The following is a 60,948-nucleotide window of genomic DNA, read 5'->3' as shown; positions in this document are numbered from 1 at the left end:
AGTTAAAGTTCAACCACATCAGTTAAAGTGACGACTGAAGTGAAGTCTTATAATTCTTCTTTTTGTCCTTATTTTCTTTTTTGGATTGAATGAAGATAATAGTACCTCACAAGACTGAAGTGAGTAATACATTAATTAATAAGTTTAAAGTGACTAGAACAATGATTGGCCCATCTTTTTTTTTAAGATTTTTTTTTTTTCCTTTTTCTCCCCAAAGCCCCCTCGGTACATAGTTGTATATTCTTCATTGTGGGTCCTTCTAGTTGTGGCATGTGGGACGTTGCCTCAGCGTGGTTTGATGAGCAGTGCCGTGTCCGCGCCCAGGATTCGAACCAACGAAACACTGGGCCGCCTGCAGCAGAGCGCGCGAACTTAACCACTCGGCCACGGGGCCAGCCCCTGATGATTGGCCCATCTTTACTTCCCATTATTTGTGTTGTTATTGCAAGAGACTTCCTCCAAAGCACTGAACTTCTTCATTCAAGATGCTGGCTCTACGAACTCAAAGTCTGGAAACCGGATGAAAGCCTTATGGCCTGTGTAGTTGCTCAACTAAGCTCTCTTCACCTGCATTGAAATTTTTTGTCCTTGTTTATGAAAAACTAAGTATGACTGTCACAGGCAGCCTGTCTAATAGGGCTCATTATTTTCTTACAATTATTTTTACTTTGTTGCCAGTAGTCTAGAGATGCCCTCTGGTATGGAATCCTGTCATCTCCATTGAAACCAAGAAGCTTATTTCACCTGCTTTTTTTCTATTTCCATCTCCAGTCTAAAGACACACTTACAAGGAGGTTTTCAAAAGTGCTGGCACACATCTCACTGTGTATTTCTCAAGACCTTGGTGGTCCACCTTGGGAGTACTGTTAGAAGCTGAGCGGTGTATCACATATGAGAAACCATTCCAACAGTCTAAAGTTTTCGAATTACATTCTCCTTCTGCCAAAAAGTTTGTGATGTCTCAAATTCATTTAGTTTTGGCTGCTCTGAGGCCTGGTTCAGTCAACCATGCTAGTAATTATAACCTTCCTAGAACTCTGATACATTCACATATTGACAAATTTCGTCTAATCTGATCGCACAATTCTTCTTTGTCTAGTACCTCACAAGCCACTCCCACACATGTGGCCCAGATTTTAGACAATTTTAATTAATTAAATCCTTCTATTTTTTTTATGTGTAAGCCTCCTCCTGAGATTGACATTCTAATTGTTATCCCCCTGAAGCATTCTGGGATCTGACTCTAGTTATAAATCTGGAGACAATAAGCAGTGGTCATAGTGAGGTATGATGAGAATTAGTCTTTTCTTGTTGGCGTCTTGCGTTTCAGGAAAGGCAGAAATATTCCCAGGCAGGAAATAAGGTGTCTTATTTTAGATGGCTAGAGAAGTTTAATGTGAAACAGGAATTTTTGAAGCGAATTTTTCCATAAACCCCTTTCCAATTTCTGAGGTCCTATTATTTCCCAAGTATACAGCAATCAGAGAATTGGAAAATCCATTTATTTCTATTAAAGTTTGGTAATCTGCAGAACTGAGATTTACATTTGCTTTTTGGTTATCTCAAACCTGCGCAAAGAGAAGAGTTTTTAAATTTTTAAAAAAATATTTATGTTTTCATTTTAACACAGCCAGAGAAAGGTCATAGCTTCCCTTCTACACCTTGAGCCAAGAAGTTAGGGATTGGACCTTGTCACTCTACTTCTGTGTACCACCAGTAAAAACAGCCACACCCTCACGCAATCCTGCAGTTTCTTGTGAAATTTAAATATACTGTTGTATAGTAGAGGCCACTGATTTTCTTAGACCTCAGACCTTGACTTCAAAATGCAAATCATACCAGGTGATCACAGATGATGAATCCTATTTCCATGGACTGCTAAGTTCTCATCCCTGGATACAAACTGGATTTTCTTACGTGTTTCCCTAACCAGTGTAAGCCTTTGATCCCATAGTCTTTTCATTTTCCTGAATTTCTGCTGCCTGCCATCACTGCTGTTATGGATTACTAGCCTGGTCAGGATTCTTAGCTGCAAACAGTCTAAACCAACTTGGGCTGATTTAAGTAGAAATGTAATTTATAGCCTTTTCTGAAGCTCAGGGAAATTCAGGGAAAGCTATAGAACCCAGAATCATAAGCGAGAAGATATGAAGGGAATGCCGACATTCAGAGCCATCTTCAAACTCATACCCAAGAAGCAGCATGGTGAAACCATAATAAAGCTGGACACTGGATGCCATTTCTGGCACTACAGCCCAAGGTCTTTTAGAAATCTGGCTGTTGTGCCCGGACTCCAGCTGTGACCACCACCAACATGGATTTCCTATTCTCCCTACTTCTTTGCATTGCTTTTGAGGTAAGAAGAATACTAGCCCCAAATATGTCCACATCCTAATCCTCGAAACATGTGAATGTTATGTTACATGGCAAGGCAAGGAGAAATTAAGGTTGCAGACAGAATTAAGGTTGCTAATCAGCTAAGCTTGACATGGGGATTATTCTGAATTATCCAGTTGGGCCCAATATAATTCTAAGAGTCCTTATAAATGAAGGATGGAGGCAGGAGAACCAATGTCAGAGTGATGCAATATGAAAAAGATTTGGCCAAATATTACTGACTTTGAAGATGTCTAAAATAAAACTCCAAGTAATTTAATTTTTAATGCATAATGCAAATAGACTTTCTTTCTCTCTCTCTCTTTATATATGTAAACAAAATATTTCTAGAAAGATAACTGACACGAGAACTGTTAAGACTGGGTGTCTCTAGCTTTGAGGATAAGTAGACTAAGAGTCTTGACATTTGACTGATGGGATCTTAATTTTTGAAAGTATTATTATTTTTATCAACCATATAGAGTGAGTAAATTTCAAACTATAAAGTCATGTGTACAAGACAGTACTATTTGTATTTATAGTAACTAAAAGATTAAGAACTTAATGGTGGAGAAGGAACTGACCCAAGACGGCAATGAGTCAGTGTATAGCGGTGATAGAACAAGCCTAAGCTTGTAACTATTCTTAATATTAATGTCTGTTTTGCCAGACCTTGCTTATTTCCTGATAAATTAGTAGCGTTTTCCTCCCTGATTACTCCCATTTGGGGGCACCCTAATTTACTATGTTACTATTTTCCAGAGATTTATTCCAATAGAATGCACTTAATTTTCAATATGCCTCAGGGGTTCCACTAAATATAATCTAAAAATCTGCATGATTCCCCACTGAGCATTATCTCTGTTCTGAGCATAGGTTATATTATCTCATATTCCTGAAGGTTATTGCATTATGAAGCTAGAGAGTTGGAATTCAATGTGCTTTTTTTCAAGAAAATCACTAGAGTTCTTGAATGTAGACATACATTTGTTAAATCTATGAAAAGTGACAAAAAACAGGAATGTTTTCTTATGATATTTTATTATGGGCATCTGTAAGAAAAAAAGATCAACAACCACATACAAGCTTACAAAGTTAAATTGCAACAAATTCTCTGTGTTACTGTGACAAAAGAAGCCCCATAATTTGTTTTTTGTTGTTGTTGACTTTTACAGGATGAAGGGAGAGAGTCCCCTGAAGTGACACGCCAATAAATCTTTTTGACCGGAGACATGTACAGATGGTGTGCATTTACGTTTTGAATGCAAGGCAACAATTCTGACCTAGAGTTTGAAAAGTGAAAGTACATTAGCACCATAACATGTGTCTTTAAAGCCTTCCCAAATGTTGGTAATCTTGACCAGCAATGACAAGAAAGGAGAAAAGCACCTTTAAAAGAGGATGATATCCAAGATTTAAATAATTGTGGCTTTTAAAATATTTCTTTAAATTCTTTTACTACATTATACCTTCTTTTTTTTTTTTTTTACCAATATTTTAGGAAGTAAATCAATGAAATTTATGTTTTACCAATTTATACATTTTTTTTTTGTCTTCTGGGACATATAGAATTCATCTGTGTTTCTCACCAGGTTGAGGTAGTTGAAACAGGGAGGTCTTTTCTAATTTCCTGTTTGATTATTTCAGAAAGAAAGGTAATCTTTTAATGGTAAGCATAGTCATTGCTCTGCAAATGGGCTAGGATTCAAAGAATGTAACGCAGTGTTCTTGTAAGAGTGTTGAAGTTTATTTATTATAGCACCATTGAGACATTTTGAAATTGGAATTGGTAAAAAAATAGAACAAAAAGCATTTGAACTGTATTTGGTGGAACAGGAAAAAAAGTATTGTTTTTTGTCAAATTATACTTTTTCCAAAAATTTTGGAAATAAATAACTGGAATTTAGTTGGTCACTTGTACTGGTTGACAAAATTAAAACAAGAGGAACACATATGGAGTGTGAAACTTTTTGCTGGGGTTTCAGATAAGAGTTTGGTTTATAAAAAGCAAACAGGGCCAATGTCCACACCGAATTCTTGATCAGGACCACCAACATCATAGGGAGCAATATCTACAATAGGTAGTCTCACGGCCTTGCGTGTTCGATATTCGAAGACTGTTTTGCCCCATTCCCCAGTGTGTTTCTGTAAAAAAGAGCAGAAAAATGTAAGCAATCATGACATGACAATTACTTAGACACTTTCTCTGACTGACCAAGTTTAAAAAAAAATTTGCTGGAGGGGAATTGCCAATTTCCCATGTTATCTTCCATATGTCTGAGACCTGGTCCACTTCAAAGCCATAATTCTCCCAGTCGATAAACCATATTGTTAACCAAAAGCCTTAAAAGGCCTCAGGGTAAACCCAGCAGGGAGATTGCCATAGGCCAGCGCATTCTCAGAAGCCTTGGTAATGGTCATTACTACCAGGTATATAGCTGTTTACTAAGGAGTGGATAGGTCTCTAACAATGGAATTTGCTAATATTAGAAGTGAATTCTCCTTCTGTTCATAAATGGTAACAACAAGGAATTGATTTAAAGCTAACCTTTAAAATGAAAAGAAAAGCAGAGATTTTGGAGGTCTTATGATGGCTATGATGCAGACTATATAGTAACCATCCAGATTATCTGACAAAGTTTATATGATGGATTTAAATTTCAATTGCTTTCATTTCAACTAGTTTTCACCTAGAGGTTGAAAATATGTATTTATTTTTGGTAGTTTTTTAACATTCCCTGTGATGCATTGCTCGATTCTATTCTATTCTCACACCAAATGCTATCTTTTGTTCACCCTCATTATTTTTATTTCTTCTTTCCAAAATAATTAGCATGAGTGAACTAGAAATGCTAAGCTCTTTAGGATCCATGCTTATAAAAATGTTGTTACTTACAGTGCAACCATCCTCCAGAACTGTGTATGCGAATTTGCTGTTTCCTTCAGCCTTGAATTCGCCTTCATTTGACCCCATCAGCTTCAGGGCTTTCTTCACATTCCCGCTGGCTTGATCCATGTACGCAATGCTGTTTTTGCAGTGATACGTGATGTTCTGGGAGGCCCGACTGGAGAGAAGTCGGAGGAATGCCAGCTGGACATCAAGGACATCTTCAGGAAGGTCAGGATTGCCATAGCTAAACTGTGATAGGGAACAAATAAACCTCATCAAACATTTTTAGTTACAACACTATGTCAGGGATTCATGCAGTATACTATGGGCATTTTAGTGGAGGTTCATATATTTTATGTATGAGTATTTTATATGTGAATACGCTTTTATTGTATGTATACCATATAATGTTAGAGTAAAAAAAGTCTTAAGAATTGAAACAAAAGTGGTGGTATACAAAGAATAGTTCAATCTAGCTTAGCTCTAGAGAGACAAGTTATAAAAGTAGCTACCCGAATATACAAAATCATTCGGGTTCCTCTATTTATTAACTAACTTTGCTTTGTGATGAACAAATGGGAGGAACCAAAAAAGTTAAGTAAGTAGGGATCACTAAGTTAGAAAAATGGTATATCCTCTCTTACCTGAAAGCCACCATCCACAGATTCTCCAAACCAAACATGTTTCTTCTCAGTACCAGAATCTGTCAACCACTTCTTACGTGGAACATTCGAAGGACTGGCATTTATGCATGTTTCCCCAGTCTCCATATTACAGAATACTTTAATAGCATCCAGCTTGCAACCTTGGTTAGGATCAACCCAATATTCTCCTGAATAGTCACAAAAAGGGACAATGGGAATTGGTTATAAAATCCAGTAATAAAGTTTGGACCAGAATGATATTGTTTGTTTACCTAGTGAGGCGTTCATAATGTTGCCCGCTAATGTATCTGTATTTTATAGTATAGCATAATAGAGAAACTTTTAGATTGAAATTATTGAGGTAAAAGAGTTAGCTATAACAATTAGAAAGCACTGAAGTAAAAATAGCATCTTGATACTGAACAATGAAGATAAACTAAGACAAGACATTTTGATTGGTGTATTGTATTTACTGAAATCTCTCTGTTTTTAAAGATGACCATCTATTTAAGGTAGTTTTTCTTAATAATGTAAGCTTTGTTTAATCTAGATTTATGTCAATAGGTCTAAACCTAAAGTCCCTATGACTGCTGATTGTCACCTATTTGAATTTCCAGAAATGACTCCTAACAAAGGCAAGTTTCCATGTCAAGATATTTGAAAGCTTGAAGTAATTTTGCCTTTCAGAAAGAATTAACCCAATACCTGCAAACCCTTACATTACTACCATATTCGATATAATTCTATATAATTTTCTGGAATTTTTCATTAATTGTTTCCTAAAATTTAATAATTAGATTTGTTACAAAAATTAAATTAAAATAAATAAATATTGCAATAATTAAATTGCAAATTATGTCTGCATCAAATTACATATATTTGATCCTGAAAACACAGTGATATACATTTCTTTATCACTCAAATAACTTTGTGATCATATGCAGAAATATATCAACCTATGATTTGTATAAGCTTTTCTACAAAACTGTCTTTAAATTTTCTTACATTTGGAATATCTTGAAGGTATTCATGTCATGTTTTAAGTACACCTGCAAAATTTATGTTTTCTTACTCACAATATCAAGCAGTTTCAATTCAACTAACATTATTTTTTTTTTTTTAAAGATTGGCACCTCAGCTAACAACTGTTGCCAATCTTCTTTTTTTTTGTCTGTCTGTTTTTTCTCCTCAAATCCCCCCAGTACGTAGTTGTATATTCCACTTGTGCATCCTACTATTTGTGGCATGTGGGATGCCGCCTCGGCGTGGCCTGATCAGTGGCGTCATGTCCACGCCCAGGATCTGAACCAGCGAAACCCTGGGCCACTGCAGCGGAGCGCGCAAACTTAACCACTTGGCCACAGGGCCGGCCCCTCAACTAACATTCTTTAAGTACTATTTCTGCTATAAAAATTTTTCTATTCATTGTAAAAGCTTCCTCTTCCCTAAATTCTGATATAAGCAGCTTTCTCTGTAATCCTGTTGCCATGAGTGTGAAAGACTCCCCAACATACCACTTTTGAGTTCAGGATGGCAGAATTTCAGGTCTCTGCAGTTCCGAGCAGGGTTTTTGCGAGAACCATCAGGACTGATGAGGTTTTCTATTTGTCCATTGACTGATTTGAGTGAAGTCATAATCTCGTCAGTGTTGATTTTGAAATCCATTGGTTCATCTCCATAATATGGGGCATAACCACCAGATTTTTCAGGTCCAACAACTCCAGAGATGGCAGAAACCCCAGCACCACAGCATGGACCAGGAGCACCAGGAGGTCCAGGAGGGCCCGGTTGTCCTGGGTGGCCCGGGGAGCCCTAGGAAGGGAAGAACATACATCATTGAGGTGTACTTGTTTGGTCTCCACTGAAAGAATATGTTGCTAGCCCAAAAAATGAATTAAAAATAATTAATACATTGTGTACTATAATTATTTTAATAAAGGTTTATTTGGGTTGTTTTGTGGTCAAATGATAACCAATTTGTAATAACTATATCATTATCATTAAATTTGTTGTGCTCTACTGTTTAAGAATCGGTAGTGTTAGAGCACAAATTTTACTCTATCATGTTTCCTTCTGTATAAATGTAAGCAATTCTAATGCTGACACGACAAAGGGAATACAATCAGGAAGCCTAGATTCTGATCCCAGATTTGTCACTAATTTTATGTCTTTGGGCTAGTTACTTAACTTCTTTGTGTTTCAATCCCCATATGAGTAACTTGTGGGAATAATAATTTTTATTCCATTTACCTTAAAAGTGTGGGATAGAAAGGAATTAGGAATGTTGGTATCAATAGCAGAATAGGAATCACAGAAACTGTCTAAGCAGAATGTATCACTTACTTTCAAAGCATTATGATTCCCATAAGAGGGAGATCTCTAGCGTGAGATCAGCACCGGCAGAGTTCATTTGGTTAACTGGGCTTATGTCTTTATTCTGATATAACTGTTATCTGATCAAACTGTAAAAAAGGCTTTTTTCTCCCTGTTGTTATAGAGTGATGGAGAAAGTCTTAATATGGTGGAGAATGTCTTAAAGTCATTGCTCATTTTCTAAATCAAGTTGGGTGAAAGCATTGTGTTTAACTCACTACCTCAGTTTTAAAATGTTGTAAAGTGTTTCTGAAAATGTGAATATTATAGCAAATTAAATATACATATTTATGAGTGATGTCTTACCTCAGATCCTCTTTCACCTCTGTTACCTCGAGGCCCTGGTGGTCCAATGGGACCTGGATGTCCAAGTGTTCCGTCTTTGCCAGGGGGCCCACTGGGTCCAGCAGGTCCCTAAAAAATTATCATAATATCACAATGCTGGAATTCCTTCTGAGAGTGCAAACACTTAAAAAATATGGACCTCCCAATATCTTTCTGTGGCACTTACTCTGGGGCCTGCAGGTCCTGGACTCCCGACTGCACCTTGGTGACCAGCAGGACCCTGAAAGAAAAGGCAGGGTGAATATAAGTGAAGACTTTGAACACATTTGGAAAAGTGTACCTTCATGATCAGATCAAGAAACATGGGGAGCAGGGCGAAATTTGATCTCCTTTTCCTTTACTCTCCCCATTGTCTCATGCCAACTGCTATTTCAAATAAGCCCTTGGATCCATTTCTCATCTCTTTTAGCATATACTTTTGGAGATGAACATTTGTCTACTATGGGTCTCTAGAAGTTGCCTATTTCATCAGCTAAAACACATTAAAGGGGGTTTTCTAACAAAATGGATGCACTTACCGGAGAGCCTGGGCTACCTGGACTACCAGGGAATCCTCGATGTCCTTTGATGCCAGTAGAACCACGTTCACCAGTTTCACCTTTGTCACCACGTGGGCCTTGGGGACCCTTTACAAACACATTTCAAATTAAGGTCATATACACATTGGAAAAACAAAATAGAATTTATAACAAGTCCATCGTATGACATTCTATTAGAAATCCCATTAACAGACACTGCATACATGGAACAATAAAGATTGTTCTTGTGGTTGTTTTGATTTTGGACTGATAATTGCATGGAACCCCATGTGTATATCCTTAGCCCCAAAGAACTTTTGGATTTTGAATTGCTTTCTATATCATCAAAGGAAAATTTAAATTCTGCTCCATAGTTATGTATTTTGTCATCCCCTTGTCCTGAACATGCCAGAAAATAGAATATTCCCTACACTGCAGAATGAGTTGTAAAAAAAGACTTACAGGAGCACCTCGGGCACCAGCAGGACCTGGGGCACCAGCAGGACCAGCAGGGCCCTAAAATAAAAACAAACGAACAGACACACACGGAATTGCTTATTTATTGATATAATTTTGTTTTATTTAAAAGTTGATAATTTCATTGTGATGGAATAATAGTATGCATAGTTATTGAAAGTGCGTATCATTTTCTCCTTCAAAGTCCTGTAAATATCTTTCCCAGGAGGTCTGAGCAGGAAAGCTGAGAAAGTCCTATTAATTCAGCCTTGCATTTACCCAGGGAATATACATTCGGTTTAGTCAACACTGTTTTGAATTTTAGTAATGAATTCTTCGTTGACTACTGCCAGAAATGTCACACATAACTTTATTACCACACTTGCCTAAGGAATGACTAGCGTGAAAACTGTAAAACAAATGATAGTGGATCTTTCAATTAGCAGATATGACATTCAATCTTCTGCCTGCTGATCTCTTTACTGAGGAAAATAGACAAGTAAAGAAAGATGGTGCTTATTAGAACTCACACTTTCTCCTCTGTCACCATTCTTTCCAGCTGGACCCACAGGACCAGGTGGGCCTGGATGACCAGGAGCACCAGGGGCACCAGGAGAGCCATTTTCACCACGATCACCCTGCGGAAAAATTCACAGATCCAAAATAAATATGATCAGCAGTTATGGCTTTAATTACACAAACCTATTGTACACGTGTTTTTATACCTTGCCACCAGGAGCTCCATCTCGGCCTGGCAGGCCATCTGATCCAGGGTTTCCCTGATTAAAAAAAAAAAAGGAGAAAAGAAAGAAAATTCTTTGGAACTATTTAAATACCATCTAAGCCGTGCATTCTCAATGGGAGCAATATCCTCCTAAAGAGGATAAATATTAGTTCTTGGGAGTGAAAAATCTTAGATATTACAACGGGTGTGGCCCTTCAAAGGATGATAATACCTTAACTGATACGCAGTGTATCTGTGGTACTAAAATTTCATGGGGTGAAAGAGGGAGAATTAGTTAGGGGAAAAAAGTCTAAAAAGGATCTTTACAGGAGAGATAATAAATAAAAGTTTGACAGACAGTAATTTAAGCTGATAATGGAAATTTACAATGTAAGAAAAAGCTAATCACAGATAACACGCAGAACATTTTCACCCAGAAGGAATGTTGTAAATTGGGGCTCTCCCTACCCCCAACTTATTTCTTTATTTAGCGAGAGACCATATTCTTCTCCACTAACGATCAATCATTGGGTAAATACTAACAAACGTGAATAGTTGAGGCTAGTCTAAGTTGTAATAGAAAGAACATCTGTTATAGAGGAGGAAGGAGAACTCTGGCATGTGACAATATTTACACTCGTAGACATTAAGGTCCAATTTGACCCTTGCTTAAATAAATTATCAAGTATTACCTGGTTGACTGGACATTTCCTGAGGACTAGTACTTACATCTCTTCCAGGTTCACCAGCTGTACCAGCCAGACCAGGCAGACCCTGAGGTCCAGGAGGACCACGTTCTCCATTGTGGCCAGGAGCTCCTGGTTTCCCACTTTCACCCTGTGTACAAACAAATAAAAAGCATTTTAACTTAAGAGATCAATTAATATGATGTTATCAGATGTCTTTATTTCCCAGAGAAAAACCTTGTTTTATTCAATTTCTATTGAATTTGTTCCTAAAACTATCCCCAGCATGAGAGAAAAGCTCTGAGGAAGCAAGCTTCTTGTGTTTTCCAACTTGCCCAGTGACTCTGGATCCCAAAGGGCTGAGTTATCACATTAATTATCATATTCAGAATGCATTCTAATATGAGATGTATAAATAGACATGGCTATTGTAAAAAAAAATGACAAGCCATCATGAAACTATAGGTTTAGGGTGACCATTAGAATTAGGTTACAATGAACATTTGGCTCATATACATTTACTAGATATGTTCATATCATTTGAATACACTTCAATGCTATATTTTAATTTCATTACAATATTATATGACAATTTGTTGAAAGAGAGGTGCTCAAAGTGTCAAAATGTGAGCCCTAATAAAACAGAATTTTATTACCCCATTGGCTAAATGGATATTTAAGACCCTAAGCACTAGGATGTCATAGCAATATTAGTGAAAGAAAATCAAGAGTGCAAAACGAATAGAGTTGATGGATAATTGGTATCAATTAAAGGCTTTCAAAGGTCTATTAGCTGACATTATTTCCCTCTTCAAGGCTAACAGTCAACAAGCTAAAGAATGCTCATAACTTTCCTAACCAGAGGTATTTGAGATGGCAAGATATTTTTCTGTGACATAAATTTATTTGTGTTTATGTTCAAGGCTGGTCCATGATGTGCATTGTTTTTGTGTTCAACATCCTTTTAATAATATGCATGCTTCCTGAAAATTTGAAAATATCAAGAATTTGCGTCTGTTACAGGAAAACTTATTCATACCATACTTGATATGGTTATGTGATCTCTGAAGTCTATCAAAGGAAACAAGAGTCCAGTGAAAGACGGCCACACTCACCTTGACGCCCTGCGGGCCAGGACTTCCCCTAGCACCTGGCATGCCTGGTGGTCCTGCAAGACCCCGTGCTCCGGTAATTCCTATAAGTCCAGATGGGCCTGGAACTCCCTGTTGTGAGAGAGAATGAAGCCTTAGCTCTTCTTTAGGTGATTATGTTCTCCTGTACTGAATTTATGATTAAAAATAAAAGAGTATTGTCAATCAATAGAGTAACGAAGCCACTCACTCACCGGAGGGCCCTGGGGGCCGGGTGATCCCTTCTCACCTGGTTGGCCAGCATCACCTTTCGGTCCAGACACCCCAGGGCTGCCAGGAGAACCACTGCTACCAGGTGGACCTGCGGGCCCATCTTTGCCTGGAGCACCACTGGGGCCTGGGGGGCCTGGGTTACCCTACAAAGAAATGTTTGAAATTTGAGTATTTTGTAATGAAAAAGTGAATTTTTCTTTCCTCTTTTTTTTGCTTGTATTCACATAATTTCATATGAGATTTAACACAAAGAAAAGTAGCAATGGATAAGTTTCTCATCCTATGCATATATGAATGCTTCTTATGGAATATATGGTGGAAAAATACTTTAAAAAGGACTTACATTACTACCAGGAGGACCAGGAAGACCACGAGCACCAGGGAAGCCAGCAGCACCCTGTGAAATGATAACATATTTTTGAATTTCAATAGTTAAGGAGAACAAATAACCACTGAAAACAAATATAAAGTATAAGAAATGTGGTAGGATTCGCATTCTACCCTGGGGTCACTCATGGCTTGTTTTTCCTCTTGGAACTTACATATAAGTCATGTATGATGATTAAAATCTTTATACTGTCCTTAGGGATCTAGTGCTTTCAAAGCAGTTTTTATACAGATTGATATTAATTCATACTTTTCAATAAGAGTTAAGAGGATCAATACTTACAGGACCACCAGGACTGCCACGTTCACCTTTGACTCCCTGGGGACCAGGGGGACCCTATATGGAATGAAGGTGGAAATGGAAATGGCTTATAAGAATAGCACCAAAATCAAAATTTGGGAGAAGCAGTAAGCCTTTGAAAAACGGTAACTCTACTTATTGTGATAATCATTTTCAATATATACATATGTCAAATCATTATGTTGTGTACCTTAAACTTATACAATGTTATATTTTGATTGTATCTTAATAAAGATGAAAAAAATGACAACAGAAACGACAACCTACAGCAAAAAAGCCTCAAAAGCCAAAACCCAGTAATTCTATGAAGGTGAAGTAACTTGATTAAGGTCATATGTAGACTGTTGCAGCCAAGCTTCAAACTCGGAACTATATTCCCATGAAGACTGTCCTCTCGTCACCGTGACCAGCTCTCTCAGTGTGAAATATGAAATTACTGATAAACCTACATGCTGTCCATTAGCAGGCTTAGGGAAAGAGAAAACTTACAGCAGGCCCAGAGCCTCCAGGAGGTCCTGCGATTCCAGGGGCGCCTCCTTCACCTTTCTCTCCAGGAGCGCCTCTTTCTCCTTTAGCACCAGGCTCACCGTTCTGTCCCTAACCCAGAAAGAACAACAGACTGTGAGCTGACATCCTTCACAACACTTGGCTTAGAATTTCATTGCTTCAGAAAATAGAATTCTTCAGGTAGAGAGATATTGAGAGGGAATCGGAGAAGAAGGCTCTCTGAAGAAATAGCAAAACAAAGTCAATCAAAATATTCCCACGACAAAAGAAAATGATCAAGAAAGCATTAAGATGTACGTTATTTGTCATAAGGGAGAATGTCTCTCCAAGGATTGTGCGTTTGAAAGTGAGCACCAGTAAATCCATTTGAGAAAGACGGGGCTTAGAGCTAATTTTAATTAGTTTCATCCTACAATGGAAACTCTTTTAAAATTCTCAGAGCGCTCTTAAATCTTGGGTGTTGTTACTTCATTACCATAGCATAAAGGCGAGACAGGTGTTTTTGTCTCCCTTTTCTAAAGAGCAAGAATAGAAATAAAGAGCAAGAATAGAAATAAAGTAAAAAAAAAAAGGAATAGGGATAAAATGACCCTATAGAGAATGAATGGCTGAGGCAGGGCTAGAATCCAGACTTGACTTATACTTCTGCTATTTTTCAGCGAGTTCCTGATTCTAGGCTGTGTGACGTGTATGTTTTAGTGTTCATACTTACAGGAGCACCAGGGAAGCCAGCAGGTCCTGGAGGCCCAACTTCACCTCGCTCCCCCTGAAGTGAAAAATACCCTCGTTGGCCCCAGTGAAGACATCTTCCCATAGGGAGCATACATCATCCTTGATATTATCTTATCTTTCCTTTAAGCTGGAAGCTAACTAACATAGTTTAATCTCTAAAGATGTTTCCATTTCTTAAGGAAATTAGGAGTGGACAACACCAGAATCATTGATTTCTTCTGCCTCTGACTGTGATATTATTTACAAGAAAAATAATTTGAGAATTTTGAAGTGTTTAACACATTTAGTTGTATAACTTCTAAAAATGTAAAGATTTAATAATATGGTAAAAGGGTTGAGAAATTAATCAATTAATTAATAAATTAAAAATATTTACTATACAGTCATGTGCCACAAAACAGTGTTTTGGTCAAAGAGCACATATATGACAGTGGTCCCCTAAGATTAGTACCATAGAGCCCAGATGTGTAGTAGGCCATACCATCCAGGTTTGTGTAAGTACACTCTGTTATGTTCACGCAATGATGAAATTGCCTAATGACACATTTCTCAGAAGATATCCCCATTGTTATGCGGTGCACTACTGTATATCTCTCCTTCACGGATCCTGCAGTGGAGAATTTTATATCTAGAAGGAGCCTCAGGCAAAGATCTACAGGTTTAAGAAGAACTCATTTACAAGTGTATATTACTTGTGCAATTTTTATATTTTTTCCAGAATTATTTAGGAAAGAAGGCATGATTTTAAACTGTTTCCTGTGAATTTTAGATTTAAGAACTTTAACTTGCCCTGCATGTCATGATTGCTAAAGACAGAATCCCACTGTTGAGACTCAGCACCTAGGCAGAATTGCTAAAGGGGGAAGCACGAGTAGTTGCTGCCTGTGTGGGGTTAAAAAGTATGTTGAAATGTCTTTAACACTCACAGGGCCACCACGAGGACCAGCTATACCCGGAAGTCCAGGAGCACCACCTTCACCCTTAAAAAAGAGAAAAAATAATAACATTGCCCTGCATCCAAAAAGCCAAGGACAGTTTCTTTTTGTTTCTGAAAAGTGTTACGTGTTACCTTATCTCCAGGCTGACCAGCTGGGCCAGGGGGACCAATGGGACCAGTAGGACCCTAAAGAAAACAGAAATACATTTTTAACTTTGAAGATAAAAAGCACCATTTTTCCTACTAATCACACAGAGAGTATATAGACATACCATTCATCTAAAAACTAAAGAATATGATTTGTTTTATGGCTTGAATGATATGCTCTTCCCTCAGTGTGTAAATACTACAGAGCTTAATCAACACAAGATTCTATGGAGATGATACCAAAGGACTGCAAGATTCAGTGGCAATTTATTGATTCATCTTTCTTTCTATGGCAGAAGAAAAATAAGATGTGGTATAAGATCTCAGAGTAACATATTTTAAAAATTAAAGTTCATTGCCTTATTCAACTGCTTGATAATTCAGAATGTTTCATTTAACTACTCAAAGTATCATTATACATACTAAAGTTTTCAAATTGACATTTCCAAATATTAAAGTTTTACTTATATTATATAAATAAAATATTAGGTGTTTTTTTTTAACAGGATGATGGCTACCCATTTGGTCTGTCAAAAGCGAAGTATTTATAAATTTCTTTAAGGCAACTGCAGTAAATATAATATCTACATAATGGCTTAGTTATGTTTATTTGCTATAGTCATAGCTAGAAGATGTTTGCCAAAGTGAAGAGAATTGACTGTAACGTTTTTTGTATACTTTTATTTTGAAATAGTTATAGACTCACAGAAGGTTGCAAAAGAATATACAGGGAAATACTGTTCACCTTTCTCCCCGCCTCCCTCAATGTTACATCTTACACGATTATAGTAAAATATCAAAGCCAAGAAATTGACATGGGTACAATCCAGAGCTTATTCGGGATTTGCCAGTTGTACATGCACTCGTATGTGGGTATGCACGTATGTAGCTCTAAACAATTTTATCACATGCGGCCTTTAATGGCCACCACCATAATCAAGATACTCAAATGTACAATCACCATAAGACTCCCTTTGCCACCTCTTTCTAGTTACACCCATCTCCCTCTCCCTCATTCCTGACTCCTGGTAACCACAAAGCTGTTATTCATCTCTACAATTATGTTATTTCACGAATGTTACATGAATGGAATCATGCATTATGTCTCCTTTTGAGTTTGACTTGTCTTCATTCAGCATGATATCCTGGAGGTTTGTATAAGATGTATGAGATGGTGCATGTACCAATAGTTCACGCCTTTTTATTGCTCAGTAGTATTCCATGTATCAATGCACCATAGAATTACAGTGTTTTTTAAAATCAAAAATTTCTTCACGAGTAGTATTGATTATCTTGGATTTTAGAGACTTATTATGACTTTAGCTGGTAACCTTTATCATACTTCTGAGATTTTTCCATTCTCAGGTCACTATTGAACTACCAGGTAGTGATAGATATAAATCAGAAATTTTAACAGTCAAGCCATTTGGCTCTTCTTAATGCCCAGACGGTGGCAAAGTATGGTCTAACTTGTGAGGAGTTTGGGGAAAAATAGAAGTTGAGGTATGGGACTATTCCATATCACATACAGGTAAGTCCTGTTTCTGCCGATGGGGAGTACTCACCCTTGGACCATCTTTCCCTGGAGCACCGTCAGCACCTGCACTGCCTGGTTCACCCTGTCAAATAAAAGCCAGCGTCATCAGAGTAGAAGTCTCTTCAATGAAAGTCTGCTAAGAACAGGAGCAACCCTCAAGACTTGGTGTGATGAATAGCGGGTGTTCTGATTAATAGTTGCTGTAGGAACACATCTCAAACTTCGCTTACTAGAAAATGGTAACATTAAGTTTAAAAATAGATCACTTTCCAGCAATGTTGCTTTCCTTTAACTACAAAGGTCTGTTTTATTATATAAATAACAGAAAATAAGTTAGTACCTTGTCACCCTTTACGCCGGGGCCTCCAGGACCTCCTCTTTCTCCAGGCATCCCTTGCAGACCAGGAGTACCAGCAGCACCAGGTGGCCCAGGGGCACCAGCAGGGCCCTGAAATTAAAGGAGAAATAGTAAGTCACAAGAAAAAGATGGAATGCATTTTGTAAAATCTAGGTCAATTGAATTATTTGGAGTTACCTTTCCTCCTTCGGGACCGGGGGGACCAGCTCCACCTCTAAGTCCGGGGGGCCCTGCTGCTCCAGGAGGTCCACGTTCACCTGGGGCACCAGAATCACCCTATAGTAGCAAAATGTGGTATCTCTGTTAGAAAAGTGAATGCTAAATACAAATCAAAAACACCCTAAGTTGTATTATTTTGATGCAGACCACTAGATTCTTATATTTTCTTAACAATTTGGAAATTTTTAAAATTATAAAAAAATTTTGATCAACTGAATGAGAACTGGAAACTTAAAAAGAATCTAAACAAGGAAACTGACCCCTGGTCTAAAGAGCTAGCTCCAAAACTATTATTATTTTATTCACAAGGGTGAGTTTTTACAGTTCTTCTACTAAAACAGTTTTCCTATATAGAATCAATATACTGGAAAGATTTTTCTTTTGAAATTTCAGGCCCATAGGCAATTGTATGGTATTTACTAATGTCAGAGAATTTGATTTTCCAGATGAAGCAAATTTAATGTATTGGAAATATCTCAAGTTACCCTAAGTGTGTTCACCAAACATTTGGAATGTTGTGCTTCTAAAAAAAAAGAGCATTTTGGTTTGGTATACTAAAAGTGTGTCACTAATCAATTGCTCTATAACATGCTGAAGAAATTAGAAAATAAATGGAAATATTTACCTTGCCTCCTGGAATTCCTGGTGAGCCGGCTTCACCCTTTGGACCCTATGAGATCAGCATTGTATGGTTAGGCCTACGTCACAATACATGTTATATAAATATAAGCAAGGTATACATGTGACCTTGCACACTGTACAATTTGTTAATTCTTGAGTTATGTACTCTTTCTTTAGTTCCTTTTATTTTATGGCAAAATTCAAACTTTCTATGTAATAGTTATAATGGAATAATTTTTCTTTGTTTTGTTATAACTATTTCAAAACTAAATGTGAAAACTCAGATACTTTGGCATGAGAAAATGCAAAAGTTAATAACTGATGAAAGATTACTGTTTATTCTTTTGGTTTCTGAGTTTTGAAAAAATGGCATGCAACTTACTGGTTCACCAGGTTTTCCATTTTCTCCTGGAGGACCGCTCGTGCCAGGCAAGCCCTACAAAGAATCATATTTGTATTGTATAATTACTTCAAACATTGCTTACTGAAAACCTCCTCATAAGTAAACATGTTTCTGCAAAGTATTCAAATAATGGCTTAAGTGGTCTTTTTAAGGGTGGAAAATTTGTGGCTCTCAAAATCTAATGACAGAGATGTGATATTCATACCTTACAAATCCATTCATCTCCCTCTATTCTCTCTGTTGCTGCATATAAATATGAATTGATGAGTGTGGTGAGATGGATGTAGCTTTATGGATTTAAATTATAATGGAAACAAGTATAAAGTATAGAATTATGTAAGCTTAATTATTTGTTTTTAATTATTAATGCACTCATTCTGGAATAGATATGGAAGTTAAGCCTTAACATTGTCTGTCATTTTATGTCAAAGTAGAAGACAGACCCACAAATTTTAAGCTTACGATGAACTGTAATCTATTGGTGTCACAAAAAAAATTGACTGACAAATAAAAGTTAACTGACAAGTTAACTCAACAAATACAGGTATCAAAGGGAAGTACTTTGTTCTCTGGTAAAAGCAGGTGCTCAATGACATTTAAATAACAAGTTCTTACTTGTAATCCTTGTGGACCAGGGAGTCCTGCATCTCCTTTGTCACCAGATGGCCCCTATGTAGAAAAATATAATAAGACGCTCCATTATAAAATATCCTTTCATATTTAGTCCACACAGTTTTCATTTCACCAGGTGCTTGCTTAATATAAAAAGTAACAGAGTATGGGGCTGGCCCAGTGGTGCAGCAGTTAAGTGTGTATGGGGTTCGCCGGTTTCGATCCCAGGTGCGGACATGGCACTGCTTGGCAAGCCATGTTGTGGTAGGCGTCCCACATATAAAGCAGAGGAAGATGGGCACTGATGTTAGCTCAGGGCCAGTCTTCCTCAGCAAAAAGAGGAGGATTGGCAGCAGATGTTAGATCAGGGCTAATCTTCCTCAAAAAAAAAAAAAAAGTAACAGTGCAAAGGAGGGCAGAGTCTGGCCTGTGGAAGCGAGGCAAAGGAGATATGTATAATATAAACTTTACCCAGTCAGCATTTAGTGAGCTAAGTAAGTAAGCAAGCTTTGTAAATGCTTTCATGAACTATAATGACATAGTGGTAGAGATTATATAATTCCCAAAGTCTTTCCCCTGTCCCACTGCCACCCACTTCCATCTCTAATTTATGTGAGTAAACTTACCGTAGGTCCTGGGGGACCCTGAGGTCCAGTTTCACCATTCTTTCCAGCGGGACCCTAAAAAAAAAAAAAAAAGAAAAACAGAGAAGCAGAGTTAATAAAAATAACAGAGAGAAGTCATGGGGTTGGAGATAAATGCCTCTATTAGAAAGCTGGATATAAGCTGATGAAAGCTACATACCGGAGGGCCAGGACCTCCAGGGCCACCTCGTTCTCCATTCTTGCCAGGAGCACCCTAAAGCAGAAGTGACCAATATTTACTAATTCTCAAAAGAAAAATCACTCACCGTATTGTTCCCTCATTCTTTTGATATGCCTCCTCCATACATAAGTACAAACATAAACTACTTTCTAGAACTAGATTCCCATAAATATCATCATTCTTTCCCAAAAAAGTTTTTACTACAAAAACATATTTTAGCTCCCTTCTCACATGATATTTGGATTTTCATATACTCTTCCATGCTTTGAAATGGAGATCAAGTTTTGGCCCTCTCTGCACTTCCAGATGGGGGGTAAAGGCCTTCTGTCAAATATTTGTTGAAAAATGAAGGGAGGAACTCACATCATTTCCTTTAGGACCAGGGAAACCCATGACACCAGGCTGACCTCGGGGGCCAGATGGGCCTGGAGGACCTGGTCGACCACTTTCTCCTTGGCTTCCCTAATGAGAAAAAACATTACATTAACAGAGGTTTGACAAATATTTGATAAAGATATACAATACACATATCAAGACTATACAATATATATCAAGGCTAGACCAAACTATGCATTCCATTATTCACTGGACTTGTAAAATCAAATGTTAAATATGTACATACTGGAGGTCCTGGTTTCCCATCGCTGCCTGGTCCTCCTGGGCTCCCGGGAACACCCTAAATTAAAGAAATTAGCCCGGTGATTTAAAAATGATCATTTAAAAAAAAAAGAAAACATAGATCTATCTGTAAAATTTTGAGATTTCCACTTACACATTCGCACACATTTTTTTCTGTATATCAAGTGTCTTAGTTAAGTGTTCTATATTCTGCTCTTCCTCAATCAATCCTAGCCTGTTTTCTTAAAATAATTTTGCTTTGTTTTGAGCCTATAAAGTATGTAGTCTGATTTGAGTTGTCTTTGATCCTTCTTCTCCACTTGCCTTGCTTCTCCCTAAATGACAGTGTCAATCAAACAAGTGTTTCTCTGTACCCTAATTCCTGGGCCTCCAGGGACACCGTCTCGGCCAGGTTCTCCAGCAGCTCCTCTGGGCCCTGCGGGGCCTGGACTACCGCGGTCTCCAGGGGCACCCTAAGAGGTGAAATAAGTCAACAAATATGTAAAAGAGCCTTCACTGACCTAGACATTGAGCATATTTATGCTACAACTAGAGAACATCCTTTGTTCTCTGAGAGAGAGTTCGTATGTTGCTGACGTACTCTGTATAAAATCAGTTGTCTATTAGCTTGCATTATCTTGTTGGAAACATTTTGAAGCAACTCTGATGACTATCACATGCTTAAAAAAGCAATATTTAGTGGGCTTAATATATTTCTGTGTATATAAAGTTAAATATCTTTGATGACGTGAGATCATATCTATACAGCACATTAGTGTTTTCAAAGGACTTTCAAGAATTTGTTTATCTTATTCTTGCAAACGATGTTGAGATAAATAATTCCCAATTAACAAATAAGTTAAAGCATTCTTATGAAGTTTAAGTGACTAGCTTTAGTTACAAAGCTAGGAAAATGGCTGAGCAGGGGTTGGCATCATTGTTTTACATTGGGAATTATTATTTTTTTAAAACTCCAATATATTTCTTTCAGACTTTTAGGTTTCAGTTAATGGGAAACTGTAGAGAAGGATATATATTTTTGTAGCACTAGCATTTATGAAGACAGAAACTACAGTTATCTACCTTTTCTCCTGGAAGGCCATTTGGTCCAGCAGGTCCTCGGAATCCAGGCGCACCCTGGAAATAGTGAAAGGTAAATATTTCAGTCCAAAGCATTAAAACTTTTTCATAATTCTTGAGAGGCAAAAGAAATAGGCTCATGTTTTAAATGCTTCAAAATGATATTTGGGATTGAGTACTCAAGAAAAACCATGCCTCACCCTGAAGGTCTAGTTCTATGTAGATTATAGCGTTGTTTGCTTTTTAGATGCCCATGGAAAACGTACCCTTTCTCCTGCAGCTCCTGGAAGTCCATTTGCACCAGGTTCTCCAGGCGAACCATCTTTGCCATCTTCACCCTTAGCTCCTGGAATACCTGGAGAACCAGCTTCACCCTAAGAAACGATGTTCATAAAAGAGTAATGACTGAATTTGGTTGCAAAATTTTTACCTATTTACTTTCTAATTAGATTGCATTTCTCTAAGAAATAACCAAATCCATTGAGGTAATACTTACGCGTTCACCACGTGCTCCTGGCTCTCCTTTGGCACCATTCTTACCAGGCTCACCCTAAATGAAACAAAATCTTGACTTAAAAACAGGGAGAATAGACTAACAGAATCATCACCAGTGCCACTTGATTCAATTATAACACCACAGTGAAAGCAACATAAATTCAACTGAACAAGAGGAAAAACCCTGTTATTCATATTTTTGTTGTGAGAATTAAGCCCCACCTTTCTGGCAACAAAGGAAAAATAGGCAACTTACCGCAGGCCCTCGCTGTCCAGGAGCACCATTAGCACCAGAAGGTCCTGGAGGACCCCGGGCTCCTATCAGTCCAGGAGCTCCAGGAATGCCAGCGGGACCCTAAGAACAACCCAAGAAGACTAACATTAGTCAACCTTGAACTTTTCTTTCTGAATAGCTAGCTTAAAACATTGCAAATGTATTGTTACGCAAAATGCAAAGGAAGTCAATAATGTATGTGTGGATGAGAAGAGGGTGAGAGGTGGGGGTGTCTTACCATTTCACCTTTACCACCAGGACTACCACTAGCCCCAGGAGGGCCCTAGAGGGGAAAAAAAACATATTAATAATAATGCAAATAGTGTACATATATTTGAAGTTGTTTATATATTTGCAAAATAAAGTTATTGGGGGGTGTTGTGCTTTATAGAGATTAGATGATTCCTCCGACTATAGCATACACATAAAAGGTAGGCAAAAAAAATCATTATCTGAATAAATTAGAGATAATATGCACATGGTCTAGATTATTAAATAAAAATAAATAGAAGAGGTTTTGGTCTTGTTTTTTCTTTGAATTTTTCTGATTGGTGATTAGTTTGGGGCACATTCTTTGAAGTATCAGATTATTATCTATCCTTTACTCTGTCATATAAACAAAAAATTCATAAATTCTAGAAGAATGCAAACCTCAAAAACTACCTTTTTAGTACTGTATTTATTACAGTAGAGTCACTGCAAAGCACTAAGCAACATTTGTTTTCAAAAAATAATTTTAATTGATAGCAACATTAAAACGTATGCTTTCATGAATGAGTGTAGCACCACTCTCCCTCTCTCAAAGGCCATATTTGCTACTTACAGGAGGACCTGGAGCACCAGCATTTCCCTGAGGTCCAGGTTCACCTCTTTGTCCTGGGGCACCACTTGAACCAGGAGATCCCGCAGGTCCAACTTCACCCTAAGGGATAAACTCTATGTAGTCAGTTTCCCTTGCCAATTCTAATCTTTTAGCCAGTTTACCCTTCAGCCTTGTTTAAATCTGTCTCCCAAAGGCTGGAGTAGTATGAATATATACTCTATGAAGGAATCATTAATCATAAAGGCAGAGAAAAATGGCAACTATGTGTGTGTCTGTGTTATCTCTGTTTCCCCAAAATAGACTGGGAAAAGAGAAAGGCATCGGAAGAGGTATTAGGATAGTTGAATGTCTGGAATAACACTCCTTTTGGAATCAAGAAGAGGGCTTTAAAGATCTAAGTAGATAAAAGATATCCACTTGAGTTGTAAAAAAAGTCACATTCAAGAAACAATCCAAGGATTTTCTGTTGTCTCCAAGCTATATTTATATTCTTCTATAGAAATACTTATTTACCTTAGCACCAGGGGAACCGGGGAATCCTGCAGTTCCAGGGGGACCAGGGGGTCCCTGAAAAAATGAAGTACAATTTCAAGAGCTCATCATCAAGTAAATGAAAGCTAACACTACTAGTAAATAATACGTGAGCACATACTCAGTACAGAAGACAATTATGCAGATAAAAATATTATTGATTCATAGATGAATATTATGTGGCGAAACAACGTGATAAAATAAAAAGAGAGTGAAGTCTAAAGTTAGAAAATTTGGAGCCCCTCACCCCACTTCTGCCATGATTCTGTGACTGTGCAGGTTATGCAGCTCTGAGCTCTCATTTATAAAATAGAGGGAACATGTTATCTATTTTGCAGGACTCTTAATTGTCATATCCAATACTGGCTATTAACTGAGAGTGTAAGCACCATACAGATGGTAGCAACTGGCCAAAGTATAACAAAAAGTATCGGAATTTTGTTCATGGGTTTAGTGTTTTTAGATTTGTTTACGGGCTTAGTGTCAGTTTGAATCAGAGGTTTATGAACAATGTTGAGTTTGGGGTCTACAATCCATATTATTCCAATATTCCACAATCTATAATTTCTCATTAACTTGAAGCAAATCAGGGTTAGATGAGAAGTTTCTTACCGGCTGTCCATCGCTTCCTCGAGCACCATCATTACCTCGAGACCCCTAAAAAGAGAAGTTTGTCTCAAGTATCTTCTTAATTCTAAAAGGCTGGTTATAAGTAATATTTTGACTAAAATTCTGACTCGATGACTTTTCCACAAGTACATTAAAATCTGCCTACTAACTATATATTTTTAGTCAAATTGTTAAAATTCTGAGATATACAGCAATGATCTCATGTAGAAGAATTGGATTCTCTGTTTTACAGAACTGAATGTGAAATAATGGCTCTAATACCATATGCAAAGTTAACACTAAAAAAACAAAATCCTCAACAGAGATAATAACTAAAAAACTCTTACTTGTTTCCCTAGAATTATGGCTAAAATTTTATGGAGGTGACTTTAAATGCAATTTCATAGAAAAGAAATTTTCCCGCAGATTGTCACAGCCTGAAGACCTGGCTGAGACACTTATCTGTAATTGCACAAGGTCAGCAACAGTACTCACTGCGGCTCCCGGAAGTCCAGGTCGTCCTCTTTCACCAGGAGCCCCCCTAGGACCCTAGAGAATAAAATCAGAAGTATGGTTTTACTGTGAACTTGATACGTGGAAAAACAGTTGCTGAGGAAGCAAGGCGAATTTTGGGTTAGATGGAGGTTAACAGTAAAACTGAAAATTATACGAGAAACGTAATTACCATGGGTCCAGGAGCTCCATTTTCACCTGGAAGACCATTTTCACCCTAGAAATGTATAAAATATGTTACCATTTTGTACCAGAGAAATTTATAATTTATTAAACACTCCATATTATGAAAAATTTTATGGAACCTAAGAAAAAGATATGCATTTTAACAATATCAAGTTTCTATTAGCATTTTATTTGCCATAAATCTCAATTTTTGCATTTTAAAAATGTGAGGATTGGGGCCGGCCCCGTGGCTGAGTGGTTAAGTTCGTGCCATCTCCTTGGGAGGCCCAGGGTTTGGCTGGTTTGGATCCTGTGCGGGGACATGGCACTGCTCATCAGGCCATGCTGAGGTGGAATCCCACATGCCACAACTAGAAGGACCCACAACTAAAAATATACAACAAGGTACTGGGGGGCTTTGGGGAGAAAAAGGAAAAATAAAATTAAAAAAAAATTTGAGAAGTAAACAGAAGTAATCAATGAGTTCCTCAGGGGTGCGCCATCATTTCTAATGTAGGCAGTCCAAGTTATCAGCTTTCAGGGAAACTTTACTAGAACATCTTAATTAGTTTCTGTTATTTAGCTCCTAAAATGCAAAATTCAGGTGAATTTCGGGAAAAGCTAAACTCCAAAATATGAATCATAAATACAACTATAACATTTAAATAAATTTACTTATGAAAGTATGACTTTGTTGTGATTCACCTTTAATCCAGGAGCACCGGTTTCACCCTTTTCTCCGTTTCGTCCATCAAAGCCCTAGGAAGTAAAAGTTTTAAAACCTGTTCATAATCCAGAATGATTGAAAACATTACATTGAAATTTTTCTAACTAGCTTTTACCACATATCAATATTTTCAACAGTAACTTAATACAAAGTTCTTTTAAATGGATTGAAGACATTTGACATTGATTTTATAGTAAAGAATCGGAACTAATTAGGAAGTACAATTTAGTCCAATTAGGAAATTGCCTTAATGTGGCATAGTAAATATCAATTTCATAGATTTTATTTCTAGCAAATTGACAGATTTTTGGCTCAGTTGGTTAAATCTACCTATGTTTTGCATGGAATAAAATTGCTTGATTCAATCTATAAATCGTATTGACTAAATCAATGAATAACATAGCTCTCAATAATACATTTTTATTCTTTTTTGACAGTGGTGATAAGAAAATTAAATTATTCTTTTGCAAGCCTTTCTGTACACTTAAAACTGGCATAATTACTTTGTGTAAAATAACTAGTTAGTTTGGTTAGCAAATAAAATTGATAGACTTTTTAAAAAATCAAATAAATTAGTTGTCAGAATCAATTTTGGGGGGCACATACTCAATTGTCCAATAAGATTGGTTAGACAAGTAAACACAAAGGGACCAGCTTATAGTCCGTTTAGAAACTCTACTTACTCTGTGTCCTTTCATACCAGGGAATCCAGGTATGCCAGCCGGACCTTTAATACCCTAAAACCAATGAAAAGAAAAGATATTAATGAACCTTCACATAGAATCACAATCCACTAGTAAAATGCCTTCTATTTTTAAGTTTAATTCAATTTAATTGTATAATAAATTTCAGGCTAAGATCATTGTGATTACTGCAATTAATTCATTGGATACTGAAGACTTACTGGAGGTCCAGGCAATCCTCTCTCTCCAGGTCGTCCGGGTCGTCCTGATTCTCCCTAGGTGGAGAAATAAACAATACATAGGTGCTTGTGCAGGAGAAAACACATTGTAGCCAATCAGCAAACTGATAACTTCGCATTTTTCTCCTCAAGGCCTCACGAAAATGATTGGGCTAAACATACAGTTGTCAGATCAGCTTTCTTAATAGAAGGAGTGAGGAGGGCTTCTCCCATCTCAATATAAATGTATGAACAATGCAGGCTTCTCTTGTCACTGAAATATTGTGACTATCTCTCAATCCAGTGATAAGAATTTGCCATTGGAAATTAAATGGGAAAGAAAGAATAGCATAATATTAAAAGTGTTTATAAGTTTTGAAATTCATAAAGTACTGATATCAATTTTTTCATTGCAAGAGGCAGAGAGAAGAGACATTTCTCCTCCCAGTAAGTGATTTATTCACTGGATGAATCTTCTTGACTTTAGGGGTTCTGTTAGTTTAGAATTCAATAAATGATATATGTAAATACTGTTTAGATATTCAAAGATTAATATCCGCTAAGATGTCATTATCAACATTTTTTGAGTGAGGTTTTCCTTCTGAGATTCTGACATATGGTATATGCTATTCAGAATATTCCAAGTTAAATTTTGCCATATCCCCACTCAATCCTTAAAAACTTACATCTTTTCCGGCAGGACCAGATGGACCTATAGCACCAGGAGGTCCTGGAGGGCCCTGAAAATAAGGAAATAAAAAACAAATATATCTGTAGATTTTTCTGTTATAATCAATTTATTATTACATATTATGTGGATTCCTGGAAGGAACTTCCTTTTAGAAAATATTCTCAATATTTCTCATCATGAAAATGACATATTGAGTTAATATTATACCTATATTATCTCAGCTTTTACTGTTTATTCAACTTATTTTTAATGAAAATCAAAAGTATAATGTACCTGTATTTTATATCACATGTGTGTATTTATACACCCAAATGTACTTCTACAGTTTTTGAGATATTGAATTTTTAAATATATAAGTATTTCCAAATATTTTGAAATATTAAATTAAACTAACTTCCCCTTACTTCTCTATTTACACAGCATATTCTTCTGGACGACTCTATTAGATTATGTTTATTTCTACTATATTAAGTTTCAAAAATTCTATATCAGTAGAGTAGATATAAAGGTGAACTAAGGGACTACAGGAAAACTAAATCCCTGTTTAAGATAGAGGGTTTGTATCCACACCAGGAAATGGACTGTTGTGATGGCTAATCAGCCAGGGAATTCCTAGATTGAATAGTAAGTATCCAAGATATCTAAATCATGAAAAGACTCCCAAAGATCCTTGCAACCAGTTCAAAACTAGTTAAGCTATTATAAAAATACTACATAAATTTTAAATGTAAGCATAAGTTTAATATATTCTTTGTAGGGAGCTATGATAAAGTTTAAGAAAATGAAGGTGGTTTCTATATAGAATTGTCAATTTATTAAATATAGATATAATTGTTACTTACTGCAGGACCAGCTTGCCCAGGTTCACCAGGGGGACCTTGGTATCCTGGAGAACCCTAGTGGATAGAATAACATGTACATATTTTTTAAGTGACTTAATCTTCATAGGATCCCTTTACAACTTGAAGACAGTATGAAATCAGGATTTGTGAATGTAGTCAGTGGATTTTATTCCAATTTATAAAGACTGAAACCAAAATTTTTCAGATCAGAATAAAGTTAATTTATTCCATTCCATCCACTTCATTCCACTGAAACTGAATTGTTTCGAATTTGAAGCCCTATTAAAGGCAAATTAAACATGTGGTTTAATTTTACCAAGATTTTAATTGCTAATAGTTGTTGGTGGAAAGGAATTAAATATGAAATTCCAACATTTTTGAAGGAATGATAGTTTCTTGGTTGTGACTTCTCTACTTAATTGGGATCATGCACACTGGAATGGCTAAATTATAGCAGGATCTGTATTATCCTGACTTATATAACATGCACGAAGAAGAAAACACCACTATATATGTATTTCATGGCTGTACTTACAGGGGAGCCAGGATGACCAGATGCGCCAGGGGGGCCAGGAGGGCCGGGGGGACCCTAGAATGCAAATGTAAAGGGTAAATACAAAACAAGTGCACTGAAATACACTTTATCCAGGCATCATAGAGATGTCTCTGTTTAGGAATGATACGGACATCTCTAAAAAATGGGAACATATGTCAATATGTGGTAACTATTCATGGATATGATTGATCTTATTAGATCTACAGTGAGGGTCCCATTACAAAAATATCACTCTAAATGAAATTCCCACAGAATCAATAAAAATTATTGGTAAGTCTTATATTTTTTCAGTATTTCTTCCCAAAAGGGGATTCAAAATCTGGAAAAATCCATGTAAAATGTTATGAGAATCTCTGCAATGTTAGGATGATACTGGTACTGGTGAAGAAGTGTTTTTTTGCCTGGCAGCCAAACTCACTGAGGAAAAATATTTATCCACATACTATAAATCCTAGTTTCTAAAAATGCTATAAATCAACACCAAAGTTCTCAGCTATATCACTGAGTTACATTGACATGAAGATTTAGATGTGCATATGAGAATCATCATACATGGGACAATGCTGAATTAGAATTATAATCAATTATTTGTCATTGTTCAGAAATATAGGTTAAACTAGAAACCCTTCAGTTTTGTAGCATGCTATTTCTAAATACTGGTAATAAATTTATAAAACTACAATTTGTAATTAAATTTTCTCTTGTAACCTCTTTTCTGGTATGTTAATAAGTAGTGACTTTTTTAGTTTAAGTGTGTTTTTTAGGAGCATGTTTAGGTTTTTTTCAGGTTTTTGATTGAAAAATAGGATTCATAATGTGAGTGTAGCTGAGTAAGACCAGATGTTTACGTAAGTAATATAATTTTCCTTCTGGCTTTGAAAGATACAAAAAAGTCATAACTCAAAACTTTAAAGATTTATAAAATTCTCTTTATATAATTTACTTTATACCAATTTGAAGGGTCTTTTTTTAACTGGTCATTTGGACCTAGTGGCTAAAATTTTGTCCTCTCTAGTTTTACAAGTCACTAATATGGAGTCCAATAATCGGGCAGCAATCCTCCCTAATCCCCGAGAATCAGCATCATGCTCCATTTACACTTACGTACCTGTTACTGGCAGTGAAATGAGAGCCTCCCCTAGTGTAGCTTCTCCCGAGAGGCTGTCTACAGCAAGGGTCTTTTACAGGGGACCATGCATCATGCACATGTGCCCAGGTTTCAATGTTCTTTTTGCTATTTTCTTCTATGAAAACTCTAGGTCATTTACATTGAGGAAAACCTTTCAGGTACAATGAAAATAGCTATCATTTACAGTAGAAGAACTTAAAGACGATGAATTCCGGCAATATTTGTATTTGATTTCAGGATTTGAGGTGAGATGTATGGTGATATTGGGCGTTTATCACTCAGGTTGTCATCTAGAAGGTAGCATTTAATGAATGAAAATACGTTAAAAGAAGATTCTGAACAACTTGGATGAGAAAGAGGAAAAGTGGAAGTGAAAAATAAAATTTGGTTAAATTAGGAAATATATGAGTGTGAGACCTAAGCATGAAGGCAGGTGGGCCCCTGTATAGGTGTATAAGGTGAATAAGGAAAGAGTGGCAAACAGGCATGAAATGAGAGGTGGTGAGGAAAAATGAGTTAGGATAGAAGGATCATGATAATGCTACCATTTTATTTCCCAGCCTTACTAGAGGAAAACCTAGTTTGTACAATTCTGTAGTAATACTGGATTAACAGAAGAACCACCATTTGAAATTTCACCAACTGGAAGGCTGAATAATGTTCTAAAATGCTGAGAAACACTTGTACATACAACTGGCCCCGGGTAGCCTGCGAGTCCTCCTCCTGCTACTCCAGCCTTGACATCATATGACTCATATTGGGGAGAATAGTTCTGTAGCAAAGAGACCAGATAGATATGATCATATTGGTATATAGACCATAGTTCTTTTCAAAAGCATTTAGAAGAAGTACATGCAACATCTACTATTCACTGATAGAAAGTTTCTGCATGCCAGAGGGTGTAGTATATAGTATTTAGTCACCTTGCTTGTTCTGTCACTCTCTAGCTTTAGATGTTAGATAACCTACAGAAATACTTATGTAATGCACAAATCTTTTAACTAACTGTATGCAATGTTAATCTGCAATCATTTGTTCCTATATGCTCTTACTCAAAATAATATTTCTAAGCGATATCCACAGCATTAGAAACATGACATCAAAGACTGTTGGAGCCTTGAGATAATATAATCTGACCTTCTTATTTTTAGCAGAAAAATGAAGTCAAGTAACTTTCCCAACAGTTAATGATACAAGTAAAATTTATATCCCCTCGCTTCTGGTTAATAAGCCTAACAATCACCTAAAATAAACACTCCCATAGAAAATAAGCACAAGAATGATAAAAAGGCTCGTGTGCTTATTGGATTTCATTGGAAATTATTCTATTTTGAATTCTAGGCCTAACAATGGGTTCTGTTTGGTACCAGGATAAGAGTAAGTTAGATGACATCCTTGGCTTCTTGTTGAGTTGATGTTTGAAACAGCTTTTTATAAACTCATAGCGATTTGTCTATATGTGTTTTCTAATTTCTTCTAATTATGCACAGCAGAAATTTTGTCTTATTTATTTGTTTTACATGCAGAATTAGTTGGTTGCCATGCTTTTCAAGAGGAGCATGTTGTACTCTGAAGGCTTGGCAAAAGTAGTTGCAAAGGGCTGAATAATCCTGTTGATTTGAAGTCAATACGGAGTGTTGTCCAGACTTTCAGAGGCTTTACCATTGGAGTTATCAAGGCAATAAGGTATAGTTATAAAGGCAATAAGCAATTCCTAAATTCTCTAGGTTAATTCTTTTAGGATGTGATGGTTCATTGCTCAAACATAGTGCATACATTATATGCCTGCTGAGAAGTGGGAAATTTTGCAAAGATATAGTAGCCAAAGCATTAGCATTATGTGGAAAAGTGAATATTTATAAAGCACTTAGAATAGCGCCCAGCACATATAAGCACTAAATAAGAATTTGTTAAATACATAAAATCAGAAAATAGACATAAGAAACACACAAAGGTGAGAGGTAATATAGGCTAAAGAAAAGAAAATGAACTAGCGAATCTTAAAGGCGGGCATGTTTTAGGCCTGGAATGTATTACCTGACCACCAGTAGAGCATGATTCACAGATTCCAGGGGGGCCGGGAGAACCAGGGGAACCTGGTTGCCCTGGGATCCCAGGGTCACCATTTCTCCCAGGAATACCAGGAGGGCCCTGAGAAAATCAGAGATAAAAATTAGTAAAACAGTGAAAAGTCCTAGTGATTCAGATTCATTACCAAATTGTAGCTTCTCTGCTTTGTAACAGAAGGAATCAATAAAAGTGATACATCTGCTTGGGAACACATACATTTTTGCCCAAATCCTGTGAATAATTTCGGTATAATTCATTCCTTTGTATATTGACCTATATTTTATTTTTCAAACTGAAAATGGGGATGAAGGCATTATACAAAGCTTGGGAAATTTGAACCTTTACATGTACAATTATGGATTCTCAATTTGAGTTATTTTGTGTCATTTAAATGTATGGTACTCAAGGAAACATATGAATGAAGAAAGTTCAAATATGGAAAGGCTGTTAGAAGAAAACCAAAGTGAACTACTCAAGGAATTAATTTCCTTCCACTGAAGAATGTTTACTTACTGGATCTCCCTTGGGGCCTGGACGTCCAACACCATTAGGAGGGCGAGTAGGCTAATAAACGGAAAAGATAACAGATTAAACAAAACATAAGAGCAACCTTCTCATGAAGTGTATCCCAATTTGCATATCTGTTTCTTAGCCCAAATCACATCCAATTCCTAGCTTAAACTGACATTCACCTTTTACTTGTAATACCAACATAATTGTTTGACAGACGCTACTTTCATTTCCTTTCAGGCTCCTATGATATAGGAACTATTCATATGTTTAAATATGAATCTTGAAGATGTACAGATTATCTTTAAACTCACAGCTGTTGGAGGCTGTGGGCAAACTGCGCAACATTCTCCAAATGGAATCTCTGGGTTGGGACAGTCTAATTCTTGGTCGTCACATATTATGTCATCGCAGAGAACAGATCCTGAGTCACAGACGCATATTTGGCATGGTTCTGGCTTCCAGACATCTCTATCCGCATAGGACTGACCAAGATGGGAGCATCCTCCTTCAGCAACTGGAAAATAATTTAGATGGTGTGATATTTTCATACGTTTTGCTGAAATGTGATTTTGTTATGCTGTCAAGACCATTTCCAGTAGCCAACGTGGAAATAGTTTGAAACAGATAATTTTTTCCTTTCATTAAACTAATTTGTGGGTATGTTCTTATAAGCATGCTTATGCAAAAAAATTGCAAATTAAATTACAAAGAATATCATATTGTCCCTACATAATTTGCTAAGTAGTAAGAGAATGCTTAAAATACTAAATCTGTTTATTAATGTTAAATTGGCACACCATAGTAAATTATCCTTAAGACAGTAAGTATTTTACTTTTGTTTGTAGTAAGAATTTAACACCAATGGAAATCCCACAAGCACTTAAACATTTTTTATTAATTGTATAATTGAAAACAAGCCTTTCTACTCAATTGCTATTCTTTATTTTAACAGTAGATGGGAGCATTAAACTATAAAGATGATTTTGTTACTAACAAGACTTTCTGGATTTTCTTAACCTAGTTGAGAAATTCGGGAGAATACGGAGTTACTCTTGGCAGCCCCAAACTCTTCCAGATTCCTGGGAAAACTTTAACAAAACTTATTGTATGTATTGAATATCACTGCTAGCTCTGTTGGGCACTGGTAGGTCAATATGATATGACATAACATATTGCATATCTCATATGAATGTGAAGAGATTTCCAAATCACTAAAAAAAAAGTTTTTTAAAAAAAAACAAATATTGGCAAGTAGTAAGTAAAAATAATATGGAAAAATATGAATCATGATCATGTGTTTTTGTGGCTTAAAATGGTCAAAAATTTGCTTCAACCAAAATTTTAGACTTGTTTCCTGATTATATGCAAGGTACTGAAATTTCAGCAGCTATTAACAATGAATCAGCTTAGGGGTTGCCAAAGTAAAACCTGGTCTCAATTCTTAAGGCATTAGCTGTGGATTGTGGTTAAATCCAAGCTTAGTTCTTGAGGATTACTATGATAGCTTGCCAGTAATTGAGTAAATAAACAAGAAATTTCTAGACATCTGCAAAAATTTTTGCAAACAACAAATGATAATACTGTTCAATATTTGTAGTTTTGTGAAATAGTGAAATTTTATTTTCCCAGAGCCAAGACCTTTAAAATGTCTGCTGAAAGAGGCCTGTTTGGGAAGAGGAAACAGTTTAACAACTACACTTTTTTGCTGCCTTGTGGCCAAGGGGCTGTGAGTGGGTCCTGAGATTTTTCCATCTGGATATATATGACTTTTTAAGATCCCGTTTCTATATTCTCTCCATATCCTAAGTAATAATGATTTAGATTATGCTAAATACTTTGGGTTTAGAGGTTTAGCTGGTTTAGTAAAAGTTCGCAAAAACAGGAGAACTTCAGAACCTGTAGACTCTATGAGGAGCAAAACTGCCTCCGTTCCTCATTTGCACTATGTGCACAAATACAACTTTAATGATTTTGTGCAACACCCTTGATCAGTTCCAGAAGTTTAAAAGTCCACTCTCACTTTGTGTTATAATTTCCCAATGTAGTCTACAGGTACTAAAAGAAAGCATAATTGTTTTACTGCCATTTTAAGCAGGCAAGAAAGGATCTATTTATTTAGAAAAGTTATTCTAGTTCCTCCTCCATGTTTAAAACAGATACATGAGAACATTGAAAAGAAATATTGCCTAAGCTTTTAAAGGAGCATTCCTTTGTACTTAGGGAGCATAAAAGCTGAATGCCAAAATGATTACCTAATTCAAACGAAGTAGACCTATTTAAATGGTGTTTTGAAAGGTATGCTTAAGAGAAGCGCAAATAATTTTTTCCTATTATTATGAACATTAATAATATAAGAGGGTCTAGGCATTAAATTCATTGTTCTCTAGGCAGAACTGACATCTTTTATTTAAGAACTAAGCTCACTGGTTTTCAGAAAAGGTCTAAAAATTTTAGTGAGATAGAAGATTGTTTAATAAATTGCATGAAATGCATTCTTTGATCTTTGCGTTGGCTTTCTTTTTCTTAAAATGAACCATTTTAAAACTTTCTCTAAATTAACTTTATATGAAACGTTCCAATAGATTAGTTTCAGCTCAAGATTTCCCCATTAATAATGTGGGTTTCAGTCTACCCAGCCCCCTTGAAAATACCAGTCGTGTATAGAATGTTGACTAGAGGAGATAAAACTGTATTGTATACTTGAAATTTGCCAGGAGAGTAGATCTTATGTGTTTTCACCACACGCACACACCAAAACTATGTAACTATGTGAGGTGATGGATGCATTAATTCACTTGATCATAGTGATCATTTCACAATGTATATGTATGTCAGATCATCACATTGTACATTTTAAATATACGCAGCTTTGTCAATTATACTTCAATAAAGCTGGGAAAAAAGAAAAAAATACCACTAGTTTATACTAATGATTCTTTCAGCTCTTTGTCTCTGGATCAAGAATATCTTTCTGCATTTAACACACGACCTGTGTTATAAAAATTAGCTACTGAATACTGATGATGTAGTAAAGACAAATGAGAATAACAGTTAAAGCCAGGGTGAAGTATCTCATGTTTTAAATATTTTCTCTTCCTATGTGCGTCCTCCGCCTTAAAATTAGTATGATTTTTCCCTTCTGTCTTCATTCTCCCATGTCTACATCTCATTGAAAGTATCAGCACATCACTAGAAATACAGTGTTTCTTCTTTGCTCTGCAAACTGTTAAATAAATGAGCACAATATTGACTTATTAAAACTGTAAAGAAATTTATTAGAATTGGGCTAAACCAAAGTTATGTAAACGAAAATTGTTATTTATCCTCTGGTTTCCGAATTTTATTAGAAACCATGTGTATTGTGCTTTTTAAAACAGAGAGGTCTCAATATAAAGGCTGAGTTATTTTAATGTACTTCTCTTTTTTTAAAAATGATGGGTTCTAAGTACAAGAAGGAAGTTGGACTACTTGAAAAGTAAGAACTATTGCAGTTTTGTTTGTTACTGTAATTTATTTCATATTCATTTGAAAGAAATTTGACTCTCCTGAAAAGTCAGTTCCTGTAGAAACTTATGGCTGAAAGTCAGACTTGTCTCTGTCACTCTACCTCAGTCACCTTTGTTGACAGAATGGAGAGTTTTACACAGTTTCCTCTATGTTTTTTATCCTGTGCAAGGCAAAATATGGTTGGCAATATGTTCTACCAGATGCTAAACCTCTTACACAAGTGTCTCCCAGCCCTCAGTTTTAGTACCATGGCCTAGCCATACGTGGGAAAATCATGGCGTGTCAAGAAAAAGAATGTTTTGTTTTCAAGAGGAATAAAATGTTCCAGTTAGTCACTTGCAGCCTTTAGAAATGGAATAGAAAATAGGATTCAGAAATAATAGTCATCTCATCCTAGTCCCTGCTTTTCTGAGACATCTAAATTCAGAGCAGCTTTGATTTAAAAAAATAAGTTAAATACCTTTGCAAAAATGTTAAATAAAATATCAAATAATCTCGTTTTTATTATTGGACAAGTAATAGATTTTCCAATTACTTCCTTTGCTGTTATTGGTTGAACTACGTTTCCTTGTTACCATTTATAATTAATTTTAAACTCGACTTCTCCTGTCACTTGGCATTTCTGTTCCTTATTACAAAGTACAGCTCTGAAATAATTTATTTGTGGTCACACAAGCAATGCAGTAGACTAAATCATCTCCTTACTGGGATCTAAATTATAAAACAAAATAAAGCTAGTATATGACATAATCCCCTCTCAGCTTCTTTTATTTCCCAGCTCTCTGTTTTGGAACTTTAGAGAAAAAGAAAACCAAGTAACATAATCTAATATTTTTAGATGTAGTTAAAGCTTTCCTTTTTGTTGTTTTTCTTTCCATTCTTCAAATGTTAACTTATACTGATTTGACATAATTTTATGACTAAAATTCTAAAAAATAATGCAAATTATGTTTATCTTTATTCCATTTTTGGAGTAAAAATAATATGCCCTGAAGCATCTAATCAAATTGTTAATTTAGCCTGAGTGACAAGTTTAATTTTTTTCTCTTCTCCTCTTACTGAATCCTTATCTGGGAAAAGGTGTTCTTTAACCTGAAAATCTAAAAATAACAGATGTGACATGCAAAGGATCATAACATTATTCTCCTGTTACTTTAGAAAGTTGAACATTCCATGTGTGACTATAGGGGGTTTATATGGTCTACAGATGAAAATACGTTGGGCTTTTAAATGAGACTAATGTTTGGGGAATATATATTTTTAGTAAATATGTTTCTGCTGCTTATATATTTATCAGAATATCTTAAAATATGCTAGATGAGTTAACAAAACGGACTTTGGAGGAAATATCTGTAAACCTTTAGAGATGGCTAATTTCAATTTTAATTTCAATGCTGCTTTGCATGGACAAGGCAGATTCTGCCTATTTTGCTCCCACCAAAAGACAAAAAAACTTAATGATTCATCATTTCTAGATGTTCCCTTGTTTTATTCTTCATAGATATCTGATTTTTATGTCTCCAATTAGAAATTTCTTTTAAGGTGATAAATATTTTGTCCTGCGAAAAATAGAAATAATTAGAGAATTAAAATGAAAAGGATCATATATCTACCCATCAGCAATTGTATTACAATATAATCTGATTAGTGACAAATTATAGGAATACTGATGAAAATATATTCTACTTGGTTTCTTACAGTTGGCAAACATCTTTAAATTTTACGTCTGGTAACCAAAATTTTATATCTTACCTTTCCTGTCACTAAGTCACTAAGTGCTTTAATTTCTTCCTTACAGTAGTTTTATTTTCCAGTGTTAGTAAAACTAAAACTAAGCAGAGCTTGCTCAGGATCTCCCACGTTGTAGGCACTGTTCTGAGGGCTTTGCAAGTCTATTTTACTTAATCTTCTCAAAGTCCCCGTGAAGTGAGTGCTATCATAGTCTTCATCTTACAGATGAGGAATCTGGACACAGAGATGGTAAATAATTTTCCCAAGGTTATATAGTGAGGGGAAAAGCTAAGACGAGAACCTAGGAAAGCTGTCTCTAATTTGCTACTCGTAACTACCGCATCTAGTCCCTTTCTGCAGCTTGGAGGGCAGGGCAGGTTTAAAGAAGCCAGCTTCAAAGCTTTGTCCCATTATGGTTTCTAAACCCTGTCAACTTAAAATCAGAGCCTGCAAAGGCAGATTTTGTAAAGGGATAACAGTTTCCAACAGAATATCTTTTCTGTCTGATCTCAAAAAAAGAAGATACCATCTGGAGTTGAAATCTGTTGTTTATTTTCTCCTGACCTTCTGAAAATGACTTACATCTCCAAGGCCACCCTGATGACATCCAGACCACCAGCAGGATTAACGTGCTTGGGAGACCCAGGGTACGTTTTACTCTATACAAAGAAGCAGGATCCTAACAGCACAGCAGCAACAACAGACACATAAGGCTTCTGTATCCAATGCCAAAAACATATTTAGGATGTCTCACTAAGATACTGATTTTCAGAAAATATAGTTAGTAAATGATTCATATTAATGAACTTATAACTTCCTTAGAGGCTTCTCTTCTAAATTTGGACATCATAAACATACCATGCAGCTCCAAAGAGTGTTTCTCTGATTTTAATTAACTCAAGGAACACTGTCCCTGTTTGCCAGTCTCCACACCAAATAATATAGAAAACAAAGTTTCGGAAAAATGAATGCCATTTTACTGAAGCAGTAATTTCTCAATGTGAGTTTTCAAAGCAAATTTAACTTTTAATGGTTTCTGGATCCTTTATCTTTGGTTTTTACATCCTTTGGGACTTTTAATTTTTGCTCTCTTCTTTGAACTTTTCATTTTGTTCATTAAGATTACATTTTAAATGGCAATTCTTGACCTCAGTCATGGAAAATACAAGGGTTTTATTAGTTAATCTGAAAGGAATCCACTTCTGCTGTGTTTTCATTAGGCACAGACAGAAATTCTAGTGGTTAATGTAACTTCCCAAACTGCAGTTAACAAATGATTTGTGTAAGAATAGCTATCTCATTTTTTCCGTTGTCATCTTGACATGAAACAGGCAAAGTTTCCCTTTTGAAAACTCTGGATTTTTTTACACCATATGACACCCCCCCACCTTTTTTTTTTTTTTTGAGCATGGAAAACAATGGGACTGAACTGTTTTACAGGGAAAACTGTTTTACAAGAAACAGTGCACTGAGACATTTCCAGAAAGTTATTGTAGACCTGGAAACTTTACAAATGTTCTTCATGTCCAGCAAAAGCAACAACATCTTTCATTTTTAAAACTTTAACTCTTAAGAAATCCACTTTAATCACTTCAAGGCAGTGATATCATTTCATGTTACAAAATAATAGAACTGGGCTACATAATCTTTGGAACTCTGCACCAAAGAAGAGTCATCCGCAATGGAAACCATGGCTTTTTGGTAGAGGGCGCTCTTCTCTCTGAGTGACAGCTCAGGGTCTGGCGTGCGACTCTAGACGTGGAACAGGGGCTTTCTGAGGAGCTATTTTTCAGTCTCAAATCTACTCCTGGGAAACTTACAGCCAACGATTCTTGATTTTTTAAAAGAAGCCTGTAGCTGAGACATCAACCCAGGAATCTGAATTAGTTAAAAGGTACCTAGTCACAGTCTTTCCTTCTTTCCCAGAATTCTTCCAGTGACTTTGGTCTTTTCACTCATACTACTAAGATGTTTGATTCCAGAATTTAATCAGAATTCCTATTCACCTACAGACCTTTAGATCGTCTGATGTTGAATACTCTGGAAGTGGTAAAGAAATGCAAGGTATCATGAATGAAAAACACAAAATCTTGTATCAGTACTTTATTCACTTAGAATTTATGTTATTACAGAACTCAAGATAATTTCTGGTTAAATCATAAGTGATTTAAAAAATAGATTTACCGATTCAAAGTTGAGTGTTAAACAGAAAAAATGTACCTTTTTCTCACCTTTAGAAATTCATTAGCTCATACATTTTCTAGGGCATTATATAATTTTTAGTATCTCCTTTCAACGACAAACATTCTGGATTTAATGTTTATTTTATGTTCTCTAATTACCTAGGATTTAACAGAATTTTAGTTCTAGTCTTAACTTTGTCACTTCCTCAGTGTGTAATCACAACCAAAATTCTGAACCTATGTTATATGACCAACAATGAAATCTGTGAGCAATCACACAGTCTCTCCTCTTAAAAGTACAATTATTTCTAGTGATTTTATGCTATATTTTTTCATTAGTTTAGTATGTTTGATTTTAGGGAGAACACAAAGCAGAAAACTTGAATGTTACTTGATCAGTTACAAGTTCTCTCTTTAAATATAGTGGAAAACAGACATAATCTGTAATAAGGAACTGATTCTGAATCCATTTACAGTTCTGTAATTCTAAAGGAATTAAAGACGCACAGTTCATTATCACACTGAAATTGCAAGTGTACCAAAATATCATCTCAAACATTAGAACACTTTTAGTTAAAATAAAGTTTATCTCTTTGCCCCAATGAAGCAATATTACTTAGCAATAGCTCTCTATCCATTTATCTATCTATCTAATAAGTAGTAGCTAAAATACTTAGGTCACATAAGGACTACATCAGAAACTTGACAAATATTTGAAAAAATAGTTATATGTTATATGTGGCATAGTTATATGCGGAATTTTGAAAAGGGCCATAGCATTCAAGCTTATTTGAATGAGCTCATTTGTGTGGGAGTATGTGTGTTTGGCAATGTTTTATCAGTAATATACTAATTTTCTTAGGAAAGTAGTGTTTAATATTTAAAATTCACACGTAATATTTTTAAATCTCGTTATAAAATACAGAATCCAGCTGTGTAACATTTGTCTTGGCTTTGGTTATGTAGATGTAACTACGTCTGTCAGCCACTAGGGGGCGAGTCCTTGTGTTTAAAATTTGGCATGTTTATAAACTACAGGAAATACAAAACAGACCACATTTCTTTATTAGTGGAATAAAATATACGAATTAAACAGAACTTTCACAAATTTATAAAAAGACCAAAATTCTTTGTGAGGACATGTTTTATGCTCCAGAAAATTCATGCAAGTAGACTAGAAGTTGGTGTTCATTAGAAGTGTGCTACTTCGCTGTGGGCTGCTCAGGGCATGCATGCCCCAGAACTGCATATGAGTGTCCTTAAGGGGCTGTTCATTCAGCCACCTCCTGTAACCTCCCTCATTTACTTCACCAGCAGGGTTTTTTTTTTTTTTTTAATAAAACCTGTAGAGAACATAAGATGTACTATGCTTAAAAACGTATTTTTCATGACAAACAAAAACAAGAAGCTGAACAGAATCCCTTTCAACTTCTTTTGAACCTAAAAGCTACAAATGTATTAGGAAAATATAATAGCTATTTATTATTTTCCGCATCTAAAGAGGAAGGGAAAATAAAAAGAATCTATCGATGTAAAGGTAATGTAGGTATCAAACACTTTTTTCCCTTCTAAAGTTGAATTGAGAAGAAAAATAGCCATAGAGCTAATAAAAGATTGTAACCCCAGGCACCTACAAATATTTTGGCCATCTTTTGAACTAGACACCACAGATTTGTGTGTTTTCCAATAAATGGGAACTCTCTGAATTTTTTTTCCAGAAATCAGGAGAATTTAAGAGCTTTAAAAAAGATGAAAGTCTTTATTGAGGTGAGAGTGTGGTAGTAGTCATTTGGTATCCTAGCCAAGGACTAGAGTTGTAGCATCTTCTGGGGGAGACAGAATAGGGAGGGAAAGGGGAAAGAGGATTGAGGTTCTAGGGAAGGAAAGGGGTAGGGGGCAAGAGGAGAGAAGAAAGAAAAGAGATGGAGGCATAGGGAGGACACATGGGAATGAGGGAGGGGTGATAGAGGAGGAGGAGAGAGGAGGAGAGATGGACTTGCCTAGGAAGGGGGTGGAGTGATGAGTGAAGGAAGCAAAAGAAGGAAGAGGTCCAAGGCAGCCAAAAGGGGTGGAGAGATAAGAAGGAAGGGAAAGGAAGGGAGAAGAGAAGTAAGGGGGAGAGGAAATGAAGGGAACAAGGAACATGGGCGTTGCTTCTTTTGTAGCCACAGGCTGAACATAACTGAAGAAATGTCACTGGGTATTCCCCTCCCCCTCAACTTACATATATGACTTGTGAGGATATCAAAGATATTTGATAGTAAAAACAGAAAACTATTTTCAGACACCATGTTTGCAAAAACTATAGGTTTAAAGAGAAACACTTTTGATTATGTGCAAATGGAAATTGATGTGTAATGATTTCTTTTAGCTCCTTCAAATTTAGCATTTAAATATTTATTCCTGTAAAAGTTTGTATTCCAATTTGTCCTGTATTTTCATGACTAAGGTGAACACATGAATTAAAAGAAATATTTTCACATAATCAAATAATGAGACAACTGTGGTTTGGGGGAAATTAGAACATGAAAACCATTGTTTGCACTTAGAAAATACAACAAATTAACTTTTTGAAGTCAAGCAGTATAGTGTCTTTACCTTGTTTGCAGAACACTGAAACATTCCTGTTGAAAATATTTTTAAAAATATTCTCTTCATTAATGCAAATGCCGTGAAAATGTAGAAGATGTGGAAAACACTAGACCCTTAACAATATGCTATTAGAAAACATGTATTAATCAACCATGGAAGTACTTGAAACAGCATAAAGACAGAAACGATGAAAAAGTTTTAGCAGTTTGAATCCGTTTCAAAGAACATTGAAGATATTATCTTGTCATTTTATAGAAATACATTCAACAATTCTAATAATGTATTTTCCTTTAGACTATTCTTAATGCGTGCTATTTTTTAAATGCGTTATCCTATTGGGAAAACAATACTCAATATTCGATCCTTACAAAGAATCCAGCATACAAAGGAGAACATAAAACTATTACAAGAGTCCAATGACTTCCAGACTGCGGAGGGAAGCATTCCAAGATGTTAACCATCCAGGAGGGGAACTTTTAAAAGCCATTTTAAAAGTTTCCAGCACCGTTAACATGCAAACAAGTTAGTACAAGAACATCTTTATCTTAAACCAGAGAACTTTTAAATAGAAAGTCACAATATTCTTTCTGAGCAAATGTAAAAAGGCACCATCCTGTTAAGTTCTACGCTTCACCGTTGGGAGCTTACAGAGGAAAGTAGCTTTTAGGAGACTGATTTTCCCTTTACACCTCTTTGTAAGGAGAAGTAAAAATAAAAACCCCCGTAAAGTTTCTGGAAATCAGTACCTACTCACCTTCCTGTTGTGCCAGAATAAGAGTGGGATGAAGCAGAGCAAGCAGTAACCAGGTCCCCTTTTGCACAAAGCTCATCATGTCTAAATATCAGACATGAGACTCTTTGTGCAAAAAGGAGAAAAGAAAAGCAGTTCAAAGTAGCACCATCAGTTGCTCCCTGCCCTCGAGCACCGGGCCCGTCATAAAACTCAGCCACTGAGATTCCTGTGCTTTGGCCTTAAATAGGAAAAAGTTTGGCTTCCCTCACTTTCCAGCCCCTTTCTGAAACATGAGAGCAGCACCCATCCCCTCAGCAGTAAAAGAAATGATTAATATGTCTTTTTCCCTTATAGAAGACACAACCCACAAAGGGAGAAAAAGAGCACATCTGGAGCTTGTGTGCATCTGTTTATGTATAAGATGTTACATATTTTAGTCACATATATGTTTGTATAACTTAAGAATATATATCAAAATGCTCTGCCTGGTGTTTAAATAAAAGAATTAAATATATGTACTTTTTGTTTCCTCTTATAACATTAACAACTGTAATTTTGAGAAATCCCTTGATGCCCTTGTCTTGGGCAAGGCTAATTTGCAAACCTTATCTTCCTAGAAGTTTTTTTTATTGGGATTTTGCCAGGATCCACCCTAACTCAATTTAAGTAGGGAACTGTGAAAGATTAACTGGAGGAAAAGCCTCTGCCTGTCCCTTCCGCTCATCCACCCACCCTGGGTCCCGGAAGCTCAATTTCAGGTAAATGTCAAAAGACTCAGCATCTGAGCTATGTTTGAATGGCATCTGAAGAGTTAGATGCTTATCTATAGCTGTTTCTATTTCTCACAAATATCTGTAGCCAGCCAAACAGTGATTTCTTCTGAGATCTCAAATTTTTATGCTGCCTGAACAGATTTTTCTAGAGAGAAATTTAGACTTTTCATGTCTTGACTTTGTAAGAAACAAGAAGAGAAAGAGCCTATCCCATGGAATATCAAAGTACCAGAAGAAGGTCTCATTTTATCTGGATTAGTGTAAAGATTGGTATAAATATTTCTAAATTTATACTTTTATATGCATAATTTCCAGGCCACATTAATATACGTAATACACACATTAATAATTTTCAATATATTTCTGGATCTAGGGAATAATTTCTGGGTTATATTTGAAAAAGGGGTAAATGCCATTTATAGGTCTTTGAAAAATCTTTGTAAGAAAAATATGCTTGTCCACAGTGTCCTTATTTCTAGTAATCATGATATTTCTTTACGCCCTAGTCATCAATCCATAGTTCATTCATCTGTATGTTCCACACAGGCTCTTCAATTTTGATCAAGGTCATCAGCATTTATTTTATTTTTTCTATGTTAACCATACTCATCTCCATGAATGTATGTGCACATAAAACTCTCCCCACTTCACAACAATTCATGGAAGTCATTTCTCTAAGATTCAGCTCAAAACTTTTGTCCTTTAAACTTGTTTTCATCTTTCTCTTTCTCCCTATTCATGTTACCCAATTTTTACTCAATTCATACGCTATATGTACATTCCCAGGTGTATATCTTTTCTGTAAGCATGGACAGTGGCTCACTTGCCTCCCTACAGACCCAGTTACAAAAATTACAAGGATGTCCTAATATAGATGACATCATCTGATGACAGGAAAAGAGAACTAGTTGGACCAAGCTCTTGTGCATCTTTTGATTTTAGAGTGGAGAGTCACAACTTGAAGAAAAAAAAGTAACAATTGAACTGTCATGAAGATAAACTTTTCTACTGGATCAAAATGGAGATGTTGGGGAAAAAGACTATTAGATACATCTTTCTGTCTTCCAATCATCTTTATCCTGTACTTTAAAAAAATTCCCTTGTATTTAAACCCATTCAGAAATATGATTCATTTTTCTCCTGGTGTCTTTGACACTTGCAAAAAAATTCATATATCTATTCACTATCTTAGTGTTTTAGATGGTTAATGAGAGTTGAAGTTTATTGAATTTCTTCGTTAGAATTATTTCCCAGTGTGAAAAATTAGATGTATTATTTTTTAAATAATGCTTTTTATGCTTTGTTTTGGGCATTACATGTACAATTTCTATTGTATTTTTGGTTTATCCTAAAATTCTTAACTAAAATATTCTTAAATAAAAGTTTTACACTCATGGGAAAAATTCATGATTGATGCACTCATTTAAGAAAAGTTAGCTGATATTTTGCACGTAAAAGCATTGTTGTATTTTAAGATATCCATGAGAGATCCGGAGATAAGAAATCTCATACTCCAGATTTTCTGATTTAGCATTCTTCACTATCTTGAGCATTTTTAGAGGTCCTGTACCAGAATCCTTTGCATTCTGTATCCCAGATCCTATTCCTCCTCCTCATGTCAGTGTTTTCTAATACAGTGTCTAGATGGGTGTGGATCTGAGCTGGTGTCATGACTGGGTAAAATACACACACTGGTGAATCCTATCATGCAGTCCAAGAGCTGGTGTTCTCATAGTAATCTAGACATATTTTTTTCTATATATCCCTGACTTCACTGACATTAACCAGCTCACATAATGTTTCGTTTTGCTCTCTGGATTGCATTTGGAGTTTTAACACAAATCTAAACACCTGCAGCAGCCAAAACACTGATTAATCTGACTCTCCTCTAACAAAAAGAGTGACTGGAAAGATGAAGCAAAGCAAGGGTGTGGCAGATTATCAACCAAAAATTCAAATCCTTTCCAGTTCATTGGAAAACGCATCTTGGGGGAGATGCATAAGCACAGCTGTGATGAACTCAGTAGGCCAGTGAATGTCAGCAGTGCTCTCTACAATAATAGCAAGAAGAAAATCGGTTATCTCCATCATGAAAAACACATGGAATAGAAGTCTTTCTCTCTCTCCCTCTCTTTCTCACTTGTACTGCCTTATGTGTGATCTTCTTTTTTAAGCCAAGGAGATGCATTATTTTCATGGACATTTTCTATATGCCTTCAAATCACTGTAAGCCCCTTTAAAATGTATCTGTGATAAGATTCACTTAAAAATACACTGAATCCGTGGCAGAATTGCTGCTTAAAATAGGGTATCTTACTACAATTGTAAAATACAAAGCAAATTTTCTTTGCTATTCCTGGAGAGGTGGATCCGTAGTTCACTTAGTTTACATTGGTGATGCCGCGTTTGGAGAGCTGTGCTCCCTTTAAAAGAATTTGAACCAATGCCAATATGTTTGTAGAAAAGCCAGAAATATGGTTGAAAAATGTCATGTTGTAGTAGAAGGACTTGGGCATATCTAACCACAGACATATCCAAGATTGAGGCAATGACATTGGTGGTGGGACCTGACAGGCAAATATTTGAGTGATTCCTGTGACCAATTCCTCAAGAGGCTTTTCTTTAATTTCCTCTTAGTCCCCGAGGTAGAGTTAATTGTCCCTTATTTTTGTTCCTATAGAACTATCTTGATAATCACTTCTCTTTAGCTTAGAAATTTTACTTTTGGACAAGGCTCACATTTCCTTGACATTTGGTAAAATGAAGTGAGCTACAACTTACTCATTTGGGAAACTATAAATATCTCTATTCCTGTCTTTTTTATATCCTTTACAGTTAAACCTGAGGTTCTACATTTCTCCTCTTGTATTTTTCAGCTGAAAATTACCCCAAGACTGAACAGAAAGTTCAAAGAGGTTACACGACTCTGAAAATTACTCATTGGAATTGGAATTAAACAGCACATTTTCCAGATTTTTTTTCACCATGTTTTCCACTTGGATTAGTCATTGATTGTGGTAATGATATTTTTATGCAATTTAGGAATTGGGTGAATACAAATTTGGCACTTACTTCAGTATTTTTTCTAGTGGGGGATTGTAAAAGGATGGAGAGAAGAGAAAGGATAAAATTGTAGACTGACTGGCAAATTAGAAAGAACACTGTTCTTCTGATTTTTGGCTTATCATTAATCTTTAGGTAATTTCCAGTATTGCTATAATTTAAAAAATTTTGAGTAAATACTCATTAATTTATAGTGAATGATGAAGTCCATTCTTAGGGCATGCAAGAGGATTCACATATGTGTTTGTGTGTGTTTATAAGTGTGTCTGTGTTTATGTCTATATACATATAGAAATATATATATGATACATATACACATATACTTTTAAAGGGTGGCAAAAATTTGAGCAGGTAAACTTTCCTGGAAACTGCCTTAATGTACATGTTTGAATTGTGAAAGTTTCTGGAGTATTGTGATTCTGTCCTCCTCAATGAAGTCTTAATATATTTATGATTCAATGATGATTTATTTGACATCATAATTATTATAATTATATTTGAAAATTCATAGAAAATTGGAATTCATCTCATTACCTAATACCCTGACTCGTTCCAGAACAGTGTGATTATAAATTTTGCTCCAAAGGTGACACAGAGGCTGGGATGCAACGTCTTGTAGGAGTTTAGGAGCTCCCTGTTGGGTCTTCAGCTAACTTAATCATTCTCAGGATTGAACCTCCACTCTGCAAATCCCCAGGAGACTCTCTATCAGATTTAATTTGTCATCTGAGTCATACTTAGGAATTTTCAGCAGTATCCAACACAGCTGTAATAGCTTTTCAAATGTAGCCAGTTCTGTCTGAAGATAAAAAGAAGGCCCAAATCACGATCTTCTGATAGAAGCATGAAATAGGCTGAAGCCAGACTCATTGGATCTGTGTGATTCAAATGGAGATTGATTTTAATTCTTATCAATATTTCTTATATTCAGATATTCAATGAGGGCCCATATTTAGGGTCATTTCATCCAAATAATTCTTAAGATCACAGGAATTTAGAGCCTTCTGCCTCTCTCCCAAAATAAATGGAAGTAAATGTGGCTTTTCCACGTTTAACTTATCATGACTATTACTCTAGCCAGCTAACCTCTCGTAGGTCAGCATTATTGCTCATGTAAAAAATATTCTGCTTAATTGTCTGAAGACTTCGTTTTCGTCTATACATTAAATCTTGTTTAAAGAAGCTCTATATTTAGGTATGCTATTGCTTATGGAGTAATACCAACGTTAGATTCTTGGTAGAAGGAGTCTATGGAAAATGGGCTCCTTTTGTTCCCAAGGATCGAAGTGCTGCCCTCTGGAGTCTTGGCTTTCATGTGGCAATGTCCATTTTAGTAGCTTTGCTTTATATTAATATTTATTTATCTATTTACTCTATTCCTGCTTACAGGTTACTCTCAGTTTTCACTCATACCCCCTTTTTAAAATCATGCACAGCAGCGAGCACAGTCCCTTGTACAGAATATGTAATTGATAAATGTAGAAAAGAATGACTGGATTGGAATGGAGTATTTAAAATATTAGGTGTTCTCTTTCTGCCATCTTGGGGCCTGCAGAGGCCTGCTGGGAACAGGACTTCAAAAATAGCAGGTATGTTAGGAAGGCTGTCGTCCAAGAACATTTTTTGCTGCTGTAAGTGGGGTCTCTAAAACCAAAGGAAGCACACAGCTCGTCTTAACATTGAAGATGCTTATGCCTCAGATAAAACTAAATTCTATTTGGGCAAGAAATGTCTTACGTGTACAAAGCAAAGAACAACACAGCGACTTCTGGTGGGAAACCAAATGAAATCAGAGTAATCTGGGGAAAGAGCACTTGTGCCCATAGAAACAGTGACATGGTTTGTGCCAAATTCTGAAGCAACTTTCCTGTTAAGGCCATTGGACACAGAATCCATGTGACGTTGTACCCCTCAAGAATTTAAACTTATTGAAAAGTAAATAAATAAAAATGTGGAAAAAATATTAGGTGTTTAATAATAGAGGCATTTCTTAAAATTTACGGGATCTAGACCAGGAATCCGCCTCTACCCTTCACCATTTTACAGATGTTAGATACATTTCATGAAGTGATTAAGTCAAAACATCTGACTAATGAAAGCAAACCACTCCAAGTAGAGAGTTTCCACATAAAAATTGTGCCATCTTGATTATTCAAAGTACTAATCTTTGGGTGATGATACTGAGTAGATTAATATTACTTTATATTTATTCTTCATGTTCAACCATCCTCTTCATTTCCCCCCCACACCCCAACAAGGGGCTAAATGCTCTTTTACGTAATTTCTGATATGTAATTCATCTTGTTTTAGGCACTACCTTCTGAACAAATCAAATGGCTCTCTTTCTCCAACACCTAACATATTTATTTGTTTCCATGCTTTTGCTTATGCTTCCTCCATCTGAAATGATCTTTGCTCATCTCCATATGCTCAAATCCTACACAATTTTTAAGACTTGACCCAAAGATCACCTAATATAGGAAATCTCTCTGATCTTCCCTGTTGCAATAATTCGCTTCTTCCTCTAGTCTCCCTTACCTCTCCCAGATCTCTTAGTTTCTTTTAATTCTCAGCTGTTTACCTCCCTTACTAGACTCAAAGCTACCCCAGGGCAAGATTGGAGTTTCTTCATCATTTTATACTTCATAGTAGCTATTCTATGGCCTTGCATATAGTAGACAATTAATAGGTATCAAACGGTGTGTGATTTAAAATATGAAACATTTAATCTAGCAAAATGCATGTGAAGTAACCTATTTCTTTGTATCCTTTAGGATTCATGTAATTTCCAATAAGTTAATTACTCCCAGTATTTCCATTACTCTGAAAAAAGGAAGGTCACTCTTTCCAGCATAGGAATTCTTTGGATTTATAATGGATTTTTAAAACTTCCAGATGTTATGAATTTGTTTCTAAAATAGAAAAAAAAATAAACAATAAAACTGGTTAGCAAACAAATTGAAAGCAGTGAAACTCTGTACTTACCACGAGATCAAAAGTAAAAGACCACTAAAAAATAAACCAATTTGTAAACTAGAAAGAACATAGGTGATTTACCAAGGATTATAAGAGACAACAACAGAAAAGTCAAAAGTTAATTTCAAAACAAATTTAAATAATTGAACTAGAAATGCATCACGGTTTTAATGTTTTATTTTGGGGCTAAAAATTAAAAATAGCATATAAATGAGTATCATAAGAACAAAATGCTGAGTTCTCACATTTTTTTGTTTGAATTGTTTCACTTCCCTTGACTCAATTTCCTTGCAGTTGAAATTTTAAAAAAGAAAAAATGTAAAATATCAAGTCAAAATATTGAAATTTCTATTCCCTTCTACAAATATAAACACCCACACATAATGTAAGATGAATGTTTCAAGCTTTGTTCTGTATTGCTTGATTTTTTGGTTTAAATTCCCTGGAAAAGTGTGGAAACTAACTGAAGTGGAGTTGAGTATGCCAAGGAATACTATATAGAAGTCTGGTAATAGTCTTCTCAAGAGGCCCCTTGTATGTAAGCATTGGAATCCAGTTTTTGGTTGTTAGGGGCAAGGTTAGCTGCAAAGTGGGCAGTCGCATCAACCTAGATTCAGCATCAGGATTATATCACTCTTGATTGCTGCCTGGTGTGAGCTGAAACAGCCACTCCTAAAATTTCAGTTAGGGTGTGACTGTCAGTTGGGAGGCCAACAGCTGAGGGTTAGTACGCAGTTGGAAGCAGCACGCAATCAAAATGGGTAGGATTGTGTGAGGATTCCCTGACCCTCCCCATCTTCCAATTTGTGCTATAAGCAACATACTTTTATGGTGGAGAAGGGAAGAAAAAAGAAAGAAATATGTTTGCTAGTTATTAGTAAGTATCATAATGATGGACTAAGTAAGAAGAAATTCACAGCTAAAATAAGGCTCTTGAATTATTTAACATGTCAGAGTTACTATTTCCTATTCAAAATGTAGTCTAGAACTGATGGACTCTTTGAAATCAGATAGATTTAGTGGAGGAAGAGGGGAGAGGATGTATCCTGGGACATTTCACTGAAATTAGCATCAAATTGAAGAAGGTAATTTTATATCCACACTTTTTGCTATAGCAAACACCAGAGCAAAATATGGCCAGACAGTCAATTGGGACAGCATGACACACCACTGGAAAAAATGATGTTGAGTGCAAAGTTACAAGAAAAGTAAAGTCATTGTTGAAGCCACGTTAGCATACCCTGCTCAAAATTATATCTGATTCTCTAGACACTTCTTTTGGAAGACTCCCCAAAACAAAAGCGGAGAAATTACATAAATGGTTTTCCAGGCCAATCTTTCTGATTTAGTGTATTGTAAGTTGCTTGCAGTGTTTCTCCAAGTAGAGGATCCAGGAAAATTTCTAGGGGCTGTGGATTTTGGAATTTCACCAAATTGTTGATGATTGCAGCCATGCTAGTTAGCAAAATCCTTCCTAGCTGTTAATAAAAAGAAAGGATAGCAAGTGAACTGGAGGAATCAACAGCAATAATGATAGCCAGTCTACACCTCGGCTGTCCATGCGTACCATCCTAGTGTTAGCTTCCTTCGTTGTTGTTCTTCCCAGCACTGCATTGGCGTAGTTGAATTTGCTTCTCCCTGACTAAAAAAGATAAAGATAACATTTCTCATTTCCTCTTCTCAACAGCTTAAAACTTGGGCGAAATGGCCATCAAGAGTTTAGGGTGAAGAAATCTGAAGACATGGAATCTTAAAATAATGAAAAAAATGCCCAAATATGGACCTTATTGAATGGCTGCATTCCAAAGGTTCTTCATTTATTTTCCGGTAGTTATTTATTTATTATGATAATTTACTTGGTTACTCGTAATTATTACTTTATTTTTCCTGCAAGACTTTAAGGTCCGTGGGGAAAGGATTGTGCTCATTGTGGTGGTCACTGTGTCTCTAGTACCTATCACGCGGTCTCAAAGAGCAGGCACTCAGTAAGGGCTGACTGACTGACGAGATGCGGAGAATCCAGTCCAACACCAAGGATTCTAAGCTTTCCGGTGATTTCATTATTTTTCAGTCTAATTTACATAATTTGTATGTAAATTAAAAGCCTCATGATTCTCAACCTTGAATAGTGCTTTTATAAGAAAATCGTCTCTTTAGAATAAAAGTCTCCATCTGTAAAGTCTTACGACATTTTTTTCATTCCTGTTTTTTAAAAAATCCCTGCCAAGTGAAAGAAATACAGGGAAACTCAAATAATTTGCCAGAGGCAAGTTTATTAACATTTTCCCAAAGAATATCTTATTTGAACTGTTTATTTTGGATCAGTATTCAAGAGATAATTTTTTTTAAGCTTATAAGAGAAAGCTTGGCCTTTAAATGTTAGTTTACATAGATCAAGGCAAGGAATGAGGTTGAGTGAGGAAGAGAAAGAGAGTCTCCCACAATTAAAATATTCTCAGAAGTTGTTTTTGACTGTGCCATTCAAGCACCTAGCCCTAAAAAGTATCATGCAGAGCGCTTCAATCACCTCAAAATAAAATCTGAACAATATTGAATATCTGATGCCTGATGCAGTTCCTGGCATATAAGGTGCTCAGTAAACATCTGTGTAGTGAATGAGTTATGAGGAGAGTTTACGTGTTTTGATTCTGTTAGTGTCAAGAAGGTTATTGTCATGGAAACATAATTGTGGACGATCTTCCATAATTAAAACCATAAACAAAGCCTTTCTTAATCATAATAGCAATTCTTATGTAGTACTTACCATGTGCTAGCCTTGTTCTATTTATATAATTACATATGTATTTAATATATGTTAAAATATAATACATAAAAAATATATTTCATTTAATCCTCATCACAACCTTATGAGCATGCACTACTTTTTTTTTTTCTTTCCTAGGAAGACTAGCCCTGAGCTAACATCTGCTGCCAATCCTCCTCTTTTTTTCTGAGGAAGACTGGCCCTGAGCTAACATCCGTGCCCATCTTCTTCTTGAGCATGCACCATTTTTATACATGTTTTACAAATGAGTAAAATGACTTGCCAAAGATCACACAGTCAATGAATGGCAGAGCCAAGATTCAAACCCAGGAAGTCTGGTTCTAAAATCTGTTCTTTTAATCCCCATATGTTAAGGTGAATTTAGTAGCCCTAAATGCCTTTAAACAGATCAGAAAGTTTATATTCAAATGAGCATTTTCCTCTTCAATGAAAAATTTGGGGTAACTACTTTTATTTATTTTCTCCTCACCTACGTATTTTTTGAAACATATTTTGAAAGTTTCCATTGGTGGATCCATTGAGCATAGGCTTAATTCTTTTAAACTACTAAAAACAATTTGTTGCAATTTCTGGTGAATACATAGAATTAAGCAAGTTTGTGACATTGCACCAAAAAACATAAGGTGAATATAAGGCAATGATTCCGATTTTGTGGCGTCTCATAAAATGATTTTAAAGGCAATCCCATAAAATAGATCCAAAACTGTTTTTGAAAAGATGCTGTGAGGATGTAGTCAAGATGTACTCTTTCTGTTGTGTTAGTAAAAAGAAAAGAGAAAAGAGAAAATCTCAGTACTCTATGGAATTTAAAAATCAGTGAAAGAGTCCTTTAAATCTATTGTCTTGAATTGAGATAGTGTGGATGTACATGGGCAGACAGAGGTCTATGTGAGCAGAATCTCATTCTACTAAATTGTATTTTTTTAACCCTATTTTTGGTTTTCTCGGAATCTGTTAGGATAATCCTAGTTTTACTGTAGTCGATGTGGAGGTAGGATTAGCCAAGCAAAACCAGAAAGTGAAAAATTAGGCTTTCCCTCCCTTCAGGGCCTGTCCACGTTGTAAACTGTACAAAATGATCCCATCCTGACAGTGCAGAAATGAACACAGCTTCCAAGAAAACTTACATATGTGGCAGGGAGCTGTCCCGAAATGACATACTTAGACAAATATTTCTGAAAGGATCCTACATCTCTGTTTACAACAGTATTCCCTAGACTTTCCAACATTTCTCAGTTTGGCCCTCTCGTTATCATTTTCTCTCGTTATCATTTTTTCAAAAGAGAGCTTGATTACTTTGCAATTTCTTCAAAGAGAATTTTTTTCTTCAAACATTTTTATTTTGATGTACATGTTTAGTCAGTGCCAAGAAGCAATTACAGAAAATGAAAACCAGTTAAACTAGGAAACTTTGCAGATTATTACAGTTAAATAAATTAAAGCAGCTAACCAAATTCCAATTTTTATTTTATTTTATTTTTTTACTTTAATTATTTGATAGATTTGCTCTCACCTTATAGATTTGGTTTTCAAGGACATTATCCACTTTCTACATTTTTGCCTTCAAATTACTTTCCAACAATTCATGTAAGTGTCTCTAGGTGGATAGTGGGGTCGAATTGATGATTCCAACAGTTTCCAATCAATTAATTAATTATACTCAAATACCTATTGTGTGCAAGGCACCACACTGAGTTTGTTAGGGTATAAACAGAAAAGTAATGTACAATCTTTAGCCCTAAAGAGATGATAATTTATGTAATATTGAACAAATCACTTGGCCACTTGGCATAAATTCATTTATGAAATGACAAGGTTAAACATAATTCGACTAGGGTTTATTATAGTTAGAACATTCAATGATTTTCTGAGAAAATCATATGGTAAGCTTTTTTCTCCCCCAATTAAAGTGAAGTTTCAATTATTTACTCAAATTTGCTTCTCCTTCCTATAATGTGTTTTATATCTGAGACAAGTTTCTGTTTTCCGAATAGCTCCCACAGAGGTAGGTGCATCTATTCTCTAGATTTAACAGAATGTTAGCCTTTTTCCTAGAGCACATTAATATAAAACACAGGGAAAGAGAACCAAAGGTTTTTTTAAATTGCACATGAAGTGTTTTCTCAACTGTTAAACTGGTTAAGCTTCCTCTGGAGCTGATATATGGATGTTTTGCACTTAAAGGTCATGATAGAAATTTTTATACTTAAAAATAGAGCATTGTACATACTGTAATTGTTTATTGTTCTTATTTATCTTACTATGCTTGAGTTCAATTTTGTTTTCAGTTGGAGTAGCCTGACTGATAGGTTTTAATTTTGAATGGGATGCTTCAGAATGAGGTGACAGCTTTCAAACTCTCACTAATGATAGGTGACATCAATTTTTTTTCCTATTGTGTACAGTTTACTCAGATAAGCCTAGAAAAAAGGAAGAAAGAGGTTTACCTTCTCATTCCAACCACAACGTTTCTTATACCAAGAGATCAAAGAAACATATCAAAAGTTGTAGGGTTTTAAAAATATTATTAACTAGTTAATAAATATTGGAACTGTTAATATCCATGATCCAGAGGTGGCCAGTTAGTCTATTCGTGACTGCTTTCTTGAGTTATGGCAGGCATATTCTTCATCTGGCTGTCACGTTGTTCTATTTTTCAGTCACAGCAATTGAGCCTGCTTCACATTGTTCTATAGAAGACTCAAGATTATGCACGCATGCATTCTTCGAGCATTTCTAATCAAGTGCTTCACGCTAACTTAGGAAAGTGCTGACAGTAATGTAATCCTTATTTGCATAGAAAAGAATGATTATGCTTAAAAATGCTGGGACATAAATCTCAAAATCACTACCTTGCAATTGGACGACATGCTTGAGGCTAATTAGAGATGCTCATGTTAGTGACTTTTGGCAGTGTCTTATATTATCCTTTGCTAGATAAATGAAGACCTCTTGGAGGGATGGTGTTGAAGTAGGAACTACTAAATCAGTTTAACTAATATTCCTATAGAATTGACTAATAGACCTAGCAGAAATTCTTATCAAATTTGTAGGTGATACAAAGCTACATGTTGCATGATAGCATTAGGATTAACATAAAAATATCAGAATATAGTGATGGTGGGCTGATATTAACATAATAAAATTGTCTAAGAGATAAGTGTAAAAGCATCCATTAAATACTGATTGCACAAGAATATGGTGAAGAGAAATATGGCTGCATAGTAGTAGCTGATATGAAAAAGAAAAGGTGGTAGCTTTCAGTTGATCCTAGTAGGGAAAATATGGCTGCCGAATTTGCTCATGCCCTGGTTCACGAATTAAACCTACTTTTACTGAGTGCTAAGCATTAAGCTAGGCACAGCGCTTAGTGAAGGAACAGATCTGATCCGTGTCTTTAATAAGTCTACAGTCTGGTTTGGAGGGCTGACAAGGAGTAATTTCAACTCAGAGTGACAAATGCTATGATAAAGGTGGTACCAAAACATGTGAAAGGCACAGGATCCAGTCTTTAGGAGTCAAGATGAGTTTTCCAGAGGCAGTGATGTCAAAAATGATACCTCCTATATTTTCCACCAATCTCACACAAAGAGGTTCATCCAGTTACATCTAGATCTCGCCCTTGGCCTGTTCTACAACAATCTTGCCACCGTTCTCCGTCCACTACACTGTCTGGAAAACGTTGAACATGGTGTCATTTCTTACTTCCTCAACCATCTAGAATAGTTTTATAGAGGTGAAATTGGGCAATGATAGATTCTAGAGCCAAAGACCTTTCACAGTACTTCTTCTCTCTCCTTGATAAGAAACAAGAGTTGCATTTAGCTTGTGCAGCCCAGTAAATTTTTTATGTGATAAAGTAGGAAAGAGGATAAATAGAAGAAGACTAAAAGGCAGATTAGTTTTTCTTTCTTATTTCTAGATCATAATCCTAGTATCCTCAAAACATTCAGAGTTGGAGTGAACACATCTACAAAATCCATTAGCCTCCGATCAAGCCCTATTACGTAGTATTGTCAATAATGTTTACCAATAAGAGAGAGATGTTATATACTCTATCCTATTCAAGGATTAGGTAATTTTGTAACACATTTGAGAAAGAGTTCTATCTAAATGTCTATTTTTAGAGTAATCTAGATATCCCTTTAATTCTTTCTCCTCCTCCTCTTCTTCTCCCTCCTCCTCCTTCTTCTCCTTCTTCTCTCTCTCCTTTTTTTTCCTCAATCTTTTTGTGTGTCCTATGGCTTTAACCTCCAACATATACTGATGTATGCACCAGGCATTCTCATGTTTCAGGGTTTTCTCTCTTGCTGGTCCCTCCACCAGGATCACTGCTTTCCCATATCTGCGTAGTTTGCTTCCTCATCTTTTGCAGATCTTTGCTCAAATATCACCCCAGTGAGTACTTCCTTGACTATCTCATTTAAAATCTCATATCCTTACCAGCTCTCTGCCTTCTCTTTCCTGCATTATTTTTCCTCTCACTACTTAGGATCCTCTGATATACTGTGTATTTTAACTTATTTCTGTTATTATCTTTCCAAGTGGATTGTAAGTTCCACCAAGACAGAGCTTTTGTCTGTTTTGTTCTTTCTTGCTGCACCAGTACCTAATACCAGTACACTTGAGTACCAAGTACTGGACATGGAAGATCCTCAATAAATATTTGTAAAACAAATGAATGAAGAAACAAACTCTAAACATTTTCTTCATCTGTGCTGTCTTTCCTGAGTGTCACACATCCCCATCCTAGATGTTGCCACTATAATCCATCTCTTGCCTGGATTTAGGCAAAACCTTCTTAGTTTTTAGCCCTGCTTTCAGTCTTTCTTCTTTTTACATTTATTCTCTACACCATCTCTTAAGAAATTATTCTAAAATCCAAATTTGATTCTGCCACTCACCAACTTATAATTTGCCAATGGCATTTTACCCACCCTTGGGAGAAAAGCCTACCCTTTATAAAGAATCACTTTAGCTTTCTTTATCTCATTTTACTATCTCAGCTCCCAACACCCCAGTCTTCACTCTGACCGTCCTAAATTAAGTTCTTCAAACTCATTATCTTCTTTTTTCCCTCCAGACCTTCACAACCTACACTTTGGTTGACATGCTCTTCTCACAACCCACTTTATGTATTCTTCATTGTGAGATTGTCCTGCCCAAGGGAGCTTTCCCTGAAGCATAGAAGGGCCAGGTTCCTGAGAAGTACCTACTTAGCACTTGCACTTTCTAAAGCAGTCATCGCATGCTATTCAAGTTGATGATTCCTCTGTGCCCTCTATTGGGGTCTAAGAGCCAGGCAGGTAGTCATCTTGTTTGTTTAGCTTACACCCAGATCCTTAGAGCTGAGCATGGTGCCTAGCTTATGGTATACTCTTGATATTTGTTTGAAGTAAAAGAGAGAAAGAAAAAGAATGAATGGAAGGGTGGGGCAGGGGTATTAGACTTTATTCTGTATTCAGAAGAAGACAAACTTAGATTATCCATGGAGATAAATTTTTTTATCTTAAAATTTTTAATTAGATAATAAAAATACATCTAAAATCCAGCAGAAAATATTTCAATAGTTATCTTCAAGTCATTCTCTTGTTTTAACTCCTCAGTAGACTCTTGAAGCCACAGTGGGTACTAAATAAATATCTGGTAAATAACACACAAGACTGTTCTTTGCAGCCAGATAAGAGGTAGTTGTTATGAATATACACAGATTTTTCATTCACCAGACTTACTGTATTTTAGTGAGAATATTCAAAATGCCCGCCAGGCCAGGACATGGTTCGCCCAGCCTAGTGTCCACCACAAGACTGAGTGACTCCCTGGATAGAAATGGATGGGGGAACCCTCAGAGGTCATCTCAGTATGATGAACCTTTAGTCAAGTAATTCTAAACTGGCTTTATTTATTATCTATATGTTCCTCAAAATCACTATTAAATTGTTACGTCTTCAGGCAGCATCAACCCTTGGGCAATCAAGTTCCACATATTAGTCCATTGATTCCATATTAGTCACTGTATTCCATAAGTGTTGTCAATTGTTCTAAAACTAATTATTCAAAGCTTTCCAGGATGCTCAATAGACTGCTCGAACAACTCCAAGCCACCAAATGATTAGAGTCCCTTTTATTTCCCCTAACTTTGATCAAATTTCTTATCTGCCCTTGTCTTTCAAGGCTACAGAGGCAAGTATTCCAAATATCAACCCGCCTGGATCTGGAAGCAGTGCTGTAGATAATGCAGGGCTGACCCTCACAAATTTATAGCCCCGTTAGTGGCCTTTTGTTTGTCCACTTCTCTCAAATCTGCAAGAAAATTTATTTTGAAACAAAGTTGGAAATTCAGGTGAAGAAAAAGGGTGGAACCAATCTGAGTTTGAGATTGCTGCCAAGACTGTGTGTATCGATTTTTCCTTGCCAAAATATTATTGCCATCGTTGAGAACTCTGCTAAGGATTTGGAATCCATCTCTTTGCTGAGTCTGCCATGTGTTACAGTTTTCCTCAGACCATGAGCTAATGTTGCAGGATAGTGCACCATCTGGTATCATCAGATAACTAAATTTCATTTTTATGCTTAAGACAAGTATGCTGATGAGAAGCTTCCATATATTATTAAATAGAACTTTCTCTTTCATACCAAAGTGGCAAAGTTATATACACACTAAAAAGCAAAACAAAATAATAACAATAAAATTAAAAAAATTACACAGAAACCTTTTACATAGGAACATTTTATTCCTTATTTGTTTTATTGTGCCTTGAATTTTTTATTTGTCATAATCAAAGTATCCCCAACTCTCATTTTAGTGTAACACTTTTTTTCTAGTTCTGCTTAATAAGACATCTGTATCTTTGACAAAGATTTCCTAACCAAATAAGGGAGTAAAATGTGGGAGGGAGGCCTTAAATTATGAAATATTAATCTAAGAAAATAAGATTTCATTAAATTTTATTATTGAAAGCCAAATATCTGGTACTGATACTGGTTATTTATTGTTTTTCTGATTTATCTGCAATTATTAAAATATCTGACAGTATGTTGGCTATTAATTCACCACAAAATTGTCAATGTACTGCCACGTAATTTCTAGAATTATGATGTGACCAACAATCTTGATATGATAAAGTGAGATCTGAAGAGTGAGAAGAAAGAATTTGAAATTAACATATGGCATAACTTGGAACAGGAATTGACTAGAGTGAGATTTTGAGATGGAAAAAGTATTGAGCAAGTTTGTGGCACAGGAGCCAGAGTGCTGGCTGGCTTAGGAGTGGAATAGAAGAAAGAAGGAAGAGATATAAGAAAACGGGTAGTTGGGTAAATCCTATTTTACTTTATACGTGTAATTTGATTATTATCATTGAATCTCTATTCATTTTTCAGTGAATAAATAATCCCTTATAATGAGTATATTTCCCACCAAAACTTAAATGAAGAAGGTGAATAAAAATTGTCAGAGTTCAGGGGCTGATTTTATATTTAGTCACACTCATACCATTAGGAAGAACATGTACACATTGTATTTAATATAACCTACATATTTACCTATTTTTTCAAAATATAACTCTTATTTACGTGCCCCATGAAAAATATACACTGCTGCAGAGCAAAAAACAATGACTTATACATAAACTTATAAAATGGCAGCATTTTCTTTTTCTTTTTTTTTTTCTGAATTTTGGTATGATTCCTGAGAGACAACTGGAAAAGCATACATGTTTCGTGTACTTAGATCTACAGACAAATTCTCAGAGGTCAGTGAGTTCCCTTGGAGATTTTCATTATTGTGTTCTCATTTTGATGAAAAGCAGACAACCACATGTGTACACATGTATACTTTGGATAATATGTAGAACACTTTTCTAATCAAATAGTGCCAAACAATAGTCCCTATATTTATGTTTGTGTTTACAGCTTTTTGGTGCTAAGAGAACAGTGAAAACAGCAGAAGTCAAATTAATAATTAATTTATGAATGTTGGATTTTCCCCAAGTTCAAGTGCTGTCATGGCTTGATTTATGAATCAAAGTTTCACAGTTGTTCGAAAAGACAAAAGTGTTAGGAAAACTTGAGGGGAGAGTGAGGTGGAAGTCGTAAGGGAGAGAA

The 60,948-nt window shown here is 35.9% G+C and overlaps 1 protein-coding gene and 1 pseudogene across 1 annotated transcript; one reads left to right on the top strand and one right to left on the bottom strand.

Annotated features, from left to right (window-relative positions):
• Positions 1–3,398: 3,398 nt before the first annotated feature.
• COL3A1 (collagen type III alpha 1 chain) lies at positions 3,399–43,502 on the bottom strand. The gene is made up of 51 exons (XM_014852914.3): positions 43,267–43,502; positions 32,811–33,013; positions 32,500–32,550; positions 31,954–32,067; positions 30,608–30,688; positions 28,767–28,820; positions 28,232–28,285; positions 27,385–27,438; positions 26,702–26,755; positions 26,481–26,534; positions 25,776–25,829; positions 25,078–25,122; positions 24,888–24,941; positions 24,396–24,440; positions 23,766–23,819; positions 23,253–23,351; positions 22,668–22,712; positions 22,412–22,510; positions 22,157–22,210; positions 21,927–22,034; positions 21,664–21,717; positions 20,955–21,053; positions 20,585–20,638; positions 20,326–20,424; positions 19,942–19,995; positions 19,764–19,817; positions 19,141–19,194; positions 18,505–18,558; positions 18,127–18,171; positions 17,460–17,558; positions 17,265–17,372; positions 16,953–17,006; positions 15,373–15,426; positions 15,230–15,283; positions 14,284–14,337; positions 13,554–13,661; positions 13,047–13,100; positions 12,720–12,773; positions 12,358–12,519; positions 12,128–12,235; positions 11,056–11,163; positions 10,328–10,381; positions 10,133–10,240; positions 9,609–9,662; positions 9,147–9,254; positions 8,795–8,848; positions 8,590–8,697; positions 7,425–7,722; positions 5,911–6,098; positions 5,273–5,515; positions 3,399–4,521 (listed from the first exon to the last, which is right to left on the bottom strand). The coding sequence occupies exons 1-51, from the start codon at positions 43,343–43,345 to the stop codon at positions 4,375–4,377; spliced, it is 4,401 nt and encodes a 1,466-aa protein (XP_014708400.2). The 5' UTR covers positions 43,346–43,502; the 3' UTR covers positions 3,399–4,374.
• Positions 43,503–48,672: 5,170 nt separating this feature from the next.
• On the top strand, positions 48,673–49,004 carry LOC106838713 (large ribosomal subunit protein eL33 pseudogene; annotated as a pseudogene).
• The last annotated feature ends 11,944 nt before the right edge of the window (positions 49,005–60,948 follow it).

This window comes from Equus asinus, chromosome 4 (assembly GCF_041296235.1).
Source record: "Equus asinus isolate D_3611 breed Donkey chromosome 4, EquAss-T2T_v2, whole genome shotgun sequence".
Taxonomy (NCBI): Eukaryota; Metazoa; Chordata; class Mammalia; order Perissodactyla; family Equidae; genus Equus; species Equus asinus.
This window is presented reverse-complemented; position numbering and strand designations above follow the sequence as displayed.

Bases quoted from the DNA above. Each gene is read 5' to 3' on its own strand.
- COL3A1 (XM_014852914.3), bottom strand. From the start codon at position 43,345: ATGATGAGCTTTGTGCAAAAGGGGACCTGGTTACTGCTTGCTCTGCTT. The intron at 21,718-21,926 runs GTACGTTTTCCA...CACTATTTCCAG, and splicing joins CAGGAGCTGCAGGAGAAAGG to GGTGCGCCTGGATTCCGAGG. The intron at 10,241-10,327 runs GTATAAAAACAC...ATTTTTCCGCAG, and splicing joins ATGGAGCTCCTGGTGGCAAG to GGTGATCGTGGTGAAAATGG.